The following is a 55,581-nucleotide window of genomic DNA, read 5'->3' as shown; positions in this document are numbered from 1 at the left end:
TAAAAAAATTGTGAGAGCTGGGCACAGTGGCTCACGCCCGTAATCCCAGCATTTTGGGAGGTCAAGGCAGGTGGATAATTTGAGGTCGGAAGTTTGAGACCAGCCTGGCCAACATGGGGAAAACCTGTCTCTACTAAAAATACAAAAATTAGCTAGGCAGTAGTGGTGCACACCTGTAATCCCAGCTACTTGGGGGACTGAAGCAGGAGAATCTCTTGAACCTGGGAGGCGGAGGTTGTGGTGAGCCGAGATCATACCACTGCACTCCAGTCTGGGTGACAGAGTGAGACCCTATCCCAAAAAAATTAAAAAAAAAAAAAAGAATTATGAACTAGACAGTGGATCTGAAAATATTACACAGAAAACAATATTATACAGAATACAGTACAAAAAAGTAAAGAAACTGAAAATATGAAAAAGAGGTTAAGAGATATGAAAGTGTCTTAGTTCATTTAGTGTTGCTATAAAAGATACCTGAGAATACCTGAGGCTGGGTAACTTATAAAGAAAAGAGGTTTATTTGGCTCACAGTTCTGTAGACTGTACAAGAAGCATGGTGCCAGCATCTGCTTCTGGTGAGGCCTCAAGCTGCTTCCACTCATGGCAGAAGGAGGGGCAGCTGGCCTTGTCACATGGCAAGGGAGGGAGCAAGAGGGAATGGAGGAGGTGCGAAACTCTTTTTAATAATCAGCTCTTGGCTGGGTGTGGTGGCTCATGCCTGTAATCCCAGCACTTTAGGAGGCCGAGGCAGGTGGATCACCTGACATCAGAAGTTTGAGACCAGCCTGGCCAACATGGTGAAACCCTGTCTCTACTAAAAATACAAAAATTAGCTGGGCATGGTGGCGTGCACCTGTAATCCCAGCTACTAGGGAGGCTGAGGCAGGAGAATCACTTGAATCCAGGAGGCAGAGGTTGCAGTGAGCTGAGATTGTGTCACTGCACTCCAGCCTGGGAAACAAAGCAAGACTCCATCTCAAAAAAAAAAAAAAAAAAAAAGAAAGAAAAAAAAAGAAAAAAGAATTGCGAACAGGTAGTGAAATAAATGGTTGTACATGAATGCTCATAGCAGTGGTATTCACAATAGCCAGAAGACAAAGCCAAATGTCTATCAGTGGATAAATGGATAAACAAAATGTGGTACATCCATACAATATTACTCCATTATGTTATATGATTCCATTTACATGAAACATCCATTATAGGTAAATCCATAGAGGTAGAAGGTCAAATAGGGTTTGTCAGAGGCTGTGGGAGAGAGGACTGGGGAGTGAGGATGACTTCTAATGAGCACCGGATCTACTCTGAGGGATGAAAGTATTACGGAGCTGGACAGCAGTGAGGACTGCACATTATGAATGTACTAAGTGCCCCTGAACAGTCTGCTTCAACATGGTTCATTCTGTTAGATGAATTTCAGCTCCGTTTTTAAAAACTTGACACCCAGGTGGATTTAGGGGAAATTTCCATGAAACATTCAAAGAATAGGTATTTCTTACCCTTCAGAAATATTTATATAGAAAAGCAGAAGAGGGATACTCCCGATATAGTTAGGATATTTGTCCCCACCCAAGTCTCATATTGAATTATCCCCAGTGTTGGAGGTGGGGCCTGGTGGGAGACGTTTGGGTCATGGGGACGGATCCTCCATGGCTTGGTGCAGTTTTCTTGGTAGTGAGTTCTCCCGAGATGTGGTTGTTGTCAAGTGTGTGTGGCATCTACTCCCCGACCCCCATCTCTTGCTCCTGCTCCCACCATGTGAGACTCCTGTTATCACTTCATCTTCCACCATGAGCAAAAGCTCCCTGAGGCCTCCCCAGAAGCCGAGCACATGCCAGGGCCATGCTTCCAGTACAGCCTGCAGAACCGTAAGCCAAATCAACCTCTTTCTTTATAAATTACCCAATCTCAGGTATTTCTTTATAGCAATGCAAGAATGGCCTAACATGCTCCCCAACTCAAGACACGACTTTAGGCCAGGGACGGTGGCTCATGCCTGTAATCCCAGCACTTTGGGAGGCCAAGGCAGGCGGATCACAAGGTCAGGAGATTGAGACCATCCTGGCAAACACAGTGAAACACTGTCTCTACTAAAAATACAGAAAATTAGCCGGGCGTGGTGGCGGGCACCTGTAGTCCCAGCTACTCCGGTAGGCTGAGGCAGGAGAATGGCACGAACCTGGGAGGCGGAGCTTGCAGTGAGCCGAGATTGCACCACTGCACTCAAGCCTGGGGAACAGAGTGAGACTCCATCTGAAAAAAAAAAAAAAAGATAGGACTTCAGCGTAACTGTGATTCCAAAACTGTACAAAGACAGTACAAGAAAGGAAAGTTTCAGTTCAACTTTACCCATGAGATGTAAAAACCCTTAAATTACATACTTATCAAATAGAACCTGGTAATGTATAAAAACATAATGACCACATTGGGTTTACTTCAGGCATGCAAGACTAGTTCATTAGAAAATCTACTGACATAAGGCTGGGCGCGGTGGCTCACACCTGTAATCCCAGCACTTTGGGAGGCCGAGGCGGGCAGATCACAAGGTCAGGAGATGGAGACCATCCTGGCTAACACGGTGAAACCCCGTCTCTACTAAAAATACAAAAAAATTAGCCAGGCGTGGTGGCGTGCACCTGTAGTCCCAGCTGCTGGGGAGGCTGAGGCAGGAGAATGGCATGAACCCGGGAGGCAGAGCTTGCAGTGAGCTGAGATCGCGCCACTGCACTCCAGCCTGGGCGACAGAGCGAGATTCTGTCTCAAAAAAAAAGAAAAAGAAAATCTACTGATATAATTCACCATGGTAATAGATTAAAGGAGAAAAGCCAGAAGATGTCACTGATGATGGAAAACCATTCAATAAATTTCAACATCTACTCATGACAAAAACTCTTAGCAAACCAAGAATGGAAAGCGTACTTTATTTATTTATTTATTTATTTATTTATTTATTGTATTATTATTATTATTTGAGACAGACTCTAGCTCTGTCACCCAGGCTGGAGGGCAGAAGAAAGGTCAGAGAGACTTGAAGGGGATCCGGACAGGCCACCACAGAATATGCGACTTTGACATAAAGATTATTTTGAGCTGAAGGCAATTGAGAATCAACAGATCCAGAAAGAGTTCTCTGCCCTCCCCCTTTTTGCCTAAAAGCAGGTCATAAATTTGATCACACCAGTGTACTCCAGCCTGCGTGACAGAGGAAGACCCTGTCTCTTAAAAAAGTAAATAAGTAAATAAAAGTATCTGTATTTCTATATACCAGCAACAATCAGAAAACAATTTAAAAAAGGAATTAACAATGAAAAAGAAAGGAAGGAAGGAGGGAAGGGAGGGAGGGAGGGAGGAAAGAAAGAAAAAGGAGAAAGAAGGAAAGAAGGAAGGAGGGAGGGAGGGAGGGAAGGAAGGAGAGAGAGAGAAAGAGAAAGGAAGAAAGAGAGAGAGAGAAAGAGAAAGAAAGAGAGAGAGAGAAAGAGAAAGAAAGAAAGAGAAAGAAGGAAAAGGAAAAAAAGAGAAAAAGAAAAGGAAAGGAAAGGGAGAGAGAGAAAGAAAAGGAAAGAGAGAAAAAGAAAGAAAGGGAGAGAGAAAGAAAGAAAAAGAAAGAAAAGAGAAAGAAAGAGAAGAGAGAAAGAAGAAAGAAAAAAAGACAGACCTAATAATACCAACAATAAATCCAAAAGATGTGTAAACGCTTAATGGGGAAATTACAAAACTTTATTGAAAAACATTAAAGTTGGCTTATGCGTGGGTCAACCATAGTGGCTCACGCCTGTAATCCCAGCACTTTGGGTGGCTGAGGCAAGTGGATCACTTGAGGCCAGGAATTCAAGACCAGCCTGGTCAACATGATGAAACCCCATCTCTATTAAAAATACAAAAGAATTAGCCAGGCATGGTGGCACATGCCTGTAATCCCAGTTACATGGGAGGCTGAGGTGGGATAATCGCTTGAACTCGGGAGGTGGAGGTTACAGTGAGCTGAGATCGCGCCATTGCACTCCAGTCTGGGAGACAGAGTGAGACTCTGTTTCAAAAAAAAAAAAAAACAAATCATATCAGCAGCAACAACAAAAACCCGATTCAAAACTGGGCAAAGTGCACACTTCAGTAGCACATATACTAAAAATGGAACAACACAGATTATTAGCATGGCCCCTGGAAAAAAAAATTTAATGGGCAAAGCACTTGAATAGACATATCTAAGATGTACAAATGGCCAATAAGCAGATGAAAAGATGCTCCACATCATTAGTCATTAGGAAAATGCAAACCAAAACCACAATGAGAATGACCATATGATTCAGCAATTCCACTTCTGCGTGTATACCCCAAAGAATCGAAAGCAGGGTCCGGAAGAGCTGTGGACACCATGTTAACAGCAGCATTATTCACAATAGCTAAGAGGTGGAAGTAACCCAAGAATCTATAAAGGGATGAAAGGATAAGCAAAATGTGGAACATACATACACTTAAATTTTATTCAGCCTTAAAAAGGAAGGAAATTATGGGCTAGGGGCAGTGGCTCACGCCTGTAATCCCAGCACTTTCAGAGGCCAAGGCGGGCGGATCATTTGATGTCAGGAGTTTGAGGCCAGCCTGAAGAACACAGCGAAACCCCGTCTGTACAAAAAATACAAAAATCAGCCTGGTGTGGTTGCGCGCGCCTGTGATCCCAGCTACTTGGGAGCTGAGGCAGGAGAATCGCTTGAACCTGGGAGGCGGAGGTTGCGGTGAGCCAAGATCACACCACCGCACTCTAGCCTGGGCAACAGAGCGAGACTCGGTCTCAAAAAAAAAAGGAAGGAAATTCTAACACATGCCACAACATGGACGTTGAGGATGATTTGCTAAGTAAAATAAGCCAGTCACAGAAAGACAAATACTATGTGATTCCACGGAGAGGAGGTACTGAGGGTACTCTCATTCACAGAGAGAGAAGGTGGAATGGTGGTTGCCAGGGGCTAGGGGTAGGGGGAAGGAAAGTTAGTGTTTACTGGATACAGAGTCTCAGTTTTACAAGATGAAAAAGAGTTCGGGAGATGGATGGTGCTGATGCTTGCACAACGGGATGAATGTATCTAATACCACCGAACCGTATACTTAAAATGGTTAGGATGGTACATTTCATGTTGTATGTATTTTACTGCAATAAAAAAATTTAATGGGGGAAATCCATTAATAGAGGAATGCCCAGGAGTTTGAGACCAGCCTGGACAACATAGTGAGACCCCATCTCTACAAAAAAATACAAAAAAATTAGCTGGGTGTGGTGGCATGTGCCTGCAGTGCCAGGTACCTGTAGTTCCAGCTACTGGGGGTGAAGGGGCGGGCAGCTGAGGTGAAAGAATGGCTTGAGCCCAGGAGGTGGAGGCTGCAGTGAGTCTTAATCGCACCATTATTCTCCAGCCTAGGTGACAGAACAAGACTCAGTCTCAAAAAAAAAAAAAAAAAGGTTAAATTACAGTGTGGTTATACTATAACATTCTGTTCAACCATTACATAAACAAAGTGGACTTGAACATGAGCAGATTTCTAAGACATACTGTTTCAAAAAATTCAATTTGCAAAACAATATACTCAATAGGATCCTATGTATTTTATTTTGTTTTTATTTATTTATTTATTTTGAGATGGAGTTTTGCTCTTGTTGCCCAGGCTGGAGTGCAATTGCGTGATCTCGGCTCACTGCAACCTCCGCCTCCCGGGTTCAAGCGATTCTCCTGTCTTAGCCTCCTGAGTAGCTGGGCTTATAGGCGCCGGACGCCAGGCCCAGCTAATTTTTGTATTTTTTTTTTTTTAGTAGAGATGCGGTTTCACCATGTTGGCCAGGCTGGTCTCGAACTCCTGACCTCAGGTGATCCACCCACCTCGGCTTCCCAAGGTGCTGGGATTACAGGCATGAGCCACTGTGCTCGGCCTTACTTTATTTTTAAAAAATTGACACAATAATGTACAATCTCTGTGTATGTATAAAACATAATGTGTGTGGATGTGTGTGTAGAGTTACATATTTGTAAATTCCTAGAAAACAGACTGTAAGCGAGACCTCAAAGTGGGACTTTGGGGAAAGGAAGAGGAGGTAGGGGAGGGAGGGCGGGACAGAGAACTTTCAAGTCTTGCTTTATGTATTCATGTATCATTTGAGTCTTTCCCAATGAACAGGTATTGGTGTATTTGTTGTATAATTACATTTTTAAGTGCTTTAAGACCCAGGTGGCGCTGAGCTAGATGCCTCATGGACTAATGACATGGTATTATCCACCATCCGGAGATAATTTACTCTTTCATAAGTGTGCTGAGTGGCTGGCATTCCTCAATAAGGGATGTAGAAGCATAAGCAAGTATTAGAAAAGAGGATGATCTCACTCTTGCCTGTGACCTTTGTAAGTTTTATTCTTGCACTGATTTACTGCTGAAGCCCAAATTTGAGGCCTGACCATCCTTTTATTACCATCATCCTTTAACTTGCCCCCGGCTGTCAAGTTATCTGTAACAAAGCTTCCTCCCAGTCACCCTACCTGCCTCAGCTAGTCACTCAGCAATGCAAATAGAGAGAATTCTGCATTTTGTAAGACTGACCACATAGCACAGTAGGGCCCCAGGCGCCAGGCAGGCAGGGCCTAAGACCGCCGCACAACAGATACGGAGGGCTGGAGGGAGGAATTTTCAGGACCAGGTGAATACGGGACTGTCGCCAGGCCACATTCCATCTAGGTCTAAAAAACAAGGAAACAGCCTGGAGCAGCGGCTCACTCCTGTAATCCCAGCACTTTGGGAGGCCGAGGTGGGTGGATCACCTGAGGTCAGGAGTTCAAGACCAGCCTGGCCAACATAGTGAAATCCCATCTCTACTAAAAATATAAAAATTAGCCGGGTGTGGTGGTGGGCGCCTGTAATCCCAGCTACTTGAGAGGCTGAGGCAGGAGAATCCTTTGAACCCGAGAGGCGGAGGTTGCAGTGAGCGGAGACCGCACCATTGCACTCCAGCCTGGGCGACAAGAGTGAAACTCTATCTCAAAGAAAAAAAGGAAACATAACTTTCTCTTCAGTATACTTTGTGAAATCTTATTCTCTTCTGGAAAGAAGAAATCTGAACCAAGCACACTTGTTATGGCTTACTTACCTTTGCTTGCCTTTAAAGAAAACCACTGAAGCAAAGATGTGAAATCTAAAGAGGGCAACATCTCGCTCCTGGCTGCTGTCTTCCAACACAGGCTCTCAGATTTTACCATCATCAATCCAAGTTTTGTGTCTGGAGGTTGCACCTCCATTAGCCACAATTTTGTCTTTTCTTCTTTATTTTTTAAGACAATGAACTTTCAAGTCTCATGTTATTTTTAAGCCAAGTAAAAACCTCCAGGAGCAGGCTGAATTTAAAAACAAAATACTTGCCGGGCGCGGTAGCTCACGCCTGTAATCCCGGAACTTTGGGAGGCTGAGGTGGGTGGATCACGAGATCAGGAATTTGAGACCAGCCTGGCCAACGTGGTGAAACCCCATCTCCAGGAAAAATATAAAAATTATCCGGACGTGGTGGTGCATGCCTGTAATCCCAGCTACTCAGGAGGCTGAGGGAGGAGAATCGCTTGAACCAGGGAGGTGGAGGTTGTAGTGAGCCGAGATTGTGCCACTGCACTCCAGCTTGGGCGACAAGAGCAAGACTCTATCTCAAAAAAAAAAAAAAAAAAAAAAAGAAAAGAAACCCTGAGAATGTGATCACATGCAGAATTGAAACAGCAAAGCAAAATAAAGCAGCTCTGTGAAGTAGCTGAATGTCTGAGGCCCAGCAGGTATGCAGCCCTGTGGGGAGATCCCATCTGATCAGCTGGTCCGGGACTTGTTTGGGAACCTGCAAGCTGCAAGAAGTGAAAAAGATGATGATGGTGGTGATAATGATGGTGACGGTGGTGGTGGTGGTGGTGATGCTGATGGTGATGGTGGTGGTGAGGGTGATGGTGATGGTGGTGGTGATGGTGATGATGGTAGTGGTGAGGGTGATGGTGTTGGTAGTGGTGATGGTGGTGGTGAGGGTGATGGTGAAGGTGATGCTGGTGGTGATGGTGGTGGTGGTGAAGGTGATGGTGGTGGTGATGGTGATGGTGGTGGTGAGGGTGATGCTGGTGGTGATGGTGATGGTGGTGGTGAGTGTGGTGATGGTGGTGGTGAGGGTGATGGTGAGGGTGATGCTGGTGGTGATGGTGGTGGTGGTGGTGAAGGTGATGGTGGTGGTGATGGTGATGGTGGTGAGGGTGATGCTGGTGGTAATGATGGTGGTGATGGTGGTGGTGGTGAGTGTGGTGATAGTGGTGAGGGTGATGGTGAGGGTGGTGAGGGTGATGGTGATGACGGTGGTAGTGATGGTGATGATGGTGATGGTGATGGTAATGATGGTGATAGTGATGGTGGTGGTGGTGACAACAGTGGGGATGTTGATGATGATGGAGATGGTGATAGTGATTGTGGTGGTGGTGATGGTGATGGTGGTGAATCCAGCATTCACATTCTTCCCAGTGCTAAAGACCTTCCTTAGTGCTCAGTCCCATAAGAGCCCTTGGCCCCAGCCTGGATGCCTTGGGACTCAAGCTAGGGTCTGGGAAAAGGGCCAGCTCTGGAAAGGCCTCATGCTGGAACCGTGAAGAATGTGTCCAGCCCAGATGTGAAAAGGAACAGCCCCTTCCTCTGCACTGTGCTGACAGACTCCTTGTGTGCATGGGGAAGATGCTGTAGCTAATAAACAGGGAAGAGTCTGAGAGCAGCCCAGATCCCCCCCAGCACTCCTTGAATGCCCAGGTCCCTGCTGCTGCTTCCCTCTAAAAAGGGAGGGTGTTTTCTAAAAAAAACAAGCTAATTCTACAGGAGAACTGACTGCAGGAGAACATGATGTCCTCCTCATTCCTTAGGAAACCAACACCCTAGAATATAGAGTAAGTAACCAGACTCAGATGATACAGTTGGCTACTAAAGTAAAATCATATTTTACATTTGATGTTGCAGTTACAGAAATGAATCCTATGGCATAGGCCCAGTAGGCTCTTGACCTCTAGAAAGACTTTCTTCTCTGCAATGGATGATACCAATGACCACTTTTTCTAGGGTTACTGGTCAGACAGAGTTGGAGATGCAGCACATAAATGTCCACAAACTGGTAGAAGTTCTCGAAGATATGACAAGTGAAAAAGCAGGGGCAGAAGAATGCAACCCCTCTTGGGATTCTGGATAGAAGTTGATCCTTTTGTATAAAGAGTGAAAGAAAATCGGCTGGGCACAGTGGCTCACGCCTGTCACACCCTCACCCCCAAATCAGGAGGAGCACAGTCAAGCCACCTGCCACACATCTTAATCACACATCTGAATTCTGACTCCAGGTCACTTTTCAACTGTAGATAGCACCCCTCCCACTTAAGTTCCCAATTTTTGTTTGTCCCCTCCCCGACCAGAAGTTTAGGAAGCAAGTTTGTTCAGCCTGGGAAAGAAGTGGACAGATAAGAGAGAGTGGAGGTTTTAAAAATGTTATCAACATGCCAAAAGCTAGTCATTCAAGAAGGACCAGAAAAAGCCCAAGGTTTAGATAAAGCTGGTTCCTGGAGCCCCCATCCCAAACACTGTCAGAGAAAGGGAAATGAATCTTCACTACAATGCCTGGGCTCTGATAATACTGATTTACCTTAGAGATGCTCTTTTAGAAATGCTCATCTAGAAACACCTTTTCCTGCTGCCCTGAGGGCACAAAAACTCAAAGAGCCAATTTCTTTCACTATCTCCCTTCCTGTAGATATCTCTAAAATTCCAAGGAGCTTATTCAGAGGTAAGGGATGCTGGCAAAACACCTAGCAAACTTGAGAGAGTTTACAGTTGTTCACTATTAGTAATAAGTGGTTTTCAGATCAGCAGTTTCACTTTTTGTTCTTTTTTTTTGAGACAGAATCTCACTCTGTTGCCCAGGCTGGAGTGCAGTGCTGTGATCTTGGCTCACTGCAAACTCTGCTGCCCGGGTTCAAGCGATTCTCCTGCCTCAGCCTCCCAAGTAGCTGGGATTACAGGCGTCCGCCATCACGCCCAGCTAATTTTTGTAGTTTTTAGTAGAGACAGGGTTTCACCATCTTAATCAGGCTGGTCTTGAACTCCTGAACTCGTGATCCACCCACCTTGGCCTCCCAAAGTGTTGGGATTACAGGCATTAGCCACCGCACCCAGCCTGTGACTTTCAAATAGCAGGTATCCGCCGGGCACGGTGGCTCATGCCTGTAATCCCAGCACTTTGGAAGGCTAAGGCAGACAGATCACCTGAGGTCAGGAGTTCAAGACCAGCCTGGCCAATGTGGTGAAACCCTGTCTCTACTAAATATGCAAAAATTAGCTGGGCATGGCGGCAGGCAATTGTAATCCCAGCTACTTGGGAGGCTGAGGCAGAATTGCTTGAACCTGAAAGGTGGAGGTCGTGGTGAGCTGAGATAGGGCCATTCATTGGACTTCAGCCTGGGAGACAGAGAGACTCCGTCTCAAACAAACAAAACAAATAGCAGGTATCCAGTAAACAAACAGCAGGTGTCCAGTTTTCTTTCCTTATTAAAAGTGGGCTGGGCACTGTGGCTCACGCTGCAATCCTAGCACTTGGGAGGTTGAGGTAAGAGGATCACTTGAGCCCAGGAGTTTGAGACCAGCCTGGGCAACATACTGAAACCCTATCTCTACAAAAAATAACTAGCTGGACATGGTGGTGTGTGCCTGTAGTCTCAGCTACTTGGGTGGCTAAGGCATGAGGATCGCTTGAGCTGGGGAGGACCAGGCTGCAGTGAGCCATAGTTGCGCCACCACAATCCAGCCTGGGCAACAGAGCGAGACCCTGTCTCAAAAACAAAACAAGGCCAGGCGTGGTGGCTCATGCCTGTAATCCCAGGACTGTGGGAGGCCGAGGCAGGCGGATCACTTGAGGCTATGAGTTTGAGACCAGCCTGGGTAACACAGTGAAACCTCATCTCTACAAAAAATACCAAAAATTAGCTGGGCACAGTGGTGCGTGCATGTAGTCCCAGCTACTCAGGAGGCTGAGGCAGGAGAATTGCTTGAACCCAGGAGGCAGAAGTTGCAGTGAGCCGAGATCGAGATACTGCACTCCAGCAGACTAGAGTGAGATCCTGTCTCTAAAGAAAAAAACAACAAAAGTGTATTTTACCTCAAATTCACCAATCTGAACTCTAAATTCATCCCAGCCCCTCCCCCAAGGACTCCTTCACAAACTCAAGACATTGAATCTCCACATGATCTGTGTTCAAGTCAGAAATGTGGGGGTTGTGGCCGGGCGCAGTGGCTCACACATGAAATCCCAGCACTTTGGGAGGCCGAGGCAGGTGGATCACTTGAGGCCAGGAGTTCGAGACCAGCCTGGCCAACATGGCAAAACCCCGTCTCTACCAAAAATAAAAAATTAGCTGGGCATGGTGGCACACATCTGTAATCCCAGCTACTCGGGAGGCTGAGGCAGGAGAATCGCTTGAACTTGGGAGGTGGAGGTTGCTGTGAGCCGGGATCATCGTACCACTGCACTCCAGCCTGGGTAACAGAGCAAGACTCTGTCTCAAAAAAAAAAAAAAAAAAAAAAAAGTGGGGGTTGTCCCGGACGCCCTTCCTCTCACACCCTGAGTGGGTGCCCAATGCTGCCACCTGACTGGCCCCAGCATCCCGCCTGCCTGCGTGCCTGCTCCAGAAGGGTCTCTTCTCTGCAGGGCCAGTCTTTGAACGAGGTGGGTCAGGTCTCTCTCTGGTGGTTCTGTCTCTGTCTTGACACCTCACCATGGCCCTGGCTACCTCTCCAACTTCACCTCCTACCATGTTTCTCTAACCCGCCTCTCAATGCTCCTGCGGCAGGGCCTCTACACTCCCTGCTCCTGCTGCCTGGTATGCTCTGAACAGACACCTACTTGTCTCTTTCACACCCAAAAGTCCTCAGATTCCCACTAAGATCTCTTTTCGGAGAGGCCTTCACTTCCCATCATGCAATTCCCCTGTCACTGCCTCCTTACCCTCCTTAATTTTCTTCATAGAATGTGGGTATTTTCGTATTTGCTTTCATCTCTCCCCGGCACCCACAACATAAGCTCCCCAAGGACAAAGGCTGTGTTTCTCCCTGGCGTATTCCCAGCAGCAGGAACAGCACTTGGCACACAGTAGGTACTGACTGAGCACACAGCTGGGGAAGGAATGAAAGCCTAAGCACTGCTCCTACTTCACACCTGAAATGTCACTTCCTCAGAAGCCTCCCTCCCCACTCCCCACCATGGAAATCGTCTCTCCCTTAGCATTATCATCTGTTAAAGCACTTACTAAAATAGACAATTACACATGTGTTTGCATTGTAAAAGTTAACATCTGCCCAGCCTTCTGGACTAGGGTCAGCCACCCACAGCGTGAGAGCCGTCCCAAGCAGGTCTTTCGCTGGCAGTGACGAGACGGCTGCCAGTGCTCTGGGTTGCCAGCATATCCTCTTGGCCACTCCAGCAGCTATGAGACCCTCGGATGGAGTCTCGTGGACTGACTGAGCTCACCTGGGTCACACGGCCAGTGGTAAACAGGGCTCGGATTGGCTGGGTCTGGATCATGTGCCCGCCCAGGAGGAACTGGGTGGTTCACAAGGAATGCTGGGTGCTATTACCTGGGGAAGGGAAAAGAGATGTTGGGCCAACCTTGAAAAGTTTTTATCCAAGTACTCTTTCCATAATGGAAAAAGGAACTGGTGTATAAAAATTCACCAGTACAGCCAACTTTTTTTCTTTTTTTTTTTTTTGGAGACAGGGTCTCGCTGTGACACCCAGGCTGGGGTGCGGTGGTGTGATCACAGCTCATTGTAGCCTTGACCCCCTGGGGCTCAAGTGATCCTCTCACCTCAGGCTCCTAAGTAGCTGGGACTACAGGTGCATGCCACCATGCCTGGCTAGTTTTTGTATTTTTTTGTAGAGATGGAGACTTGCTATGTTGCCCAGGCTGGTCTTGAACTCCTGGCCTCAAGCAATCCTCCTGGCTCGGTTTCCTAAAGTGCTGGGATTACAGGCATGAGCCACCACACCCAGCCCTCATTGGTATTTTTTAATAGCACATTAAAAACACACAGCTAATAAGCAGAGAAAATCACAAGCCTCTTAAATTCTGTTTGTATGCCTTTCCTCCTTGCTGTGTAAAATGTGGTCACTGTTCTTTTATTTCAGTGCCATATGGACAGTTAAGAGCTGCAAATGAAGGTGATACGGAATTTAATTTCACAAAAGAAATGAGAGACAAAACAAGAAACAATCAGTAGTTTGCTAAATGCCCTGTTTATTCTGCAAACAAGGCTTAGAAATGTATAGACACAATTTGTAGGCTGAGAAATCTCTGTGTAGTTGTGACTTCCATACTTCCGCAAAAGTAGTAAGGACAGCGACTTCTGAACACATTAACCTACCACTGTTTTGTTTAGAGCGAACACAGTGAGAATGGATTCCTAACGGCCTGTTTCTCTAAGTGATCGTCGCAGTTCGCTGCTCTAGTCTTTAAGAACAAGTGGAGCCTTCACTTGAGCCGCCACCTCCTTGCCATTCAGGGCTTCAACAATTGCAAGCGCAAACTCGAAGCTGGTCCCAGGCCCCCGGCTTGTAAGAATCAGGCCGTCTTTTTCCACACGATTCTCAGAGTAGGTGTAATGACCTGCAAAGTAGAAACAGAAAAGGTGACATCCTAATGGGCTATGTGACGAGAAAGACGATTACTTACCAATTAAATTCACTATTACAGCATATAAACCCAACACTGTAGCTAACCATTCAAAAACATTTACTAGGCACTCCAAGCTCTTAGAAGCCCCCTACAAAGGTATTTTTAAAACTGTGCAGAGCAAAGGGTGACAGAAACCACTGTTAGAATGAAACAAATATGCGTGAGTTAAATGCAGCTGCTAAGACTTTAAGTGTTGGGGGAGATGTCGGTGAATGACAGTTACTCACATCACTATTTACAACAAAGCTCAAGTGTCAATTCTGAAGTGCCGGGGAAGGGTGAAGGGATGCGGCAGCGCTGAACGCAGAAGCCACCCCAATCAACATGTGGCGGCACGCACACCCTCTGATGCCTCAAAAACAACCACAGCACAACGTAATGGAGGCGGGTATGCATGTGAGTGTGCGTGTGCAGGTAGAAACCACATTCCCTCTCAAGGACTACTTTCCTTCCGCATCCCCGCACCTCCAGGCCCGCCGGTTGGCTATTTCTTGGCAAATATAATACCAAAACTGGGACTCTTAAGCATGGATGCCCTGAGCTCTGCCCCTCCACAGCAGGTAGTCACCAGCCTCTCCACTGCACACAGAGCCTAACCTCCCTCCCCACACCCATCCCTATCACTCTCCCACCTGGAGCTTCCCTTACTGTATACAACACGTTCTCTCCTGCTCCAGGAAGAGCTCAAGGGCTGCTCCCTCCACCCAGAGACCAGCTCTTTCCAGTTCCTTGCTCCTTCAGTTTCAGCATCAACAAAAACCCCTCAGAGAGGGTATCTGTGACCACCCCCACCTCCCCAAATTAGGTACCTCTATTGACTCTATCACCGCATTCTATTTACTGCCCTCGCAGCATTGATACAATCTATCACAATCTATGAACATTTCATTTCCTTGTTTATTGTTTACTCTTTAAAAAGGCTGGGTCTTCATCAGTCCCTGTCTGGCCAATGATATCCATGGCACACAGGAGGCACCCCTGAAGTGTGAGGTCAAAGGCACCAAACACCATTCTTGACTCGATCTCCTTTCTCGCCTGTCCCCTGCTTTAAAGGGGAAGGATCTCTGCATGATTACAGCTCTCCCTTCCGGCTGTGCGCCCCTTCGATCCATGCCCAGCACCCAAAAGCTAACTGTCCAGAGTGCAAAGCAGGGCATAGCCAGTTCCCCATGGAAAGCCCTTGCCAACTCTCTCCAGCACCTGAAGGTCACGCTGAACTCCATGTCACGGGGCCTGGAGCCCTCTGCGGTCTGGCCTTCGCACAGAGACTGGGCTGGGACCAGAAGGAGATGGAAAGGAACCTGCTCTCTGGGTAGAAGCTGGTGGTGCCTGCACTAGGCTGGTGACAGTGATCCAGAGGAAATGGAGGTTTGCAATGAAGGCCTAGGTGAGGAGGCTTCAAGGATGACTCCCAGCTGCCTGTCCCAGGTGACTGGATGATGGTGACACCACTCAGTGATGTGGGGCCACAGAACAGATTTAGCGGAGGGGGAAGTGACAAAGCTCCTCTGTGAACTCCTGCTCTATCCTGATGCACCGGCCACGCAGGCAGGCGGGTGGCTCTGGTCACCACCGCTCAGTGCGGACCTGAGAACACCCTGAGGGCACAGCTTTCTCTTCTTCCTTCTTCTGTTCCCAGTGCCAGGCACTAAGGAGGAGCTTAGGAAACGTCTGTTCAATGAACACGCAGAAAAATTCATCTGAAAACCTCCCTTCAAACAGAAGCAGAGTGCTTCTGCTATATTAATGAGCTTCTGAAACCACACAGTGTTCATTTCTTTTCCAAGGAGATTAACAATGGCTATAGGAACTTGTCTTACTGTCATTAGAAACCAAGCCACTGCTGGTCGAAGGCAGTGAGTTATCTCAATTGATCGTTCACAGGCAGTTACACCTTGTTCTACTCTTTCTCCTCTTCTCACTACTGTGCTTGACTAATCTAAAAAATTTAAAAAATCAGGTCACCCACCAAAATAAATGAATAGAGTACATAAACAATTTCCAATTTAACTATTGTAGAGAAAAAGAGGATCCCTAGTTTGAGGGGAAAAGGTTTATCATAATCTGGCCTCATTTACTGATGGTTAAACCAGGCCAAGACCATTTCAAATGCTAACCTAGAAACTGGCTGGGCTAGGTCTTCCAGAGCGACAGTGAGATGCACAGCTGAGAGTGGGACAACGCGAGGCACAACTGTAAATGGTTCACTGAACAGTATCTTTGTGGCTAAAACATCGCAAACAGGGCTTAAACTGGTTAAATATGCTTAAAGGTTCTACGGTTCTTGTCAGACTTTTAACCACGAGAAGCAAAAGGTTTAAGGTTACCAACTGCCTCCACCTAGTGGCGAAGACAGAACATGCACCCCATCAGCACCAGGAAGGCACTGTGCGAACTGGAGGCTGGGATTGTGACCCTATAGCGAATTCAGATTTTACACTTCCCGTTCAACCAGCAGAAGGCATTGATTTTTATTTCTTTATTTTTTTTAAACCAGACTCCAAGTCTTAAAGTCTCTTCAGAGAAAAAGCAATGGGAAGCCGGATGCAGTGGCTCATGCCGGTAATTCCAACACTCTGGGACGCCAAGGCAGGTGGATCACCTGAGGTCAGGATTTCAAGACCAGCCTGACCAACATGGTGAAACCCCGCCTCTACTAAAAAAAAAAAAAAAAATACAAAAATTAGCTGGGCCTGGCGGCCAGTACCTGTAATCCCAGCTATTCAGGAGGCTGAGACAGGAGAATCACTTGAACCCGGGAGGCGGAGGTTGCAGTGAGCCGAGATGCGTCACTGCACTTCAGCCTGGGTGAGAGAGCAAGACTCCGTCTCAAAAAAAAAAAAAAAAAAAAAAAAAAAAGGCGGGGGGGCTGGGCATAGTGGCTCACGCCTGTAATCCCAGCACATGGGGAAGCCGAGGAGGGCAGATCACAAGGTCAGGAGATCGAGACCATCCTGGCTAACACGATGAAACCCCGTCTCTACTAAAAATACAAAAAATAAGCCAGGCGTGGTGGCGGGCACCTGTAGTCCCAGCTACTTGGGAGGCTGAGGCAGGAGAATGGCGTGAACCTGGGAGGCGGAGCTTGCCGTGAGCACAGATCGTGCCACTGTACTCCAGCCTGGATGACAGAGAGAGACTCTGTCTCAAAAAAAAAAAAAAAACAAAAGACACAGGACACAGGTCAGCAACGACAAGCCTGAGGGCCGAGGCCAGGTTGCTGCCTGTTTTTGCAAATGCAGCTTCACTGGCACAAAGCCACCCTGCGTGTTTAGTACTGTCTGTAGCTATTGTGGAGGTGCAACAGTTGAGTAGCTGCCAGAGATCTGAAGTCCCAGAAAGCCTGCAATATTTACCACCTGGCCTTTGGGGAGCAGTCAGTTGACCCCTGAGCAGAGTTCTGGGTTCAAATCCCAGGTCTGCCATTTAGTGGCTGTCTGACCTCTCAGAGCTTCACTTTCTGGTAAAATGAGAATGACACCAACCTAGCAAACAAACAGTACTCAGCAGTGGTGGCATGCAGTGGCGTTACAGAAGCTAGGTGAGGGAAGTCTTTTCACCAACAATCCTGAAGCAGGTTTATCCTCAGGCAACGGATGAGGAAACAGGCTCAGAGACACTAAGGAAACTTCCCACAGTGAGTGGGGAAGCTGAGGGCCACCCCACGATGCCAGGCTCCAGAGACCCTGCTCTTCAGTGCTCGGGTATGGGACCAGGCATGCGGATGCCATCAAACAGTGGACAAATGAGAAACGGAATCACACATTACAGTTATAACTGACTTATTCTAAAATCGGAGGAATTAAAAGATTATGGGGACTGGAGCTGGTAGCACACACCTGTAATTCCAGCACTTTGGGAGACCAAGGTGGGAGGGTCATTTGAGCCCAGGAGTTTAAGTACTGCTTGGGCAACATAGTGAGACCCTGAATCTATCAAAAAAAAGATAAGAAAAAAAGAAAAAAGACTATGGTCTTCAGATGGGATTGCTTATCTGAGAAGAAACTGTCACACTGATCTTTCAAGTTCACAGTGAGGACAAGGGCCTCACCCAGAGCAGACCCCCAGGTGATGACTGCAGCCCTACCTCTCGAAGTGTCCTGAAGGAGTAGACATTTCAAGTATCCATTTCTTATAATAGAGGTTACTGACTAAATCCAACACCTGGTAACTTAAATGTGTGGGAGCCTTTTGCTACCACAGAGCAGGGGAGGGGCAGGAAGCCAAAACTGGATGCAAGGCAGAGGGCTGGGCTTGAGCTCTGGCCTCAGTCTCTCCTTGTTTGTGAAGCCAGGATGATGCCACCTGCCTTGCTGGGCACTGGGGACCAGGAAGCTCCACCAAGATAACGTACGGGAACGTGCTTTGTAAACTCCAAGTGTGAGCATCAACAATCTGATCTTTTTCTATGCCTGACCAACCTCAATGTTTTTGAGGCACTAAAGGAAAACAGATGCAACAGGCACACCTTCAGGTAGTGCAGGAGCGCGCTCCGCTTGTCTTCCCTCTGAAGACATCACAAAGGGAGCCCAGTTCTGTTCTTTCCATTTCTTTCAACGCTCTAAAATCCCTCCATGAGCTTAAAGTAAATTAAATTCCTACATTTAAAATGCCCAGAAACCAGAGACTTTTATTAAAAAGTACCAATTTTTTTTTTTTTTTTTGAGATGGAGTCTCACTCTGTTGCCCAGGCTGGAGTGCAGTGGCACGATCTCAGCTCACTGCAAGCTCCACCTCTTGGGTTCACGCCACTCTCCTGCCTCAGCCTCCTGAGTAGCTGGGACTACAGGTGCCCGCCACCACGCCCAGCTAATTTTTTTAGTACATTTAGTAGAGACGGGGTTTCACCGTGTTAGCCAGGATGGTCTCGATCTCCTGACCTCGTGATCTACCTCCCCCACCGGCCTCCCCAAGTGCTGGGATTACAGGCGTGAGTCACTGCATCCAGCAAAAAGTACCAATTTTCAAACAGATCGTTTTAATGATAACATAGTATCTTTCTAGCAACTAAAATAAAACCATGAGCGGGGCACAGTGGCTCACATCTGTAATCCTAGTACTTTGGGAGGCCAAGCCAGAAGGATCGCTTGAGGCCAGGAGTTCAAGACCAGACTGTGCAATATGGTTAGACCCTGTCTCTACAAAAAAATTTAAAAATTAGCCAAGTGTGGTGGCTCATACCCATAGTTCCAGCTACTCGGGAGGCTGAGGTGAGAGGATTGCCTGATCCCAAGAGGTGGAGGTTACAATGAACTGAGATCACACCACTGCACTCCTGCCTGGGTGACAGAGCAAGCCTCTGTCTCAAATACATTAAATAAATAAACAAACCATGGATTTTCAGGAAAACACTGCTCTGGATCAAATGTAACTGTATGTAGAATGTACAACAGCAAGAGAGAACCCTCATGTAAACTGTGGACTCTGGATGATGATGTGTCAATGTGGGTACAGATTCTGGTGCAGGATGTTGATAGTAGGGGAGGCTATGCATGGCCAGGGGCGGGGGCCTGGGGAGTGGCGAGTGGGTCAAGGTAGACGGGAATTTGGCTGTGAACCTAAAACTGCTCTAAAAAACTAAAGTTTAGTAATTAAAAAACATGCAGTATAATGAAAAGTGCATCACTTTTAAAGTGGAGCTCAGATATGCTCACAGCGGCATTCAAGGATGATCATTATGGCATGGTTTACAAGGGCAAAAGCAGAAAACCACCTTCATGCCCACCCCCAGGAGAAGGTTACATACAGCATGGCACATTCCAACACTGGACTAGCAGCTGTACTTAACAAGGATGAAGCAAATCTAAATCTACATGTGCTGTTAAAAGATAACATAAGATATTAACATTAAGTTAAAAAAAGCAAGCTGCAGAACAATACATTTAGTAGATCTCATTTTAGTTAAAATAAAAAGGATAATGAGTATGTGATAGATAAAATTCTACAGGTACACAAGAAACTTTTTTTTTTTTTTTTTTTTGATAGGGTCTTGCTTTGTCCTCCAGGCTGGAGTTCAGTGGCGAGATCACAGCTCACCATAGCTTTGACCTCCCAGGCTTAAAGCGATCATCCCACCTCAGCCTCCTGAGCAGCTGCAACTACCAGTGTGCATCACCATGCCTGGCTAATGTTTTTTGTATTTTTAGTAGAGATGGAGTTTAACCATGTTGCCCAGGCTGGTCTCGAACTCGGGGCTCAAGCGATCCACCCGCCTCAGCCTCCCAAAGTACTGGGATTACAGGCGGAAGCCACTGTGCCCAGTCTACAAGAAACTTGTGGTGGCACATGCCTGTAATCCCAGCTACTCGGGAGGCTGAGACAGGAGAGTCCCTTGAACCCGGGAGGCGGAGGTTGCAGTGAGCTGAGATCACACCACTGCATTCCAGCCTGGGCAACAGAGCGAGAGACTCCATCTCAAAAAAAAAAAAAAAACCACACACAGGCATATGGGCCAGGCGCGGTGGCTAACACCTGTAATCCCAGCACTCTGGGAGGCTGAGGCAGGCAGATCACAAGGTCAAGAGTTCGAGACTGGGCGCGGTGGCTCATGCCTGTAATCCCAGCACTTTCAGAGGCTGAGGCGGGTGGATCACAAGGTCAGAAGTTCAAGACCAGCATGACCAACATGGAGAAACCCCATCTCTACTAAAAAATACAAAAATTAGCCAGGCGTGGTGGAGCACACCTGTGATCCCAGCTACTCAGGAGGCTGAGGCAGAAGAATCACTTGAACCCGGGAGGCGGAAGTTGCAGTGAGCAGAGAACGCACCATGGCACTCCAGCCTGGGCAACAGAGCGAGACTCTGTCTCAAAAAAAAAAAAAAAAAAAAAAAAAAAAAGAGTTTGAGACCAGCCTGACCAACATGGTGAAACTCCATCTCTACTAAAAATACAAAAATTAGCTGGGTGTGATGGCATGCGCCTGTAATCCCAGCTACTCAGGAGGCTGAGAGAGAAGAATCGCTTGAACCCGGGAGGCAGGGATTGCAGTAAGCCAAGATCACGCCACTGCACTCCAGCCTGGGCGATGGAGCGAGACTCCATCTCAAAAAACAAACAAACAAACAAAAACAAGCATATACTTACCTCCATTCATCATTTTGTCTTTAGCAAGAGGGTGTGTTGTAACTTTACTTCCAAAACCTATTTCATGAGCCAACAGAGCAGTAGGACCTAAGAATAAAAATAAAAAGATCTAAGTGCAGATATAGAAAAGCCCATGTTTAAAAAATCGCAATAGTGCCTGGCACAGTGGCTCATGCCTGTAATCCCAGCAATTGGGGAGGCCTAGGTAGAAAAATTGCTTGAGCCCAGGAATTCAACATCAGCCTGGGCAACACAGACCCCTTCTCTAACAACAACAAAAACTGCAACAGCAAAGTATTCTTCAAAATCAAGAGGCTCTTACCAAACATACAGCTACGATTCTGAAATGAAACACTTCCTAGTATGAGAGATAAAGTATGTTTATAACAAACGATTTGCTGAGCACATCTGGCAAAAGCACAGAAACTCAAAATACTTCAATAACCATTTACTCAAGAAGATTTACCTTGATACCAGCAGAGCATACACAGATAAACAAAATGTGCTCACCTCTCTCACCTTCCCCATCCCCAGAACAGGGACCACATATACCAGGAGTCCAAAGGAGGGGGAGGATCACTGGGGCGGGCTCAACTTCTTACCTCACTCTTAGTAAAAGGAAAGATTTAGTTACATGCTAAAGGCAACTGGTACTCTCTGAACTTCTGGATTTTATTGCTCTTTTGTAATCTTATTTTCTACTTGAAAATGGGAAATTAGGCCGGGCACGGTGGCTCATGCCTGTATTCCCAGCACTTTGGGAGGCCAAGGCGGCTGGATCATGAGGTCAGGAGATCAAGACCATCCTGGCTAACACGCTGGAACCCTGTCTCTACTAAAAATACAAAAAATTAGCTGTGCGTGGTGGCGGGCGCCTGTAGTCCCAGCTACTCGGGAGGCTGAGGCAGGAGAATGGGGTGAACCCGGGAGGCAGAGCTTTCAGTGAGCCAAGATCGTGCCACTGCACTCCAGCCTGGGCGACAGAGCGAGACTCTGTCTCAAAATAAATAAAAAATAAATAAATAAAATGGGAAATTAACACTCGTTCATCCACCTATCCACCCAAGTATGCCAGGTGGTAGGATTAAAATGGACAGCACACTGTCCTTGAAGGAGATAGCCTGTGAAGTGCCTGGAAGTGTGAGATATAAAGGCACTAGCATCACGTGATGAAAGCTACTTAAGCAAAGAACCACATGGAAGTGTCAGTTGATGAAGTCTTTCCAAATTGGCAGGTCCTAACTTGAGATTTTTATTTAAATGTATTCACTGAAAACGGCCAACTTCAGGGAGGGTCACAAGCATATTGCGTATGTAATGGTCCTAAATAAGGATTAAAAACAAAGATTTTATATACCTTTCATTGTTATTTCATCTTAAAGCTTTTTACAAAGTATTCATTCTACCTTTTTCCTCTAAGCCACACATATAAACATTCTTTCTAAGGCCTCACATGACACTTAGAAGGATACGTTTCAGAACAGCACCTTGATCTTGGAAACACTTAAGGTGCCCTGGATGGCTAAGATCCTGTGGCACAGTTTGTACACTTTTAGTGTCAGCAAACCTGAGAGGTCTTGGTCTTACTGTCCTTTCATTTTTCAACAAGACTCCAAGGAAGGAATTATATAATATACCCACAAGCTACTCAGACCGTAGCTGTTACAAACAGGAAGATCACACAAATACTACCTAATTACATAAGCTTTCTGCCTAATATCAGCTGTCAGTTTCAGACCAAGTCCTGATTTATAGCTCTTAAATCAAAAGCCTCAAATGTCTCTTCTCCACGTTATTTTTACACACAAGACAGCTATGTATGGTAGCAAATTTTAGAAGTCCGTAAGAATTGAATAATTATCAATTTTTATTTGAATGGATTTATAAATTGTTTTTAATTTTTATTTGGTAAGAATTTAAGAAGAAATTCCTACATCATCTTGCATTTTAAAGTAAACTTTAATAGATGATAGCACAGTGAGGAAAGTGATCGGTGAACGAGAATTTTTAGGCTGCTCCCTTCAAGGTGGTAATAAAATCACTGCTACGATGTGAATAAATTTATGTTACAGTTGGATTCAGGAATTTACTGATGTCTTTCATACTTATCAGGTAAGCTCATAATCACTGCTTTCTGGGGCGTCAGAACCCTATTTGGAATACTGGAGAAGAGACGTTTCACTCTCCCAGGACCTGGGATTCTGATGGATGAAAACGCTCTGTACTCTGCACTACAGTGCAGAGGGCGCAGCTGACCATGTCCCCTTCTGCAGCCAACAGCACCACCCTGTGGTAACATGCAAAATGACCACCTCTGCCAACTCCCCAGCTCCTCCAGGTGGCCAAGACCTTGCTTCCAGAGGCCTCATTCCTAGACCTGGGCATCTCAGCTGACAACTGTCCACTCCTCCAACTCCACACTTCCTCCCCCTCCCCTACTCAAAGTAAATATCATTTAATTTTCTTCTCAACATAGACTCCCTTCCAATTTGCGTTCCTCATTCACTCAATATTAAGGACTAGGCTAATATTCTTTGTGTTCAAAATGTTTCCAATCCCTAACTGCAACACTTCAGAATAATCTTGGCTGGGTGCGGTGGCTCACGCCTGTAATCCTAGCACTTTGGGAGGCCAAGGTGGGCGGATCACGAGATCAGGAGTTCGAGACCAGCCTGGCTAACATGGTGAAACCCCGTCTCTACCAAAAATACAAAAATTAGCTGGGCATGGTGGCAGGTGCCTGTAATTCTAGCTACTCGGGAGCCTGAGGCAGGAGAATCGCTTGAACCTGGGAGGTGGAGGTTGCAGTGAGCCGAAATTGCACCACTGCACTCCAGCTTGGGCAACAAGAGCAAAGCTCCCATTTCAACAAAAAAAAAAAAAAAAAAGAATCTTATTTTTCTGTTTGCCAATTTAAAAGATCCAAATCTCTTCCATCACTCCTCTGTTCCATTCCCATAACCCTCATCTCAATTAGCTCAGCTCATCATCACATTTTTTCCTATTTCTGGTGTAGTGCCCACAACAGTGGTGCAGGATATTCAATGGTATAAACACACTGCTAGTGTGTTTTCTATTTTTACTGTTTTTTATATAATTTTTTTTTTTTTGAGATGGAGTCTCACTCTGTCGCCCAGGCTGGAGAGCAGTGGCGCAATCTCGGCTCACTGCAAGCTCTGCCCCCCAGGTTCACACCATTCTCCTGCCTCAGCCTCCCGAGTAGCTGGGACTACAGGCACCCGCCACCACGCCTGGCTAATTTTTTGTATTTTTAGGAGAGACAGGGTTTCACCGTGTTAGCCAGGATGGTCTCGATCTCCTGACCTTGTGATCCGCACGCCTCGGCCTCCCAAAGTGCTGGGATTACAGGTGTGAGCCACCGCCCTTGGCCTATTTTTACTTTTTTTTTTTAAGAGACCAAGTCTTGCTCTGTCCTTTAGGCTCAAGTGCAGTGGTGTGATCACCACATCTCAATGTAACCTCAAATTCCTGGGCTCAAAGTGATCCTCCCACCTCAGCCTCCTGAGTAGCTGGGACTACAAGTGTGCACCACCACACCAGGCTGATTTTTTAAAATATTTTTTTGTAGAGGTCGGTGGGGGGGTCTCACTATGTTGCCCAGGCTGGTCTTGAACTCCTGGGTTCAAGTGATCCTCCCACCTCAGTCTCCCAAAGTGCTAGGATTACAGCTATGAGCCACCACAGCCAGCCTGTTTATTTTTTAATGTTGATTTAAAGTACTATAAGGCCCATGCTTCTTAGCATGGCATTCCATCTAGCCTCAGCACAAAACAGTAAGCCAAATGTGGTTGATTTTTTTTTTTTTTTTTTGAAACGAAGTCTTGCTCTGTCGCTCAGGCTGGAGTGCAGTGGCACGATCTCGGCTCACTGCAATCTCCGCCTCCCGGGTTCAAGCGATTCTCCTGCCTCAGCCTCCCAAGTAGCTAGGACGACAGGCATGCGCCACCATGCCCTGCTAATTTTTGTTATTTTTATTTTTATTATTTTATTTTATTTATTTTTTGAGACGGAGTTTCACTCTTGTTGCCCAGGCTGGAGTGCAATGGCGCAATCTTGGCTCACTGCAACCTCCACTTCCCAGGTTCAAGCGATTCTCCTGCCTCAGCCTCCCAAGCAGCTGGGATTACAGGCACGCGCCACCACGCCTGGCTAATTTCTGTATTTTTAGTAGAGATGGGGTTTCACCATGGTGGCCAGGCTGGTTTCGAACTCCTGACCTTAAGTGATTTTGCTACTTTTGTGGCACAGGACAAACTGACATGTGGTTTTTACTTTCAGCAGAATCATAAGGAAACAAACTCAGCCCAAACTCTTTCTTCCTTTGGTCAAAGAATCTAGGACTGAGGCTTGCTTCACAGCAGCAGAGCCAAAGAAAACCAAACTCAAGGATCTGTGACTTTCTCTCCAAAGAGGGGAGCAGCTGCTTGGGCTGCAGTGACTGCAGTGCCCTTTGGCAGAGATAATTACCTGAGCCTCAGGGCAGGTCAAAAGGCTAGTGGTGACTCTTGTAGTAAGCCCACGTACAAGACCTGCCAGGGTGGTCAACCTCTGTGGTTCTTCCCAGCCCCTAATGCCACGGTTCTCAAACATTTAGGTCTTAGAATCCCTTTAGCTTTTATGTGGGTTATATCTATGAACATCTGCCATATTAAAAATTATTACTTTTTTTTGAGACAGTCTTGCTGTGTCACCCAGGCTGGAGTGCAGTGGCGTAATCGCGGCTCACTGCAACCTCCGCCGCCCGGGTTCAATAGATTCTCCTGCCTCAGCCTCCTGATAGCTGGGATTACAGGAATGCATCACCATACCCAGCTAACTGCCCAGCTAACTTTTGTATTTTTAGTAGAGACGGGGTTTCACCATGTTAGCCAGGCTGGTTTCGAACTCCTGACCTCAAGTGATCCTCCCACCTCAGCCTCCCGAGTAGCTGGGATTACAGGCGTGCACCACCATGCCCAGCTAACTTTTGTATTTTTAGTAGAAACGGGATTTCACCACGTTTGCCAGGCTGGTTTTGAACTCCTGACCTCAAACGATCTGCCCACCTCAGCTTCCCAAAGTGCTGAGATTACAGGCATGCGCCACTGTGCCACGCCAATTACTTTTAATGGCAAAAACCACAATTACTTTTACATCAACCTAATAAAACTGGGAAATTTTTAAAACACAATAATAAATTCTCAGATGATGGTATCATCCTACTCTGATGTCACTCCTGAAAGACTGAGAAGAAAAAAGGCGAATAACATTTTGTTTGAAAGACATGGTGTCACTCTGCTGCCCAGGCTGGAGTGCAATCATAGCTCACTGCAGCCTCTAACTCTTGCCTTCAAGCGATCCTCCCATCTCAGCCTCCTGAGTAGCTGGGACTACATGCATGCAGTACTGTGCTTGGCTAATTTTTTGTTTGTTTGTTTGTTGAGATGGGGGTCTGGCTATGTTGCCAAGGTTAGTCTCAAACTCCTGGCTTTCAAGAGATCCTTCTGCCTTGGCCTCCCAAAATGCTGAGATTACAGGCATGAGCCACCACACCTGGCCCCTCAGTAGCATCTGCTTTGACCTTGCAAGTGCACCAAAAGAACATTGAGAACCACTGATACTCGAATGTATCAAGTCCCCAGGACCTCTGGCCCATAACTTCTTTTGAAAAGCCTACTGTATTGAACAAAATAGCAACAGCAACATGTTTTGATGTTGATGTTTACCAAACCATCCACTCATTCATTCGTTTATTCATTCACTCTTCTGACAAATATTTATTTTATTTTATTTTATTTTTTTTTTGAGACGAAGTCTCGCTCGTGTCCCCCAGGCTGGAGTGCAACGGCACAATCTCGGCTCACTGCAACCTCCGCCTCCCGGGTTCAAGCGATTCTCCTGCCTCAGCCTCCCGAGTAGCTGGGATTACAGGCGCCCGCCACCACGCCTGGCTAATTTCTGTATTTTTAGTAGAGATGGGGTTTCACCATGGTGGCCAGGCTGGTCTTGAACTCCTGACCTCAGGTGATCTGCCCGCCTCAGCCTCCCAAAGTGCTGGGATTACAGGCGTGAGCCACTGCGCCCGGCCCTGACAAATATTTAATGAAGACCTATACAACAAGGAAGGTGCTGGCAAAAATTACAGCATGGGAAAAAACCAAAATGGCAGAACATCATCTGATAGGAAAGCAACAAGAATGGATCTTAAAATGGTTATGAGAAAATAAAATATTACTAAGGTACAAAGAGAAGAGGACATCTGCGAAGCACCAAATGTCCTTGTTCTAAATTATGTGGCAGATAATGCGGTGCCCAAGATCACTCGGTACTGAGACAATCAGAAACGCCCGAGAAGCCAGCGGAAAGCACCATGGGGGCTTCTGAATTTGCAGGGCAAGCACAGGACAGAGCTGCTGTGTTGATGTTTGATGGATTTTGCTGATTGTGTGCTGGCACAAAGACTTTCTGGCACAGAGACTTGCTGTAACAAGCTGTTTACTGAATTCCAGAGGGCCTTATTTTCCTCCGAGGTCAACCAAACACGGAAAACACTAAGTTTCACAGCATGTAGACCAAAGGCATGGAGAGGCAGAAAACAGAACAATTGTCCTCATCTCTGAAATGACACCAACTTCATGCCACCCAAACTAAATACACCAACACAGATGCCCTGCATGCTTTATGAAGGGGAAGAGCTATTTGGAATCAAACCATCGAATGAAAGGCTACCCCACCCACCAATGACGCTGCAACACAGGCTGCCCCTGCACGTCACCTGCACAGATGGCGGCTATCAGGCCCTTCCGGTTTTCCTGCTCCTTCAGTATCTCCTTCACAGCAGCAGACTAGTGAAAAGAAAACCAAAAATACATAAAGTTATCATTAAGCCACTAACCAATCACTCACTAGGAAACTTTGGAAGAATTTAATTTTAGTTTAAACCACAAGCTCTCTGACCTATTTTCCAACAATATTTCTAAATCATTGGTATAAAAATGATCAAAATGTGTCTATATTATATTCTTAAACCCAAGCAAGGCATTTCTCATAAGAGAAACGCACTCTTCCACATTTAAAGATCAGAAGAAGCAATTTGACCCTTGCCATTTTGTACTCCAGGGAGAAAGAAATGGGAGGGAATGTGGTGTTTTGGGTGTTTTCAGATGGCAGAGAGAGGAACAGAATCTAGCAGGAAAAGATCCCTTGTGTCTGACACAACCCACTTCTTACTTCTGGCAGCCCCAACTCTGCCTGCAGGTGTGCCCCTCACCCTGGCCTCTGACTCCTCACATACGACTTAAAATGAGGAACAATGGTCTCTGCTGATGGCATTTGCCATTCCTGCTGGCAGCCCTAGCCCCACAGCTTCCCCCAGTTAAGACTTTGAGTAGACAATTTGCCCTTCTCAAAACACAAAATCTGATCATTCTTCTGCTGGTGGAAAAAAACCAAATCATCTTACTTTGGACTGTATTCATCGACATCTGTTCATAACGGTCCCACCAATTCAGCTTACTTCCATGGCAACATTTTTTTTTTCTGATAAGACAGGTTCTTGCTTTGTTGCCCAGGCTAGAATGCAGTGGTGCATTCACAGCTCACTGCAGCCTCAAATCCCTGGCCTCAAGTCATCCTCCCACCATAGCCTCCCGAGTAGCTGGGACTACAAGTGTGCACCACCGTGCCCAGCTAATTAAAAGAAAATTTTTTGTAGAGATGGCGTCTCGATGTGTTACTTAGGCTGGTCTCAAACTCCTGGCCTCAAGCAATCCTCCTGTCTCAGCCTCCCAAACCACTGGGATTATAGACGTTGAGCCACTGCACCTGACCTCCATAGAAAATATTAAAAATGTTTTCTTGAGGTCGGGAGTGGTGGCTCACGCCTATAATTCCAGCACTTTGGGAGGCCGAGGTGGGCGGATCACGAGGTCAGGAGTTTGAGACCAGACTGGCCAACATGGTGAAACCCCGTCTCTAATAAAAATATAAAAATTAGCAGGGCATGGGGGTGCATGCCTGCAATCCCAGCTACTCAGAGGCTGAGGCAGGAGAACTGCTTGAACCCAGGAGGCGGAGATTGCAGTGAGCCGAGATTGTGCCACTGCACTCCAGCCTGGGCCACAGAGCAAGACTCTGTCTCAAAAAAAAAAAAAAGTTTGAGTTAATGCTATAACACCATTTTGTTAATTTTAGTTGTTTCTATTTTTTTTTCACAGCCTCCTCCCGAAATATTTGAATAATAACAAAATTAACAGAACATAAGCAGATGCTGAAATTCTTTAGTTTTTCCCCCCCCCCAGCTTTATTGAGGTATAATTGAGTAGAATTTTTTACCTCAGATAAATTCTGTGCGCCCAGATTACCTCCTGGTAGAACCACCACATCATATGGTCCCTGTAACAGTTTAAAACATAAAGAAAACAAAAACATTTCATTTCAACTGTGCATTAAATTGACAGTCCAATAATACTTTCCTATTTTAAATGTGGGAAGTACAGGAGATAGCCTATCTGCCAATAGAACAGTTAAATAAATTAAGGTGTATCCACATGACGGAATGGTGTTTTAACTAGCAAAAAATGCAGAAAACCTGTATGTAGTGACATGCAAGGATGTCCACGCTGCAGAGTAGCAGGGGTAGTATAATCTCCTTCCTGTAAAAGACAAGGATATATGTATTTGTGTGTAGATGTATGCGTGTATGTGTACAATCACCACAAGCACCCCACCCCACATATTCTGTATACAGGTAGTCACAGACAAAGGAAGACACTCTAGTTGCTAATGGGAGTAGTGTGGGATGGGGCAGAGGGAGAATGAGAACAGGACATTTAACATTTTGACTTTATATGTGTCTATATTGTTTGAATTATTGTTCAACAAGAATGTACATGAACAACTTAAAAAATTAATAGAAAAACAGGCTGGGCACACTGGCTCATGTCTGTAATCCCAGCACTTTGGGAGGCCAAGGCAGGAAGATTACCTGAGCTCAGGAGTTCGAGACCAGCCTGGCCAACATGGCAAAACCCCCATTTCTACTAAAAATATGAAAATTAGCTGGGTGTGGTGGTGCACACCTGTGGTCCCATCTACTTGGGGGGTTGAGGCAGGAGAATCGCTTGAACCTAGGAGGCAGAGGCTGCAGTGAGCTGAGGCTGCACCACCGCACTCTAGCCTGGGCAACAGAGCAAGACTCTGTCTAAAAAAACAAATAAAATTAATAGAGAAACAAATTTTAAGTAAAAGGCACAAAAAATTTTTCTTAACTTTATGAAAAATGTAACGGGGGGAGAATTTTAGTATCCCCCCCAAAAAATCCTAGAAATCAAATTAATTTCAAACTTCCTGAAATTACAAAACGGAAATTGTTTTAACAATACTTTAGGACTTTTTATTTATTTATTTATTTTTCTTTTCTTTTTTTTTTTTTTTTGAGACAGAGTCTTGCTCTGTCACCCAGGTTAGAGTGCAGTGATCTCAGCTCACTGCAACTTCCGTCTCCCGGATTCAAGCGATTCTCCTGCCTCAGCCTCCCAAGCAACTGGGATTACAGGTACCCACCACTGTGCCCGGCTAATCTGTGTATTTTTAGTAAAGATGGGGTTTCACCCTCTTGACCAGGCTGGTCTCAAACTCCTGACCTCGTGATACACCCATCTCGGCCTCCCAAAGTGCTGGGATTACAGGCGTGAACCACTGTGGCCGGCCAACAATACTTTAGTACTTTAAAAAGTGGTTAAAAAAAATCTAGTCATTAAACAAATTACAAAATAAAAATGTATTATGTATTTAGTGCAACCTATAAAATTTTTTTAGAGAGAAGCCCTCACCTCTGTCACCCAGGCTAGAGTGCAGTGATGCAATCGTGGCTCACTACAGCCTTGAACTCCTGGGCTCAAGCAACTCTCCCACTTCAGCCTCTGCAGGAGCTAGGACTACAGGCATGCACCACCACAGCCAGCTAATTTTTTTTATTTTTGTAGAGACAGGGTCTCGCTTCATTGCCCAGGCTAGTCTCAAAACTCCTGGGCTCAGGTAATCCTCCTGCCTCAGCCTCACAAAGTGCTAGGATTTCAGGTGTGAACCACTATGGCTGGCTTAGAATCACTTTTAAGACCATAAACATCCTACCGTTGATTCAAAACCAAGCAAAGCTCAAAACTCAAAAGAAAATGTGTAAAGTATAGAATTTATTTTACTCCTTTTAGAATCTGCACTGAAAAATAAAAACACACAAAAGGTAACCACTTCCTTAAAAAACTACAGTAAATGGAACTACCATATGGTCCAGCAATCCCACTACTTGGCATGTATCCAATGGAAAGGAAATCAGTATACTGAAGAGACACCTGCACTCCCTTGTTTACTACACCAACAGTCACACTAGCCAACATACGAAATCAACCTAGGTCCAACAACAGATGAATGCATAAAGAAAATGTGGCATTTATACACAATGGGATACTATCCAGCCATAAAAAAGAATGAAATCTTGTCATTTGTGGCTACAAGAATGGAACTAGAGAACATTATATTAAGTGAAAGAAGCCAGGAATAGCAAATTAAACACTCCATGTTCTCACTCATATGTGAAAGCTAAAAAAAAATTGATCACATAGAAGCATAATGTAGGACAGAGGATACTAGAGGCTGGGGAGGATAGGAGAAAGTGGGGATAGGGAGAGATTTGTTAAAAGATACAAAATTATAGCTAGATAGGAGGAATAGGTTCTGGTGTTCTATACCCCCGTAGAATGACTATAGTTAACAATCATATATAGTTTCAAATAGCAAGGAGGATATTGAACGTTCCCAACACAAAGAAATGTTTGAGATGATGGATATGCTAATTACTCTGATCCGATCACTATATATTATGCATGGAAACATCACAAATCCCATGAATATGTACACTTATTATCTGTCGATTGAAAATAAAGGTAACCACTGTTTTAAAATGCCCAGACATCATATGACAAAAACACAAACAGAGATGAAAAAAAGTATTATTATTATTTTTGAGACAGGGTCTCGCTCTGTCACCCAGGCTGAAGGGCAATGGCACAATCACAGTTCACTGCTGTCTCAAATTCCTGGGCTCAAGCAACCGTCTAGGCTCAAGTGATCCTCTTGCCTCAGCCTCTTAAGTAGCTAGAACTACAGGCATGCACCACCACACCTGGCTTTTACAAATTTTTAATTTAAAGAGAAACGGTCTCGCTATGTTGCCCAGGCTGGTCTCAAACTCCTGGTCCCAAGTGATCCTCCCACTTTGGCCTCCAAAAGTGCTGGGATTACAGGTGAGCCACTGCACTTGGCCTGGAATACTTACTTCTGCTTGTCATTTTTAATTTGTTTCAACAAATCACATGTAAATACCAACAGTCTAATTTTCTACAATCCAGTAATGAAAAATCTAAACTTATTAGAAAGGATTAAACTTTTTCCTATGTATCTGAGGACAGCTCGGCCCAGGGAACCGCACTCCAGGTTCCTCAGCAGTGTGCAACCAGCCATCTGTGAGCCGACTCTGCCTCCTTTCCTGCCATGACCCTGCTGTCAGAGGGTACAGTCCACACTCCTGTCACGCTGACCGCACGACGGAGTGTGCAAAAGCGCCTGTGGGGGAGCATGTTTCTGAGGAAAGGGATGCTAGCTTCCAAAAGTGTCCATCGTCCTTAAAGGTAAGAGCCATAATTCCAACGATACTGAAAAAACAACACAACTACAGTGGAACTCTGAAAGTATCTTTAGAAAAAATAATGGCCGGGCATGGCACATGCCTGTAGTCCGAGCTACGTGGGGGGTTGAGGTGGGAGGATTGCTTGAACCTGGGAGGTTGAGGCTGCAGTGAGCTGTGACTGCACCACTGGACTCCAGCCTAGGGGAGAGAGTGGGACCATTCCTCTAAACAAAAATAATAATAATAAAAAATGGAAAATGTGGCAGTTGATTTATGTCAGGTAAAAATGTGTAATAGGAGGCAAGGATGCCTGTGTAAGCCAGAAAAATACTGATGGGAAAACAATGCAGCCATCCATCTAAGCACCAACCCACCCATCTGGCCACACATCCAACCGGCCACCTACCCATCCAGCCACCCACTTACTAAGCACATTCTGTATCAAGCAATTGCCACATTCTACAGATACAGAATAGAAAGACAAAGTCCTCACCCTCTTAATCTGTCAGGGGAAGACATTCAAGCAAAATAATTTTCTAAAATGAGTCTGTGCTAACAACACTCTTAAGACATTTCAAGAAACAAAGAAGCCATATGAAGGAATAACTCCATGTATGGATTACAAACCTCTTTTTTTGCATCTTCAAGGCTGGCATCAGGACAAATGACCACATCACGGCTACACTGTACTGGGTCTTTTCCAGCCAGGCCTGCAACGGTGACCTTAATCTACGAGAAAGATGTTATCATATTTAAGAACACTGAAACATAAATTCAGAGTAACACTGTCTTTAAAAAAAAAGAAAAAAGAGAGATGGGGTCTCACCCTGTCACCTGGGCTAGAGGGCAGTGACACAATCATAGCTTACTGCAGCCTCCAGCTCCTGGGCTCAAATGATCCTCCTGCTTCAGCCTCCCAAGTAGCTGGGATTACAGACATGAGCCACCACACCCAGCTAGAGTAACGTTTACACAGCTGCCCTGTGTTTGAAAGTAACATGACAGGAAATACTGCACCACAACTATACCAAATTTAAGCTAATACACTGGCTAAATATATTTAATAACTAGGTCTACCCTGGTTTGCCCGGGACAGACCCTACTTATAGCTGCTGCCCTGTACTCTGTGGGACTGGAACACCCTTTCTCCCACAAATGTTCTGGTTTGGGTGACCAGTTATATGATCATCCTATTAATAACTCATCTTGCAAGTTTACTGTTGCCATTTAAACCTCATGGTATTTTTGTAAAATAGAAATGCAAGTCCAAACAACGAAATACTGCTTTATCTTTCAAAAATTTTTAAAGTCAACAATACCAAGAGCTGGCACTGGGAAAGTGGGAATTTTCCTACACTGCTGGTGGGACTACAAACTGGGACACTGGAGAGCAACTTGGCAAAACCTAGTCATGCTGACTACAGGCTATCCTTCGGCCTAGTCATTCTACTTTTAGATATATAACCTGGAAAAATTTCCTCACATTTGCACAAAGAAACCTACACAAGAATACGTATTACAGAATTGTAATGCTGTAATTAGAGGAATGGGTAGATTGTGGCATTCAGTGCAACACCAAGCAGCAATTTTAAGTGGATAAACTTAATCGACATGTATCTTCATTTCTGAGAACCAGAGGAGTATAGGGTTAACAGACTCTGGGGCCAGGCTGCCTGGGTCTGAGTTCTGGCTTTTGTACTTACTACGTGATGTGGGTACATTATTTATGTCTCTGTGCCTCAGTTTCTTCAACTGTAAAATGAGGATGGTGATATCTAACTCACGACATTGTTGTAAGGTTTATCGGCACTTAGAATGCTGCCTGGCACAGAGTTAGTTCTACTTCACTTCACTGTTCACTATTTTTAGATAGAGAGAGATAATATATAAACACGCAAAATGAGAACCACGGTCAAATGCTACCTTAAAGACATGCGTGGGGGCGGGTGCAGTAGCTCACATCTGTAATCACAGCACTTTGGGAGGCCGAGGTGGGTGGATCACGAGGTCAAGAGTTCAAGACCAGCCTGGCCAAGATGGTGAAACCCCATCTACTAAAAATACAAAAAATTAGCCAGGCATGGTGGTGCGCACCTGTAATCCCAGCTACTTGGGAGGCTGAGGCAGAGAACTGCTTGAACCCAGGAGGCAGAAGTTGCAGTGAGCTGAGGTCACACCACTGCACTCCAGCCTGGGTGACAGAGCAAGACTCTGTCTTAAAAAAAAAAAAAAAGACACACATGCATGGATACACAAGAGTGCGAGGATAGCACTTATCTTTAAGGAAGGAAGAAGGGGCATAGGATTGGAGAAATTTACAAAGGGGGCTTCAAATGTATTTCTTTGAAGCATCTGCTCTTTAAGAAACGAGTCTGAGGGGCCGGGCATGGTGGCTCCTGCCTGTAATCCCAGCACTGTAAAAGGCTAAGGCGGGCGGGTCACTTGAAGCCAGGAGTTCGAGACCAACCTGGCCAACATGGTGAAACCCCATCTGTACTAAAAATACAATTAGCCGGGCGTGGTGGCGGACACCTGTAATCCCAGCTGAGGGTGAGGCAGGAGAATCTCTTGAACCCGGGAGGCAGAGGTTGCAGCGAGCAGAGATCACACCACTGCGTTCCAGGCTGAGCGACACAGAGAGACACCATCTCAAAAAAAAAAAAAAAGAAGAAAAAAGAAATGGGTCTAAGGACAGTGCAGTGGCTCACGCCTGTAGTCCTAACACTTTGGGAGGCCTGAGGCGGGTGGACAACTTGAGCTCAGGAGTTGGAGAGCAGCCTGGGCAACATGGCAAAACCCTGTCTCTACAAAACATACAAAAATTAGCCAGGTGTGGTGGCACGCATCTGTAGTCTCAGCTATTTGGGAGGCTGAGGTGGGAAGATGGTTTGGGCCCAGGAGGCAGAGACCGAAATGAGCCAAGATCCTGCCATCGCACTCCAGCCTGGACGACAGAGCTCAAAACAAAAGAGAAATGGGTCTGAAGGAAATATGGCAAGACATTAACAAGCGTTAAATGTGAGCAGTGGATCAACAGGTATTTATTCTTATGTCATCTCTGAAATTTTGTGTATATTTGAAATATTTCATAGAGCACTTTGAATATTTTATTCAAAATGATTTAAAAATCCAAAAACATTTAAAACAGGAATGGCTAAAAATCGATGTGGGACTTACCCCAGCTCGCCTCATGACATCTACAGGGATGACCGTCTCCATTTCCTCTGCTCCTTTAGCCAGGATGACCAGAGCTCTTTTGGAAGCCATTTTTATGTTATATGTTTACAAGCCTTAAAAAAAAAAAAAAAAAAAGATTTCAAAAAACTTTCATTGCAACCCTGAGATACCCCAAAATTTAAAGTTTAGGAGCATTTTCAAGCAGAGTAAGTACTTCCTAGGGAAACGGTTTTCATAGACAACTGAATACGAAAAAAGCAGCAGTTTAGTTATCTTAACGTTGATTTGTATAGCAGTTTTAATTGCTCTGAGATGAAAACATAATGAGGGTGCTAAAAGGTGTAGTATTGCTTAGATTTTCTTCTACCATGTTCTCTTAAATCCAACTTTAATAGTATGTTGCAAATGGGTTTTTTAAAAATACAAGTACGTGGGTCTCCTGCATTTCACACAATGCGGGGAAACAGTCTTTTTTGAAGCACTGTTTCAGAGAAACGACTAAACTGAATTTCATGGGCAAAAATTTAAATGTGGTCTTTCGCAATTAACTTGTAATTTTTTGGAGGGGATTTTTGTTTTCTTAGTTATAACTGTACTAAAAAATTGTGTGTGGGGGTCAACAGTGTTAAATGTCTGAACACTTTTTTTAATGACTGAGAAAGATGGAAATCCCCTCACTGAAGTCAACCCAACTACATCTGTCTCTCTGCGCGGAGTTCTCACTGCCAACGACAGCAGCTCAACGAGGTTCCGAATTTTTTTTAGCCTATTTACAGATTATCTGGAGGGTTTACCGTCCACGCAAAACAGAGTTTAATAAAACGGCTAGCCAGTTCCATGCCGGCGAGAGGTTAGGCAGAAGATTCTGGACGCTTCAGCGTTGCCACCACGCTGGCGGTCAGTCAAATCCAACGCCAGCGACAGGGCCCGACTGGGAGGCCGGAAGCGAGGGCGGCCCCGACCCAGGCCCCGCGCCGGTTCTGAGCCAGCGGGACACCGTCCAGCACAGGGACACCGTCCAGCACCCCCACGCCGCCCAGCGCCACGGCCCACACATGCGCCGCGCCCCCGCTGGCGCTGACCTGCACCCCGCGCCTCTTCCTGCGGACGCGGCGCCCCGGCCCGTTGGGTACCACTCACCCCACACCAGGCTGAAAATGAACGCACGCCAGCACGCACGCGCGCCGTCCGGCCTCCCTCAGCCCCACACTGCGCAGACTCACGCCGCCTTGGCCTCACGCTGCGTCACGTCCGGCCGAGTCTACCTCGGACTGAGGCGGGGGTGGCACCGGGGAGTTTCTAGCTGGACAGCCCTGGGTGAGGCGGCTCGGTCCCACATGGTACCCCCCACGAATGGCACAGTCCGGCCTGCCCCGGCGCCCGCGGGGCTTAACAGTCTCTACCGCCACCCTCCGTGAGGAGCCGGTCTCTGGAACTGCCGAGGGACTGGGGTTGTCAGAGGGGTTCCTTAGTTCGCGCTCCGTGCACGCCTGCTCCCTTTGCGTTGTTCCTTTTCTGGCGCGCCTTCCCGTTTCGCCTCTGGTCTGTTAGGACTCTGGTCCAGGCCTCCCGGACCTCTCCCCCACGCCTGGTCTCCCGATCTCGGGCGACTCTGCCGCATTTATTCACACCCGGATGTCTCAGGGGTGTGAGTTTTTTTCTCAGCATTGTTTGTTTTCTTTAACGATCCTGATGCTGCTGCACCCACAGGACTAGAGCAGTGCTGCGCACATAAGTCTAATAAGTACCAAGTTGGTCAGATGTATTTACATCATAATCTCAAGTTGTATTTATTGATATGTAAGAGACGTATGTGTTTTCTGGGTACATGTGGTATTTTGATACTTTCATATAATGTGTAATGATTAAATCAGGGTAAATGAGATCTCTATCACCTTAAACATTTGTCTTTATACTGGGAACATTCCAGTTACTCTCTTCAATAATAACATTTTAAAATATACAACAGATTACTGTTAACTATAGTCACCCTACAGAACTCTGCCAACGCTAGGTCTTATTCCCTCTTAAGGAGAGCACAGATCACCTGGTGACCATCAAGCAGGCCCCTTATCTGAGGAATTTAGAAGTAATTAGATATCCCTATTATCTAAAGTTGGCACCTGGTACCAGGTTAAATCAAAGGAAATAGTTAAAGCCCAAAATTCTTGAATGAGCTTAGAAGGATCCTGGCTAAATGAACGCAACTTGGATTGAATTTGCAAAAAATGAGACATTCGAAAAGGGACATGAAAAATCCACCGCGGCATGCTCAGTTCTCTCTTGCTGAGGCTGCACTCTTCTGCAGCGTTCTAATAAAACTTTCCTTTTTCAAACCTATATTGTTGTCGATAAATTCTTCTTACCAACCAGCAAGTCGACCACTTTCTGATGCTGGGGCTCTTGACACCTTGCCCAGCACTTCTACCAATTTTTGTACCTATTAATCACCCTGTTCATCCCCTTCTCCTGGCTACCCTTCCTGGCCTCTGGTAACCACCAACTTATCTTCATGATATCCACTTTTCAACTTCCCATTTATGAGTGAAATCATGTGATGCTTGTCTTTCTTTGCCTGGCTTGTTTCACTTAACATAATGACCTCCAGTTCCATCAATGTTGTTGCAAATAGGATTTTATTATTTTTTATGGCTGAATAGTATTCATTGTGTATATTTACATTTTATTTATCCAGTCATCCATTGATGAACATTTTGGTTGATTCCATATTTTGACTGTTGTGAACAGTGCTACAATAAGCATAGGAGTGCAAATATCTCTTTGATATATTGATTTTCTTTCTTTTTTTTTTTTTTTGAGACTCCATCTTGCTCTGTCGCCTAGCCTGAAGTGCAGTGGCACCATCTTGGCTCACTGCAACCTCTGCCTCTGTGTTGAAACAATTCTCGTGCCTCAGTCTTTCGAGTAGCTGAGACTACAGGTGTGTGCCACCATGCCTGGCTAATTTTTGTATTTTTAGTAGAGACAGGGTTTTACTATGTTGGCCAGGCTGGTCTTGAACTCCTGACCCCAAGTGATCTGCCTGCCTCGGCCTCCCAAAGTGCTGGGATTATAGGCGTGAGCTACCGTGCCTGGCCCTTCCTTTCTTTTTGGTATATACCGGTAGTGGGATTGCTGGATCATATGGTAGTTATGATTCCAGAACTTATGATTTCTCAGAAGTTAATCTTCTGAGGATTCCATATTGTTTTCCATAGTGGCTGCACTAATTGAGATGCTCGCCAACAGTGTATGAGGTTCCTTCTTCACATCCATCTCAGCATGTTATTCCCTTTTTGATAAAGGCCATTTTAACTGGGATGAGATGATATCTTACTGTCTTTATTTGCATTTCTCTGATTAGTGACATTGAGCCCTTTTTCATATCTCTTGGCCATTTGTATCTCTTCAGAAATGTCTATTCAGATCTTTTGCCCACTTTTAAATCTGATTGTTTTCTTGCTATTGAGCTCCTAATATATTCTAGTCATTAGTCCCTCATCAAATGGATAGTTTGCAAATATTTTCTCCCATTCTGTGTGTTGTCTCTTTGCTTTGTTGTTTCCTTTGCTGTGCATATACTTTTTAGTTTGATGTAATTCCATTTGTCTGTTTTTGCTTTTGTTGTCTGTGCTTTGAGGTCTTTGCCCAGATCAATACCCTGGAACATTTCCCCAGTGTTTTCTTTCTTTTCTTTTCTTTTTTTTTTTTTTTTGAGATGGAGTCTCGCTCAGCCGCCTAGGCTGGAGTGCAGTGGCGCAATCTTGGCTCACTGCAACCACTGTCTCCTGGGTTCAAGCGATTCTCTGTCTCAGCCTCCCGAGTATCTGGGATTACAGGCACCCTCCATCATGCCTGTCTAATTTTTGTATTTTAGTCCAGACAGGGATTCACCATGTTTCCCAGGCTGGTCTCGAACTCCTAACCTCAGGTGATCCACTTGCCTCAGCCTCCCAAAGTGCTGGGATTACAGGTGTGAGCCACCGTGCCTGGCCCCCCCCCCCCCAGTGTTTTCTTCTAGTAATTTCTTTTCTTTTCTTTTTTTTTTTTTTTTGAGACAGAGTCTCGCTCTGTTGCCCAGGCTGGAGTGCAATGGTGCAATCTCAGCTCATTGCAACCTCCGCCTCCCAGGTTCAAGCAATTCTCCCACCTCAGCCTCTAGAGTAGCTGGGATTGCAGGCACCTGCCATCATGCCTGGCTAATTTTTGTATTTTTAGTAGAGATGAGCTTTCACCATGTTGGCCAGGCTAGTCTCAAACTCCTGACCTCAAGTGATCTGCCCACCTCGGCCTCCCACAGTGCTGGGATTACAGGTGTGAGCCACAGCACCTGGCCTAAATACATCAGTGTTTTTAAGGTTTCAATTTAGATATTAAAATCGCGTTTCTGGCCAGGCGCGGTGGTGCGTGCCTGTAATCCCAGCACTTTGGGAGGCCAAGGTGGGCAGATCACGAGGTCAAGAGATCGAGACCATCCTGGCCAACATGGTGAAACCCGGTCTCTACTAAAAATACAAAAATTAGCTGGGCATGGTGGCTTGCACCTGTAGTCCCAATTACTCGGGAGGCTGAAGCAGGGGAATTGCTTGAACCTGGGAGGCGGAGGCTGAAGTGAGCTGAGATCGCACCACTACACTCCAGCCTGGGTGACAGAGCGAGACTCTTGTCTCAAAAAAAAAAAAAAAATCACGTTTATTTTCTTTGTTTTGTTTTTGTTTTTGTTTTGAGACAGAGTCTTGCTCTGTCATCCAGGCTGGCGTGTAGTGGCACCATCTCGGCTCACTGCAACCTCTGTCTCCCAGGTTCAAGCAATTCTCGTACCTCAGTCTCCCGAGTAGCTGGGACTACAGGCGTGCACCATCATGCCCAACTAATTTTTGTATTTTTATTAGAGACGGGGTTTCACCATGTTGGCCAAACTGGTCTCAAACTCCTGACCTCAAGTGATCTGCCCACCTCGGCCTCCCAAAGTGCTGGGATTACAGTTGTGAGCCACTGCACCTGGCCACATTTATTTCAAGAAATAAATTTTTTGTTAGTTTACAAAGCACTTTGGTATATTTCATGTGATTCTTACAATGATGGTGAGTGTGTTATTTTATTTAATTTTAAAAATTGGAGCTGTGCGGGGTGTCTCATCCCAACACTCTGGGAGGCCGAGGCGGGAGGATTGTTTGAGCCCAGGAGTTGGGGACCAGCCTGGACAACATGGCAAGACCCTGTCTCTACAAAAAATTTTAAAAATTACACGCCTATGGGTCCCAGCTACTTGAGAGGCTGACAGCGCAGCGGGGGAATCACTTGAGCCCAGGAGGTCAAGGCTGCAGTGGGTCATGATCTCATGCCACTGCACTCCAGGCTGGATGACAGAGTGAGACTGTGTCTCTAAAAAAAAAAAAAAAAAATGTGAATAATTGATGAACACTGAACTTGTGCAAAAGTCTGAAATGTCTTTAATCATATGACATTTAAGAAGAAACTTTTAGGAGTTCTGGAATGACTTCACTTTTGGCTATTTGCAAAGGAAGCAGCTGTGAAGGAGTGTGGAAAACAGGAATGACAGAGAAAGAGGAAAGACAAGTGGTCAGATGTGTGCTTCTAGAACCAAGGAGGGATACAGTTAGATGGAAGGAAAACCAAAAGAAGACAGGCTTTTTTGATCCAGTCTGCGTGGTAAACTTTTTTTTTGAGTCTCTCTGTCACCCAGGCTGGAGTGTGGGGGCATGATCTTAGCTCACTGCAACCTCTGCCTCCGGGGTTCAAGTGATTCCCCTGCCTCAGACTCCTGAGTAGCTGGGGTTACAGGCAAGCACCACCACGCCCAGCTAAATTTTCTGTGTTTTTAGTAGAGACAGGGTTTTACCATGTTGGTCAGGCTGGTCTCAAACTCCTGACCTCAAGTGATCCACCAGCCTCGGCCTCCCAAAGTGCTGGGATTACATGCGTGAGCCACCGAGCCCGGGCCCCGTGGTAAACTCCTAAAAGGAGTCACCAATGCTCCTGCTCCTGGTCTGCTACAGCATGAGACAGCCACGATAGCCTAAAGATGACAGATGTTTCAGCAGTGAGAGCCAGAGAGAATGAACTGGAGTTAACATTCCTGAGACATACGCATCACCATCAAGACCTGAAATGGACCACAGTCAGCATTAATTCTTACCAAGTGAATACACTGCACAGTTTTAAAAAGTCAAGTATTACTTGCGGCAGATTGGATTATTTTTCAGAAATAGTCACTCCCCTTCCACCTGCATGGGTGGAGTCTACTTCCTGTCCCTTGATTTTGGGTTTGGCCTTGTTTTGGTCCATGGAATGTTAACAGACACCTGTAACAAAGCCTTGAAAAGTCTGCCCTGATTATTAGGTTGTGCTCTTCTACTTTTGAATTGCTGTAGGAAGAGCTTTTCCCCCAGGCAAGTTGCTGCTGTTCCCTCAACCTGGGTTTCAGAATGAACATGTGGAACAGAGCGGCCCTAGCCAACCTGCACAACTAACAACCTGAAACAGAGTTACTACAACCCAACGGTGAACTGTAGCAGCCAGGTTTTGCTACAGAGCAGTAGTGAATCCATGCAGCAGCAGCCCTCTAACTCAGTCCTTCCCCTCAGCCCTGCTCCCCAGAAGCAAGTATTTTCAACTCTTTCAACTGTTTCTTCTGGTAGTGTATCAGTATTTTGAAACAGTATGCTAATATTTTATTTCTCATTTATCATCTTTAGACCTTATATATTGACTTCCTGGCAGGTGTTACAATTTTCCTTCCACGGATGTGAAGGTTGAGGTCCAGAAGGGTGAAATGACTGTATAAGGTCCTGCAGTCTTGGTCAAATTCAGATTTCTGATGCTAAATTTCACACTCTACCCACCATATACTGTCAATATTAAAAGTCAGTTACACTTAAGACACTCTATAGTTCATGCATATTTCTCATCACACATTCATAAGATAAAACCAAAAAATTAAACCATTTACCAAAAAATACTGCTGTAGTACTGACAACGAAGACACTTCCTAGTTCAGTCTCCAATTTCCAGGCAGAACCGCCCCATCCTATCCACTACCTTTTTAACTCAACATTTGACAACTCTTTATGCACTGCGGGAGGTACGAAGGAAGAAACTGCCGGTTTTATTTCATTTTTAGAGACCGGGCCTGGCTATGTTGCCCAGGTTGGCCTCCACCTCCTGGGCTTAAGGGATCCTCCTGCCTCAGCCTCCCAAGTAGCTGGAACTACAGGCATAAGCAACTATTCCTGGCCAAAAACTCTGTTTTCAAGGAACGTAGCTTCTCATAGCAGTTGCAACTTTTAATGATGAAATATTGCTCTGCCTGTGGAGGTCACAAGGCAATAACAGAGAAATGGCATTGACAGTGTTAGTAATAGCCACCCATGGCCATCTGGTCATCGTTCCAAAACAAAACTCCCCTCAGAATTGTCCTGATCTTAGCGGCAAAAAAAACTGCTGCCAAGTTATTATTTTTCCATGGGTCACTCTTACATTAGGCATCTCATTAAGTAAACACTCTAAAATAAATCGTTCTCGGCTGGGCGCAGTGGCTCACACCTGTAATCCCAGCACTTTGGGAAGCCGAGGCGGGTGGATCACCTGAGGTTAGGAGTTCCAGACCACCCTGGCCAACATGGGGAAACCCTGTCTCTACTAAAAATACAAAAAAATTAGCCGGGCGTAGTGGCAGGCACCTGTAATCCCAGCTACTTTCGGGAGGCTGAAGCAGGAGAATCGCTTGAACCCGGGAAGCGGAGGTAGCAGTGAGCCTAGATCGCACCATTGCACTCCAGCCTGGGCAACAAGAGCGAAACTCCGTCTCAAAATAAAATAAAATAAAAATAAAAAATAAATCATGTTCTATATTTCATCTTGAGAGAGAGCGCATCATTCTAGCATTTTGCCTTTAGTTATTTATTGTGTCTTCCCCTAGTCCTGTGAACGCCGGAAGAACCTTCTTGTCTTGGTGGTTGCTGAATCCCCAGCATCTGTCACAGCCCCTGGCATACAGCAGGTTCTGACCAAGTATTATCCTGCTTTCATCCTCTGTTATTTGACAGCCTGCTTTATTGCTATAAATTAATATTTTACATTTGCAGAACTCTACAATGTGATTTCAACTAATTTCTTATTCCTATTTTAATCTTATTTCTCACGTCAAATTCACCAGACGACTACAAAATGAAGCAGAGAAGGAATTTAAATTGTAGTTACTGGGCATAAAGAAGGCCTCTGGGGCACTGAATAAACGTAGCTGTCAACATCCCATAAAGGCCGGGTTCAGGCACGCTCTAGAGCGGTCCGGCAGAAACGGCAAATTTCCCCTCTGGAGCCCCCAAAAGGTTATGTCGGCGAGACCGGAGAAGAGTGGGCGAGCCCTGACATTTGAGGCGGCGCTGGTGCAAGGGGGGAAATTCTGACACCGAGTTCTGTGAGGGGCCCTGGGAACGGCTTCGCCTCTGCGCCCACCAGTGTGAAGAGCCCCCCCCCAGCGTGGGCCACCAGACACAACTCCCACGGGGCGCTGGGCGCCGGAAACCTACCGACTGACCTGCATGACGTAGGTCCACTTCCGGCGGCCGCAGCATGCGCCACCCGGGATTGGCCGAGTCAGGTCGCAGTGGGCGGGACCGTCGCGTGTTCCCAGCCGCTAGCGCGGTCGCGCCGGTGCTTGCAGGGGTCAGATCCGACGTAAATGCGCCGGGTGCTGCTGGGCCTGGTCTGAGAGTAACAGCCCCTAAAGGTCACTTCCTTTAGAGCGTCGCGTGTGGGTCTCTGCGCCCTGGAGTCGCTTTGCCTCAGCGATCTCGCCGACTTCCGAGGGGTGTGTGCGGCCTGCCGGATGCAAGGCGGGAGGTCGAGCCCTTGGCACCTGCTGGGCCCAGATTCGTTCTGGTGACCGCAGCCCGCAGGCTCAGCAAAGAACGACGACGATTTGCCTGTTCCCATCCCGAGAGCCTTGGTGTCTTGGGGAATCGGATGCAGTCTCTGATGTTTTAACCACCTCGTTGGTGGCTCATTGGAAAATCTGCAAAGCCCAGTGTGGAAGCAAGGCTTAGCTTGGACAGCGTTTTCTGTTTCTCTCTCTCGGGTTGTTTATGGAAAACGCTTATTGCCATCCCTTCCATGGCATCTTATTTCTTTTGTTTTCTTTCTGAGAAGTAGAGACGGGGTCTTGCTATGTTGCCAAGGCTTATATTGAACCCCTGGGCTCAAGCGATCCTCCCGCCTTGGCCTCACAAAGTTTTCGGATCACAGGCATGAGCCACCGCCCCCAGCCAGCATCTTATTTCTTTTTTTTTTTTTTTTTCCAAGGCAGAAGAATTTTTCTTAGTACAGAACAAAATGAAAAGTCTCCCATGTCTACTTCTATCCACACAGACCCGGCAACCATCCGATTTCTCAATTTTTTCCCCACCCTTCCCGCCTTTCTATTCCACAAAACCGCCATTGTCATCATGGCCCATCCCCAATGAGCCGCTGGGCACACCTCCCAGACGGGGTCCTGGCCGGGCAGAGGGGCTCCTCACTTCCCAGTAGGGGCGGCCGGGCAGAAGCGCCCCTCACCTCCCGGATGGGGCGGCTGGCCGGGCGGGGGGCTGACCCCCCCACCACCCTCCCGGACGGGGCGGCTGGCCAGGCAGAGGGGCTCCTCACTTCCCAGTAGGGGCGGCCGGGCAGAGGCGCCCCTCACCTCCTGGATAGGGCGGCTGGCCGGGTGGGGGGGCTGACCCCCCCACCTCCCTCCCGGACGGGGCGGCTGGCCGGGTGGGGGGCTGATTCCCCCACCTCCCTCCCGGACGGGGCGGCTGGCCGGGCGGGGGGCTGACCCCCCCACCTCCCTCCCGGACGGGGCGGCTGGCCGGGCAGAGGAGCCCCTCACCTCCCGGACAGGGCAGCTGGCCGGGCAGGGGGCTGACCCCCCCCCCACCTCCCTCCCAGACGGGGTGGCTGCCGGGCGGAGACGCTCCTCACTTCCCAGACGGGGTGGCTGCCGGACGGAGGGGCTCCTCACTTCTCAGACGGGGCGGTTGCCAGGCAGAGGGTTTTCTCACTTCTCAGACGGGGCGGCCGGGCAGAGACGCTCCTCACCTCCCAGACAGGGTTGCGGCCCAGCAGAGGCGCTCCTCACATCCCAGACAGGGCGGCGGGGCAGAGGTGCTCCCCACATCTCAGACGATGGGTGGCCGGGCAGAGACGCTCCTCACTTCCTAGATGGGATGGCGGCGGGGAAGAGGCGCTCCTCGCTTCCTAGATGGGATGGCGGCCGGGCAGGGACGCTCCTCACTTTCCAGACTGGGCAGCCAGGCAGAGAGGCTCCTCGTATCCCAGACGATGGGGGGCCAGGCAGAGACGCTCCTCACTTCCCAGACGGGGTGGCGGCTGGGCAGAGGCTGCAATCTCGGCACTTTGGGGGGCCAAGGCAGGCGGCTGGGAGGTGGAGGTTGTAGCGAGCCGAGATCACGCCACTGCACTCCAGCCTGGGCACCATTGAGCACTGAGTGAACGAGACTCCGTCTGCAATCCCGGCACCTCGGGAGGCCGAGGCTGGCGGATCACTCGTGGTTAGGAGCTGGAGACCAGCCCGGCCAACACAGCAAAACCCCGTCTCCACAAAAAAAAAAAACGAAAACCAGTCAGGCGTGGCGGCGTGCGCAGGCACTCGGCAGGCTGAGGCAGGAGAATCAGGCAGGGAGGTTGCAGTGAGCCGAGATGGCAGCAGTACCGTCCAGCTTTGGCTCGGCATCAGAGGGAGACCGTGGAAGGAGACCGTGGAGAGAGAGGGAGAGGGAGAGGGAGAGGGAGAGGGAGAGGATCTTATTTCTTGAAGTGAGAGTAAGATCCCATTACTTAGGGTTTCAGTCAGGGGTTATCAAAAAGCCTTTACGATAACTTACTTGCAAATGTGAATAGCAATGCCTGCCCAGAGGTTGGTGAGGACCTAGTGAGATCTTACATAAAACAAGCTCAAAGGAGTTGAAATGTTGAGTCCCTTACTATTTCCTGTTATAATTCTCTAATTCTGTTTCCATAATGCTTTCAAATTCCAATGCTTTGGAGACATACAGTGATCAAGGAGTTACACCAGTATTTCTGTCAATGGGCAAGGCAAAATCCATATTCCACCCAGCGGTAGACACTTGAATCTAGCAAAACTTTCCTGGCTGACTCCCTGCCCCCTATCCTTTACTGTATCCGGGAGATCCCTTCCTTATCTTGAGGCCCACCTACTCTGGAGGTTGGTAAGCAGTGGCTACATTCAGGATGAGAACTATATTCTGGTGACCTTTCGTATGTCTGTAGTTCTGTGAATCTGCTGAATTTGGCAGTGACTGCTATGTAGGGGATTAAAAGTTTGAATCCTGCCACAATGTGCTTCAAAAATCCCTTCTTTCTTATCTTCCACATTCGTACCTCTTAACACTCCCTCACTCAGTTTATCTGTTCTGGGAACTTCCTGGAACTTCACTTCCTTCGTGCTTTGGCAAAAGCATTTCCTTCTGCCGGGAATACCTCTGCTTCCATGTCAGCCTTTTTTTCCTTTTTTTTTTTTTTTTTTTTCTTGAGACGAAGTCTTGCTTTGTCGCCCATGCTGGAATGCAGTGGCTCGATCTCGGCTCACTGCAACCACTGCCTCCCGGGTTCAAGCAATTCTTTGCCCCAGCCTCCTGAGTAGCTGGGATTACAGGCGCCCACCACCATGCCCGGCTAATTTTTGTATTTTTGGTAGAGACAAGGTTTCACCATGTTGGCCAGGCTGGTCTTGAACTCCTGACCTCATGATCCACCTGCCTCAGCCTCCCAAAGTGCTGGGATTACAGGCGTGAGCCACCGAACCCGGCCTTTATCAGCCTTTCAATGTATTACCCATCCTGGAAAACCCAGTTACACTGCCAATCCCTCCAGGAAACTTTCTCTATTCCCGTAGCACTTTGCCCTCCTATTATAGAATCTGTACGGCTGTGTGGCCTTAGTTATTTGTGTAACCTCTTCCTTCCACTCAAGGCTGGGAAAACTGTTGGGATGGCACTTTATCTATATATGCCATACAAGACAATAAAACTCACTCCACAATTATTTATGGAGGGCTTGTTGTGTGTTCTCAGGAGTGCTCTGGGGTGCCAGGGATGCAGCAGTGAACAGTGTCCCCTCTCATGGAGCTTATGTTCCATGGGGAAACGACAGACAGTAAACAAAAGCACAAATAAATAGCATGCCAGGTGGTGGTATGTACTATGAAGGAAAACAAAGGAGGGAGAGAAGATGGAGAATAATGGTGGGGGGAGGGTGCTCGTTTAGACACTGGTCAAAGAATGCTGTTTTCTGAGGAGAAAACCCAAATAAGATGAGGGAGTGGCCGGGTGCAGTGGCTCCCACCTGTAATCCCAGCACTTTGAGAGGCCGAGGTGTGCGGATCACCTGAGGTCAGGAGTTCCAGACCAGCCTGGCCAACAAGGTGAAACCCCATCTCTACTAAAAATACAAAAATTAGCCGGGCATGATGGCAGGTGCCTGTAATCCCAGCTACTCGGGAGGCTGAGGTGGGAGAATCGCTTGAACCCAGGAGGCGGAGGTTGCAATGAGCCGAGATGGTGCCACTGCACTCCAGCCTGGGCGACAGAGCAAGACTCCATCTCAAAAATAAATAAAAATTTAAAAATTGAAAACAAGTCAGGCTAGAGGGGAGTGGTAGGATGCAAAACAGGAGAAGTAAATGGGTTAGAAAATGTGCAGATTTGCATTAGACATTCGATAAATGCTTGTTGAGTTAAATTTACTGAATTGATAAGGGACAGAGAGTAATCTAATGATAATAATAATGAAACTTGGAAATTGCTTGAGGTTGAGTGCAACAGACCCTATAGGCATATATATGGAGTAGTTATAACTTACACACAGGGACAGTTGGAACTCTTATTTTGTGTGGTGATACTTATTTAGTATGGTGATACTTAACTGAAGAAAAAAAATCTTATGAAAACTAATGGTTTATCCAACAATCTTCCATTATAATGGAAACACAGAAGAACAGGAGACGGATTTTGTGGAGAACGACTTGTGAGTGGAATTATTTGGTAGAAAATGCTGATCACCATTAAAAAGCTCAGAAGGAAACAAAATCCATCTCCTGGTGTTGCCTTGCTTTTGATTTGTTGAATAAGGACACTAGAATGTTAATTGACAGTAGTTGAGATGAATTTGTATATTACTTAATTTTAATAGTACTTTCCTTCCCAAGGGTTAAGGTGAACGCTAGGGACGGGGAGCTAGTACCCCACAGCCAGAAGCTGGCCTTCGGTACAAAGTTATGTTACTTCAGGATAATGTTGCCTCTTGGGGTGATACTGCTTTGATCACAGTTGTCACCTGCACCCCAAAGACTAGTTTTCCCTTTAACGGCATGTAGCAACTATCTCTCGCCATCCGAATTTAAAAATAAAGAGCCCGTGTTTACTTAATGGTTTTTGATTACGTGCTCTTATTTTAAGCTAGTCTAACTTCCTCCAAAAATTGACTACTATGAGGCTGTCAATTCTGCTCTTCATCACATTTCTCAAAGTTTAAATTGATCGTCAGTTTCTTGGTAGTCATTCATGTAGACGAGCTCTGATGTGGTTTCCAACTCAGCTCTTAAACCACGGAATTGACAGTCTTACCCTTGGTTGCTGAGTCAACACATCTTTTTACTAATTCACAGGAATGTGCCATTACAGCTAGCTCCTATGTTAGTCATACCTCTTGGCCAGATGTTAAGGTAGCTTTGGAATGAGACAGCGTCCAATTCCATCCCTGGTGTCTCCATTCCTTAAATGTGGCAGTATGGTGTGGTGGGAGAGCCTGTTCTCGCTCTCTGAGTCCAGCCTGTCTGGATTTAAGCCCAGCTCTGTCCCATGCTAGCTAAGTGATCTTGAACAAATGAGTTACCCCTCATGCCTCATGTTCCCCATCTATAAAACAGGGATCACAGAACCTGTGTACTTCACAGGGTCACTATGAGAATTAAATGAATGAATATAGGTAAAGCTAGAACACTGGCCTGGAGTAAACCCTCAAATGCTGCCCTTAATCCTTGTCTCAGGAATTGAACTCCCTTGGCTTCTGTTTCTTCACATTAGAATAGTAACAATAATTCTTACCTCATGGAGTTCCTGCATTGCAGATGTTATGCTCAACACTTTTTTTGTGTGCATCTGTGAGACAGAGTCTCACTCTGTTGCCCAGGCTAAGGGGCAGTGGTGTGATCTCGGCTCACTGTAACCTCCACTTCCCAGGTTCAAGTGATTCTCCCACCTCAGCCTCCCAAGCAGCTGGGACTACAGGCACACGCCACCATGCCCAGCTAATTTTGGTATTTTTAGTAGAGACGGGATTTCACCATGTTGGCCAGGCTGGTCTCAAATGCCTGACCTCAGGTGATCCGCCCACCTCGGCCTCCTAAAGTGCTGGGATTACAGGGATGAGCCACCGCACCCGGCCTATGCTCAACACTTTAAATATTTTATTTAGCCTCTTCAGAAGGAACAAAATCTGTCTTCTGAGACTAAATAAAACATTTAAAGTGTTTAGCATAACATCTGCAATGCAGGAAGCCACCCATAAGTATTAGCTCTTGTTATTAGAAAACATTTATTTAGTGGTAGTCGCAATCTGTTTAAATTCAGCGTTGAAGGGACCAGAGGAATGGACCACAGAATGTGATACACCATAAACATGTGCCATCTTGGTGAGGATGGTGAGGGACAGAAATGACATAGAGTTTTTGCCTTAAGATACAATGACAGCATCTGGAGAAATAATCAAAGTGAAGCTTGCTCTTGGAGTAAGAGCAAGTTCCCAGAGCTCAAACTGTTTAAGCGCATGAGCGACAGCAAGGAGACTTCATACAGGGGTTGTGACCCTGAGGTCCACAGATGCTCAAAGGTGCACAGATAAAAATCAGGGAGTCTGTGAACTTAGATTTAAATTACATCTTTAGTTTCACTAACCTCTAATGGAAATCTAAACCTAACATTTCTTCCCATTTGGAATATAGTAATTCACAAAGCATAGCTGAAGGAACAGTACTCATGGCTTGGGACCAATAGTACTGAAAGTCATCTTCATATCACATTACAGTTCTTGCAGATATCCCAGAATACCATTTTGATTCATGATTAATTTGAAATTATGCCAGATACATGTTAAGTCCATATATTAGTGCATCACAAATTGGCTTTTAAAATATTTGGCAGGGACATTTCAATTCAGTTGGTTTCCTTTGTAATCCTTTGTAATATATTTTATGAATTACGAATCCTATTCTGAGGGCTCCACAAGCATAGGACCCACAAGCGAATGGGGCCTTGGGCACAGGCAGGTTAAGAGTCTGGTTAAGAGCATGGGCTCTGCAGCCAGACAGCCGAGTTTCTAATCCTTTCTCGGCTCCTTACTAGCCAGGTGACACCAGGCAGGCTACCTGGCTTCTCTGTGCCCTTGTTTCCTCACCTGTGAAACAGGGACAAAGGCTGTCCTAAGGTATAATTGTGGGAACTTCTGTAAATACATAGAACAGTGCCTTGCGCATAGTAAGCCCTCGGCCAGTGTCAGCCGTGATCAGAAAAGCATTTTACATGAGACCTGAGAAAGGACAATGACAGCTCAGGTTGGGGTCTGCATGCCAGAATGATTTCCCCAGGAAGAGAGTGAAATTAAAACATTAGGTCATGAAGAGACAGGCAGACCGCAGGACTGGAGTGAACAAATCCATGTATTTATTTGTTCATTTGATAAAGGTTTATTGACTACCAACTGTGTGTCTCTCAGCGCTGTCTCTAACACTTTTGGGGCCTGGAGCAAGTATAGAAATGGGGCCCACACACCATGTCTGAATATTTAAAAGTGGCAAATCAAGCGCAAGGAGAATATTCTACTTCACAGAGAAGTCTTCAAAGTAACTAAATAACAAATTATTTTTATGTAACAAAGTTGGCAAAGATGACTGAGTTTAACTAACATTACAAATGTGTAGATGTTTTCTGATGACCTGAAAATGTTTAAATTAGTGGTAAATAAAGGCATACAGGGCCGGGCATGGTGACTCACGCCTGTAAGCCCAGCACTTTGGGAGGCCGAGGCAGGCAGATCACCTGAGTTCAGGAGTTTGAGACCATCCTGGCCAATGCGGTGAAACCCCGTCTCTACTAAAAATACAAAAATTAGCCGGGTGTGGTGGCACACACCTGCAGTCCCAGCTACTTGGGAGGCTGAGTGGGGAGAATCGCTTGAACCCAGGAGGCAGAGGTTGCAGTGAGCCGAGATCACACCACTGCACTCCAGCCTGGGTGACACAGCGAGACTTCGTCTCAAAAAAAAAAAAAGACACACATAGTTCATAAATAATTGTATTTTTATCTAGAAAATTTATTTTTTTGCTTTCATTTCATTTGTTACAATAGATAATTTCGCATAATTTGTGTTTGGACAGTAATGACTTAAAGGATTAAGAAATAAAATATAATTGTACTTAACATATACAGCATTTGTATGTATTTAATATAATGTGTGAATTTGAGTATGTAAAATTTTAAATTTGTTTTTACATTCGTTTTTTCATTTTTCTAAAAGTTCCAAAAGTATTAGAATTAAAAACAAATTATAGTGGATAAATATCAAATATTTAAAACTTATTTTTATTAAAGAACTGAGATTTTTAATCTTTTGAAATTTAAATTGTTTTAAATATTTTTATAAAAATTGAAATTGTCATTCTGGGTCTCAGTCCTAGGTGATTCTAGTAAAGAATTAATGCTGCAGTTCTTATTCTACATATTACATATGTGCATATTCAAGAATAATATGAATTGTTTAATATTACAAAGTCTTCCTCAGACTTTGTGCATAACTGCTGTGAATTCCATGGCAATATACAAGAACTTCCAAAACCACCAAGTGGGCCATAAATTGGATCAAGCAAGTGGATAACCAGCCTGAGCAACATGGCAAAACCCCTTTCTACAAAAAAATATAAAACTTAGCTGGGCAAGGTGGTGCGCACCTGTAGTCCCAGTTACTCGGGAGGCTGAGGCAGAAGAATCCCTTGAACCCTGGAGGCAGAAGCTGCAGTGAGCCAAGATTGCACCACTGCACTACAGCCTGGGTGACAGAGTGAGACCCTGTCTCAAAAAAAAAAAAAAAAAGGATACTTGGGACTGTAGGGAAATACCACTGTCTGTGATATTCTTGCATAATAATAGATTATACAAGAATCTGTTACACCCTTGGTATCTGAGATGGATTTGACAAATCTACTTGCCTTTTGTCTGCCTGGTACTTCTATGGCTCACACCCTCCCTGCCGTTCTTGGAGGCAACAGCACAGCTCACAACTCTCACAGCACGGTGTCACCCTCAAATGGAGTTTCAAGGACATGGATCCAGGGATGTGGGGGAGTCTTCACCCAGGCCTGGCAGTGTGGGTCCAGAGAGCAGATGGAGCCGAGTTAATGCATCCCTATGCCAGCACCGTGCGCCAGACACCCAGTCACAGACGCAGCTCTGTGTTCATTGTGTTTGTGTGTTTGTGTCTCTGCTCTGGACAGAACATACTTAACAGCGTATTTGGATTGATGAACAATTTCTAAATATTTGGACACATGGTAAGCAGGCCTCTGTTTGTACTCTTGTCCTGGGGACTGCACAGTGTTGGGGGTGGTCTGAAGTTGGAGACAACTATTGATAAGCCTTAGCATATGAGTGGATGCCACCTGGAGAAAGGGCAGAACAAGGAGGAAAGGTGAGCAAAGTCGATGGCTGCTGACACCCGCCTCTCCTTATGATTCGTACTTCCTTCTCCTTACTCTGCCTCCTTCCTCTTTGATTTCCTGCTCATTTTCTTTGTTCCAAGTTTAAAAACAATTTACTCCTTCCCAGGCCTCAGAACACCTACTGACATCACAAGCACCAGGTATGTCTAATAGTGACTACTAGTTTGGGTGTTTGGAGTAGGGGTGGCGACACTGAATCTTGAAAGAATAGATCTTTCAGGCAGAAAACAAGTGTAAACAGTGAATATCCCACGGAAGAGATTCCCTCTAAGATGCGCCCTGGAAGGGCGGAAGAATATTTTATAGGAAGCTTATTTTGAGGGCTTTCTCTTTCTAAATGTCTCCTTTATCCTGTTTAGAATTGTTGGGCCTTCATGCTATTTAGCCTCAAAGTATTTAGCTGCTTGAGATATTCAAGATTAGACCTATAGTCAATCAAAATGAAATAAAATCTATTTCTTGGTTTATTTATTTATTTATTTTTTTTTTATTTTATTTATTTATTTATTTTTTTGAGATGGAGTCTCGCCCTGTCGCCCAGGCTGGAGTGCAGTGGCACGATCTGGGCTCACTGCAAGCTCCGTGTCCCGGGTTCACGCCATTCTCCTGCCTCAGCCTCCAGAGTAGCTGGGACTACAGGCACCTGCCACAACGCCTTGCTAATTTTTTTTTGTATTTTTAGTAGAGATGGGGTTTCACCATGTTAGCCAGGATGGTCTCGATCTCCTGACCTTGTGATCCTCCCACCTCAGCCTCCCAAAGTGCTGGGATTATAGGCATGAGCCACTGCACCCGGCCTATTTCTTGGTTTAGAATGAGATGCTTAGGATGTGATGAAACAGATTATTAATACTGCTTAGGATGGATGAAACATATTATTAATATTATTAATACTGCTAAAGTGTTGCTGTCTTGTCGGGGTCATCTCTGATTTAGTTTGAGATGGTTTTATGGAATAGAAAAAGCTTTTGTTGCATTTGAAAGATTACAGGGCTACAATGGATAAAGCAATATGATACATGTTATAAAGCAAATGAAAATTATACCAAAAGAGTATTACACCTTTGGCTAGCTTAGATAGTATGTATATCTGGTTAACTATATAATTTGACTTAGCTTACTACGATGATTTTATACCACACAAAAATGCATGCAGTAACATGAATTCTTTTTTTTTTTTTTTTTGAGACAGTCTAGTTTTGTTGCTCAGGCTGGAGTGCACAGGTGCAAACATGGCTGACTGCAACCTCGACCTCCCAGGCTCAAGCAATCCTCCCATCCCAGCCTCCCAAGTAGTTAGAACCACAGGCACATGCCACCACACCCAGCTAATTTTTGTATTTTTTGTAGAGACAGGGTCTGGGCATCTTGTCCAGGTCATCTTGAACTCTTGGGCTCAAGCGATCCTCCTGCCTCAGCCTCCCTAAGTGCTGAGATTACAGGTGTGAGCCACTGTTCCCAGCCATGAATTTTTTAAACGCCTGAGTAAAGTTGAGCATAGCCTTCAGTAGCAGAATTCTGAAGTGGTTGACTTTGTTTAACTGTGGGCTGGCAAAACTAATGTTGAGACTCTTTTAGCTCAGTAAAGACTCTTATGTTACTGGCATAAAAGCCTGAAATAGTGAGCTAATTACTGTGCTGGGAAACTAAATATGTCACTTTCAGAGGAAGTAATGTCTCTGCCTACAGAATGTCCAAAACGTAGACTAGTGAGTAGCATTTAGTTAAATGAAATATGGCCCAGTTAAATGTCACACTGCAATGTTAAACAGAGTACCACATGTAAACAAGGAGATTACTTGGTTAGATGGTGACTTTCAAAGTGTTAGGAGGGGATCAGCAGTCCGATTTTTATGGTGTGACACTCTCACATTCAGCCAATTTCTGCCAAAGTGGGGCAAGGAGGGATCCCACAGATGTCACAGGTAAGATAACTCTCAGATGACCGTCAGTATTTGGGAACACATTTTGCAGGCAGCTCATGCGTTTTTCTCCTTTTCTGTCATGACTTGCCCTGTGGTGGCTCTACTGATGGTCAGTGTGGGAGGCAGGGAAGGAACATTTCAAACCA

General features: G+C 45.9%; 1 protein-coding gene across 3 annotated transcripts, besides 12 other annotated features; it reads right to left on the bottom strand.

The window, feature by feature from the left end:
- Positions 6,206 to 6,736: an enhancer, noted in NCBI's record as "NANOG hESC enhancer chr1:8051898-8052428 (GRCh37/hg19 assembly coordinates)". NCBI's record gives its function as "activates a minimal SCP1, AML or CMV promoter by ChIP-STARR-seq in naive H9 embryonic stem cells {active_cell/tissue: H9 hESC(naive)}" and the evidence as "EXISTENCE:reporter gene assay evidence [ECO:0000049][PMID:30033119]".
- Positions 9,805 to 9,864: an enhancer, noted in NCBI's record as "active region_98". NCBI's record gives its function as "activates an Ori minimal core promoter by ATAC-STARR-seq in GM12878 lymphoblastoid cells {active_cell/tissue: GM12878}" and the evidence as "EXISTENCE:reporter gene assay evidence [ECO:0000049][PMID:35858748]".
- Positions 13,069 to 36,863, bottom strand: PARK7 (Parkinsonism associated deglycase). Of its 3 annotated transcripts, none has more exons than XM_005263424.4 (7): positions 36,493 to 36,863; positions 35,699 to 35,811; positions 33,149 to 33,250; positions 29,170 to 29,229; positions 27,611 to 27,680; positions 20,836 to 20,922; positions 13,069 to 13,680 (listed from the first exon to the last, which is right to left on the bottom strand). In XM_005263424.4, exons 2-7 carry the CDS (start codon positions 35,786 to 35,788, stop codon positions 13,520 to 13,522), a joined length of 570 nt encoding a protein of 189 aa, XP_005263481.1. In that variant the 5' UTR covers positions 35,789 to 35,811; positions 36,493 to 36,863; the 3' UTR covers positions 13,069 to 13,519. The 3 variants fall into 3 exon arrangements, with proteins under 3 accessions (XP_005263481.1, NP_009193.2, NP_001116849.1); NM_007262.5 differs by having other exon boundaries at positions 36,781 to 36,863; NM_001123377.2 differs by having other exon boundaries at positions 36,839 to 36,863.
- Positions 36,228 to 37,011: an enhancer, noted in NCBI's record as "H3K27ac hESC enhancer chr1:8021623-8022406 (GRCh37/hg19 assembly coordinates)". NCBI's record gives its function as "activates a minimal SCP1, AML or CMV promoter by ChIP-STARR-seq in primed H9 embryonic stem cells {active_cell/tissue: H9 hESC(primed)}" and the evidence as "EXISTENCE:reporter gene assay evidence [ECO:0000049][PMID:30033119]".
- Positions 36,228 to 37,795: a biological region, named in NCBI's record as "H3K27ac hESC enhancers GRCh37_chr1:8020839-8021622 and GRCh37_chr1:8021623-8022406".
- Positions 36,423 to 36,482: an enhancer, noted in NCBI's record as "active region_97". NCBI's record gives its function as "activates an Ori minimal core promoter by ATAC-STARR-seq in GM12878 lymphoblastoid cells {active_cell/tissue: GM12878}" and the evidence as "EXISTENCE:reporter gene assay evidence [ECO:0000049][PMID:35858748]".
- Positions 36,533 to 36,582: an enhancer, noted in NCBI's record as "active region_96". NCBI's record gives its function as "activates an Ori minimal core promoter by ATAC-STARR-seq in GM12878 lymphoblastoid cells {active_cell/tissue: GM12878}" and the evidence as "EXISTENCE:reporter gene assay evidence [ECO:0000049][PMID:35858748]".
- Positions 36,783 to 36,832: an enhancer, noted in NCBI's record as "active region_95". NCBI's record gives its function as "activates an Ori minimal core promoter by ATAC-STARR-seq in GM12878 lymphoblastoid cells {active_cell/tissue: GM12878}" and the evidence as "EXISTENCE:reporter gene assay evidence [ECO:0000049][PMID:35858748]".
- Positions 36,963 to 37,062: a silencer, noted in NCBI's record as "silent region_189". NCBI's record gives its function as "represses an Ori minimal core promoter by ATAC-STARR-seq in GM12878 lymphoblastoid cells {active_cell/tissue: GM12878}" and the evidence as "EXISTENCE:reporter gene assay evidence [ECO:0000049][PMID:35858748]".
- Positions 37,012 to 37,795: an enhancer, noted in NCBI's record as "H3K27ac hESC enhancer chr1:8020839-8021622 (GRCh37/hg19 assembly coordinates)". NCBI's record gives its function as "activates a minimal SCP1, AML or CMV promoter by ChIP-STARR-seq in primed H9 embryonic stem cells {active_cell/tissue: H9 hESC(primed)}" and the evidence as "EXISTENCE:reporter gene assay evidence [ECO:0000049][PMID:30033119]".
- Positions 37,213 to 37,312: an enhancer, noted in NCBI's record as "active region_94". NCBI's record gives its function as "activates an Ori minimal core promoter by ATAC-STARR-seq in GM12878 lymphoblastoid cells {active_cell/tissue: GM12878}" and the evidence as "EXISTENCE:reporter gene assay evidence [ECO:0000049][PMID:35858748]".
- Positions 43,938 to 44,137: an enhancer, noted in NCBI's record as "active region_93". NCBI's record gives its function as "activates an Ori minimal core promoter by ATAC-STARR-seq in GM12878 lymphoblastoid cells {active_cell/tissue: GM12878}" and the evidence as "EXISTENCE:reporter gene assay evidence [ECO:0000049][PMID:35858748]".
- Positions 44,668 to 44,777: an enhancer, noted in NCBI's record as "active region_92". NCBI's record gives its function as "activates an Ori minimal core promoter by ATAC-STARR-seq in GM12878 lymphoblastoid cells {active_cell/tissue: GM12878}" and the evidence as "EXISTENCE:reporter gene assay evidence [ECO:0000049][PMID:35858748]".

This window comes from Homo sapiens, chromosome 1 (genome assembly GCF_000001405.40).
Source record: "Homo sapiens chromosome 1, GRCh38.p14 Primary Assembly".
NCBI lineage: Eukaryota > Metazoa > Chordata > Mammalia > Primates > Hominidae > Homo > Homo sapiens.
The sequence above is the reverse complement of the archived record's forward strand: the minus strand, read 5'-3'. Positions and strand labels throughout refer to the sequence as shown.

Bases quoted from the DNA above. Each gene is read 5' to 3' on its own strand.
- PARK7 (XM_005263424.4), bottom strand. From the start codon at position 35,788: ATGGCTTCCAAAAGAGCTCTGGTCATCCTGGCTAAAGGAGCAGAGGAA. The intron at 33,251-35,698 runs GTAAGTCCCACA...TCTTTCTCGTAG, and splicing joins ATGTCATGAGGCGAGCTGGG to ATTAAGGTCACCGTTGCAGG. The intron at 27,681-29,169 runs GTAAAAAATTCT...TCTTTTCACTAG, and splicing joins GCGCACAGAATTTATCTGAG to TCTGCTGCTGTGAAGGAGAT.